At 35.2% G+C, this 67672-nt stretch overlaps 13 protein-coding genes and 1 pseudogene across 13 annotated transcripts in view; 5 read left to right on the forward strand and 9 right to left on the reverse strand.

The window, feature by feature from the left end:
• Positions 1 to 3465: 3465 nt before the first annotated feature.
• On the reverse strand, positions 3466 to 4307 carry LOC116131630 (E3 ubiquitin ligase BIG BROTHER-related-like). The gene has a single exon (XM_031417291.1). The coding sequence runs from the start codon at positions 4303 to 4305 to the stop codon at positions 3586 to 3588; it is 720 nt and encodes a 239-aa protein (XP_031273151.1). The 5' UTR covers positions 4306 to 4307; the 3' UTR covers positions 3466 to 3585.
• A 2235-nt stretch (positions 4308 to 6542) lies between these two features.
• On the reverse strand, positions 6543 to 8051 carry LOC116131592. Its single transcript, XM_031417243.1, has 4 exons — positions 7996 to 8051; positions 7432 to 7618; positions 7213 to 7313; positions 6543 to 7115 (listed from the first exon to the last, which is right to left on the reverse strand). Exons 2-4 carry the CDS (start codon positions 7527 to 7529, stop codon positions 6604 to 6606), a joined length of 711 nt encoding a protein of 236 aa, XP_031273103.1. The 5' UTR covers positions 7530 to 7618; positions 7996 to 8051; the 3' UTR covers positions 6543 to 6603.
• Positions 8052 to 8502: 451 nt separating this feature from the next.
• Positions 8503 to 12062, reverse strand: LOC116131614 (proteasome subunit beta type-3-A). Its single transcript, XM_031417275.1, has 7 exons — positions 11948 to 12062; positions 11646 to 11827; positions 11452 to 11559; positions 10413 to 10502; positions 9907 to 9991; positions 9045 to 9139; positions 8503 to 8721 (listed from the first exon to the last, which is right to left on the reverse strand). The coding sequence occupies exons 1-7, from the start codon at positions 11951 to 11953 to the stop codon at positions 8673 to 8675; spliced, it is 615 nt and encodes a 204-aa protein (XP_031273135.1). The 5' UTR covers positions 11954 to 12062; the 3' UTR covers positions 8503 to 8672.
• Positions 12063 to 13086: 1024 nt separating this feature from the next.
• Positions 13087 to 18019, forward strand: LOC116131603 (beta-galactosidase 16). Its single transcript, XM_031417258.1, has 19 exons — positions 13087 to 13413; positions 13873 to 13968; positions 14089 to 14201; positions 14319 to 14385; positions 14522 to 14614; positions 14692 to 14835; positions 14926 to 15020; positions 15179 to 15287; positions 15359 to 15443; positions 15527 to 15645; positions 15743 to 15904; positions 15975 to 16156; positions 16236 to 16327; positions 16427 to 16536; positions 16635 to 16739; positions 16906 to 17013; positions 17104 to 17249; positions 17318 to 17669; positions 17751 to 18019. The coding sequence occupies exons 1-19, from the start codon at positions 13246 to 13248 to the stop codon at positions 17859 to 17861; spliced, it is 2457 nt and encodes an 818-aa protein (XP_031273118.1). The 5' UTR covers positions 13087 to 13245; the 3' UTR covers positions 17862 to 18019.
• An 862-nt stretch (positions 18020 to 18881) lies between these two features.
• LOC116131604 (beta-galactosidase 16-like) lies at positions 18882 to 25696 on the forward strand. The gene is made up of 19 exons (XM_031417259.1): positions 18882 to 19134; positions 20717 to 20812; positions 20899 to 21011; positions 21149 to 21215; positions 21300 to 21392; positions 21478 to 21621; positions 21700 to 21794; positions 21922 to 22027; positions 22112 to 22196; positions 22288 to 22406; positions 22501 to 22662; positions 22771 to 22952; positions 23052 to 23143; positions 23402 to 23511; positions 23621 to 23713; positions 23990 to 24097; positions 24319 to 24464; positions 24683 to 25031; positions 25431 to 25696. The coding sequence occupies exons 1-19, from the start codon at positions 18937 to 18939 to the stop codon at positions 25539 to 25541; spliced, it is 2469 nt and encodes an 822-aa protein (XP_031273119.1). The 5' UTR covers positions 18882 to 18936; the 3' UTR covers positions 25542 to 25696.
• Positions 25697 to 25810: 114 nt separating this feature from the next.
• LOC116131605 (N-glycosylase/DNA lyase OGG1) lies at positions 25811 to 28057 on the reverse strand. The gene is made up of 3 exons (XM_031417260.1): positions 27327 to 28057; positions 26759 to 26969; positions 25811 to 26599 (listed from the first exon to the last, which is right to left on the reverse strand). The coding sequence occupies exons 1-3, from the start codon at positions 27962 to 27964 to the stop codon at positions 26375 to 26377; spliced, it is 1074 nt and encodes a 357-aa protein (XP_031273120.1). The 5' UTR covers positions 27965 to 28057; the 3' UTR covers positions 25811 to 26374.
• A 1025-nt stretch (positions 28058 to 29082) lies between these two features.
• Positions 29083 to 35120, forward strand: LOC116131610 (SWI/SNF complex subunit SWI3C). The gene is made up of 9 exons (XM_031417270.1): positions 29083 to 29249; positions 29417 to 29956; positions 30699 to 31234; positions 32096 to 32459; positions 32554 to 32627; positions 33132 to 33238; positions 33583 to 33656; positions 33747 to 33928; positions 34342 to 35120. The coding sequence occupies exons 1-9, from the start codon at positions 29222 to 29224 to the stop codon at positions 34813 to 34815; spliced, it is 2379 nt and encodes a 792-aa protein (XP_031273130.1). The 5' UTR covers positions 29083 to 29221; the 3' UTR covers positions 34816 to 35120.
• Positions 35121 to 36074: 954 nt separating this feature from the next.
• On the forward strand, positions 36075 to 40581 carry LOC116131628 (SWI/SNF complex subunit SWI3C-like). The gene is made up of 7 exons (XM_031417288.1): positions 36075 to 36695; positions 37557 to 37920; positions 38015 to 38088; positions 38593 to 38699; positions 39044 to 39117; positions 39208 to 39389; positions 39803 to 40581. Exons 1-7 carry the CDS (start codon positions 36084 to 36086, stop codon positions 40274 to 40276), a joined length of 1887 nt encoding a protein of 628 aa, XP_031273148.1. The 5' UTR covers positions 36075 to 36083; the 3' UTR covers positions 40277 to 40581.
• Positions 40582 to 41167: 586 nt separating this feature from the next.
• LOC116131612 (metal transporter Nramp5-like) lies at positions 41168 to 44807 on the reverse strand. The gene is made up of 12 exons (XM_031417273.1): positions 44633 to 44807; positions 44477 to 44517; positions 44285 to 44363; positions 44091 to 44195; positions 43729 to 43838; positions 43110 to 43291; positions 42953 to 43022; positions 42683 to 42856; positions 42487 to 42591; positions 42251 to 42382; positions 42051 to 42146; positions 41168 to 41921 (listed from the first exon to the last, which is right to left on the reverse strand). Exons 1-12 carry the CDS (start codon positions 44754 to 44756, stop codon positions 41583 to 41585), a joined length of 1557 nt encoding a protein of 518 aa, XP_031273133.1. The 5' UTR covers positions 44757 to 44807; the 3' UTR covers positions 41168 to 41582.
• Positions 44808 to 46965: 2158 nt separating this feature from the next.
• LOC116131638 lies at positions 46966 to 50210 on the reverse strand (annotated as a pseudogene).
• A 4459-nt stretch (positions 50211 to 54669) lies between these two features.
• LOC116131629 (pentatricopeptide repeat-containing protein At1g77405) lies at positions 54670 to 56007 on the reverse strand. The gene has a single exon (XM_031417289.1). The coding sequence runs from the start codon at positions 55989 to 55991 to the stop codon at positions 54678 to 54680; it is 1314 nt and encodes a 437-aa protein (XP_031273149.1). The 5' UTR covers positions 55992 to 56007; the 3' UTR covers positions 54670 to 54677.
• Positions 56008 to 56672: 665 nt separating this feature from the next.
• Positions 56673 to 57656, reverse strand: LOC116131631. Its single transcript, XM_031417292.1, has one exon. It carries the CDS (start codon positions 57574 to 57576, stop codon positions 57010 to 57012), a length of 567 nt encoding a protein of 188 aa, XP_031273152.1. The 5' UTR covers positions 57577 to 57656; the 3' UTR covers positions 56673 to 57009.
• An 855-nt stretch (positions 57657 to 58511) lies between these two features.
• LOC116131617 (replication factor C subunit 2) lies at positions 58512 to 62410 on the reverse strand. The gene is made up of 12 exons (XM_031417278.1): positions 62283 to 62410; positions 62097 to 62175; positions 61897 to 61976; positions 61583 to 61705; positions 61429 to 61498; positions 61281 to 61354; positions 60716 to 60836; positions 60571 to 60633; positions 59820 to 59879; positions 59311 to 59436; positions 59142 to 59225; positions 58512 to 58892 (listed from the first exon to the last, which is right to left on the reverse strand). The coding sequence occupies exons 1-12, from the start codon at positions 62324 to 62326 to the stop codon at positions 58788 to 58790; spliced, it is 1029 nt and encodes a 342-aa protein (XP_031273138.1). The 5' UTR covers positions 62327 to 62410; the 3' UTR covers positions 58512 to 58787.
• A 3206-nt stretch (positions 62411 to 65616) lies between these two features.
• LOC116131619 (receptor-like protein Cf-9 homolog) overlaps positions 65617 to 67672 on the forward strand; it is a 2515-nt gene continuing 459 nt past the window's right edge. Inside the window, exon 1 of the mRNA XM_031417281.1 lies at positions 65617 to 67672. This exon is cut by the window's right edge and continues 459 nt beyond it. Coding sequence (XP_031273141.1) covers positions 65747 to 67672 — 1926 coding nt within the window. The 5' untranslated portion in view covers positions 65617 to 65746.

Raw genomic sequence — 67672 nt, forward strand, 5'->3', positions numbered from 1 at the left:
GTGAAAAAGTGTCATTAAGAGCAACCCTGGGGTGGGAAAAGGTCATTTACTCTTTATATTTTGGTAATAATTTAAAGAAGTCGGTAAGTTATTATGAACATTAAAATCTATTTAAAACTAAAATTCATACTTTGACGTTTTACAGTTTGATTGAGAAATTCAAATATTTGGATTAACATAGTGATGAAATACGGTGAACATGGACAATCTTAGACTTAATTTTGAAAATAAAAATTAAAATCAAGACCATAACAATATTCGACAATGAAAAGACTTCAAACTACCGTCTGACCTTTAATGTCTTCATTACGCGTTTTCAACTTTATAATTAGCGGGGTGTCTTGTCTCTAATAAGTAATAACTAGAATTAATTGTTTGACATTAAATAAATAAAATTCAAATTTAATTTTCTTTTTTTCAATGCCAATCAATAATCTTACTTATAATAATAAAATTGAATTTGGTTGATTGACAATTACACAAAAGGGCGAACGACTTGTACATACCCAAAGTTACTATAATGACAAAAGTTTTAAAACGACAAATAGGTACCTTCCGTTATATTCTGTTAGTGATTTTTGTTTATAATAGTGAAAAGACTAAAATGCCCTTCAAAGTTTCAATTTTTGTTTTTATAAATTTAAAAATTTCTAAAAAACCTCTAGGTTTGCTATTTATAAACACATATATAAAATGTTTGTTAAATGACAAAAACACCCCACCACCCCAATGCCAGATTTCGGCCACCATCGCGGAATTGCGGGAAAACTGTATTATGACAACAGATCCGTCGGATCTATGTCGAACATGCCGATCTTTCCTTTTCCAGTCAGATCCGCCACGGATCTTGCCGGAAAAAGCAAGATCTGGCCGTCGAAGCAGCAGCCAGATCTGGCCTTTTCCGGCAGATCCGTGGCTGATCTGGCAGGAAAAGGCCAGATCTATACCAGATCTGGCCTTCGACGCCGCAGATGGAGTTTTCGGCGTAGACGGCCAGATCTAGCTGTAGATCTGGCCTTTTCCGGCCAGATCAGCCACGGATCTGGCCGGAAAAGGCCAGATCGACGCGTTACGACACAGATCCGACGGTTCTGTGTCGTAACGCAACTTTCCCGCCAGATTCCGGCGGTGGTGGCCGGAATCTGGCACTTGCCGGTGGGGGGTGTTTTTGTTATTTTATAAAACTTTTATATATTGGGGTATTTAGTGAAATTTGTAAACTTAGGGGGTTTTTTGAAATTTTTAAATTTATAAAAAACTAAAATTCAAAATTTTAAGGGCACTTTAGTCTTTTCACTATTAATAAACAGTAATAAACAGAAATCACTAACAGAACATGACAGAAAGTACCTATTTGTCATTTCAAAACCTTTTAGGTACCAACTGTCGTTACGATAAATCTTGGGTATGTATAAGTCGTTCTCCCATTACACAAAAGGGCAAGTTGGTGGGCGTGACTTTATTCAAAATCTACTACATGTAATTAAGCACTTGTTACTATGTTTTTGACTAATGCACTCGTGAGATCAAAGCTTCGCCGCCAGTTTTATTTTCCACATTATGAAAAGAAATTTTGTGGATTCATAATATAATGGAGTCAGCCAACCAAAGTTATTCCATCATGGCTACAAGTAGAACTTTCCTATTATTTAACTGTTTTATTTTTGTCTTTTCTGAATTAAACAGTAATTAATTAACCAACTCATAGATTATGACCAAAGTCAAGTAAACTAGATTTCAATGGACTTTCAAACAATGGGTTTCTGGATTCTCTTCTTTTTTTTCTTTAATTTTTTATAATCGAGGTATTCGAACTAGTTTACGTGTACCTCAATTAATTTTTGGAGTCTATTGAATATCTTACAAACTCAAAAGACTAGATAAGTCACAATGTTATTGTGGTTGATGATCCCAATATTTGAACCCAGAAACTCAAAAAAGAGAACAAACCTCCTTAACCGCCGGGCTAACTCTTTGGGGTTGGTTTTTGGATTCTCCCTCTCACTATTTTTTTTTGTTTTTTCGGAAAATATTTTTAAAACATTATTTTATTTAAATTTGATTAAATACACTTGAAGGGTACCCTAAACTAATCTAAATAATTAGTTTCTGAATTAAGCAAATTACTCCATCAATTACGGTTGACTAGTCCCACGAAGCAGCCATATGGCACTATCAAAATGTGAAAAGCCAGACAAAAACAATAAAAATGATCATGAATGTTCCACAACTTTCAAATTCAATGTATCTAGAAATCAAACCTAATCCATTCCGACTTGCCATGTCCTACATGTCGTTTCTGCCTCCACATATCAACCGTCAATTTAACCCCAAAAGAAAAAAAAAATTAAATAAAAACGTGCATGCTCGCTATCTTATTTTAATTTAAAATTTTTTTCTTGTCTCTTTTAATAATTTTGTCCTCGTCGTTTTCATGGAAAAGTCCAACCCTCGCGTGCTCTTGGTTTCAAATACTGTTTCCTATTTCCACTTGCAACTTGTTGATGTCATTTCATTTAATCGAACCATTTTTAATTGTTCTTCCTGTGTCGTTTTGTGGGAAGTCTTTTGTTTCGTTGAAACAATGTCTGAGGTTCTAAATATTAAACTGTACTTAATTAATGGCGGGCGAGACTTAGAATCAGTCTAAAGGTGGCGCAAAACATGGTTAAGTGGATAAGTTTCAGGCTTATCTTTTTTGTTTAGGTTCTTTAACTTGTTGGATTTCTTGATTTCTTGTAATGAAAGCAAACTCAGTATATTAAACAAAGAGTTGCCCTCTGTTGGTCATTTGTTTCGTGTTTTCTGTGAAATGTGAATGGTCTTGCAGCCCTCCATAAATGTGGGCTGTAATATTACTTATTACAACACATTTTCTTGGATATAATAAGGTTGAATTATCATAAGCACGTTTTAAATATTATAATTCCATAATCTTTACTCAAGTTTATGCATGGTTGCTTCTTCTGGGGAGTGGTTTTGCAGGATTTCTTCTTGGAGTTGTTAACCACTTTCACAATAATGGGTCATGCAAACGCGGACGAAGGTGTAAGGGGTAGGACCCTGAGCCCATAGGCGGTTTGAGCCTATTTAATGAATAACCATTGTAGGATTTTTCTAAATTCGTAATTCATTATTAGGTTTGGACTTAAGAATAAAAATTTTTGTAATTTTAAGTTTTACTTTTTAAATCTATTATATAAATATACTTTTCTCTTGTACGATTTTGATAACAAATCATAGGACAAATTATTTTCATTGTAATGAGAGAGGTGAAACAGTATTACAATAATATTGAATTTACTGGACATGGTCTGTTAATTGGATGAACCATGATAAATCGTGCGTATATTTCTTTCTCTTTACATAGTTGATATTTGTGTGTATTTTTTGTCTTGATTTTTTATTACTCTAAAGTGTTTCATTTATGTGATTACTCGTTTTAAGAATATTAATTCTTTCACTTTTTTATTAAATGCTTTCAACTATACAATTAACAATGAGATGTAAAGAATTTGATCACAATTATTTACAACCAAATAAATTTACATGATCTGAATAAGTAATGTTCTAATTAAACTATAGCTAGCTAGACGTATTCTTGGGCGGTGAAACTTCAGTGCTGCAAATGGGGCAAATCTTCTTGACTTGAAGCCAACCGGTTATGCATTCTGAATGATAAGGATGTTCACAAGGAAGAGCTACCACCACTTCACCTTCTTCGTATTCAACTTGACAGATTACACAACGATCGATACCCGATTTGCTGTCGAATGAACCTTTGCTTGGATGCAAACATTTCGATATTTCATTTAATGATAGACCTCTTTTTTCTTCTCCGATGAATTCTCCCAACGCGATCAACTCTTCGTATGTTAATTCGTCTACATCGATATCATCTTCTTCTTCTTCTTCATCTTCATCCATTGCATCATCAGCCTCGGAGTTGCTATCTTGTCCCTCCAGGAACTCTAGTTCTGCTTCGAACTCATTATGCCCTTCCAAGTATTCGTAATTATTTTCGAAAGTTTCTTCTTCATCGGTTTGATCATCGACGTCGCTACTCTCACTTTCGATGGTGGTGAGCATTGTGGCAGCCCTCTCTTGTTCTTGTAACGCCATTGCAATGGCGAAATCCGTGCTGACTTGATTGAGTTCGGCGAAGGGAATCCTGCTTCTCGCCGTTTGTTTTCGCTCTTCTTCATGATTATTTGCCATTGTTAGATTGATAATGGAGAATATTATTGATGATATGTTGAAATTATACAGAGTGCAATACTTACGTACAGATTCGTCATTGATCATATATGAGGACTATGTTTAAGGTTTCTTAAAAGAAAAGTAACGTTAAAAACACGAAATGGAAAACCATCTCTAACTAGTATACTACAATAAGCCTATATTCCTAATGTAAAATGGGCAACTTTCATGTAAATATTGCAGAGGAAAAACAATTCTCTACGTTACAATATACCTTATCCAAGAACTGGAACTACCCATTTTGTATCTACCTCATCATTGCCTCAACTCTGGGCAATTCCTTTTCTGCATAATTTCTGCTTCATTCGCAGTAGCTTTTCGATTCACTTAGGCCTGTTTGGCAGATTATTTGAAAAACAATTGGCTGCGATTGTTTCACTATTTTTTTCTATCCTATTCCTATCCTTACCCTTTATACATATTTGTTTTGTTATCCTCAAAATCCAATTCTATTTCATTCAACTATTTTGAAACCCTTAGGTTTGTTAATTTACCTAAACACCCCCTAAAATAAAACATTAAAAATTAACAAAAACACTCCCACCCATCCATTAAATGTTGGCAATCGGCCACCACCGCTGGAGGATGGTCAGAAGTTGCCGTAATGGCACACGACCTATTGGATTTGGCCGGTTGTGCATCGAGCTGGCCATGGATGACGACCAAACAGGCAATGGTTGACGACCAGATCCATGGCTAGATCGACGCATGACCGGTCAGATCCAACAGGTCGTGCGCCATTACGGCGACTTTCGATCACCCTTCGACGGTGGTGACCGGCTGTCGGCATTTAATGGGTGGGTGAAGGTGTTTTTGTTAATTTTTAATGTTTTATTGTAGGGGGTGTTTAGTTAAATTAACAAACTTAAGGGGTGTTTTGTTAGTTTTCAAATCATTTCCTCTTAATAACAACGCAACTCAATTTTTTCAAAAATACTATTCAAAATAATAAAACAAACACAATCAATATTTTGCTTACAATTGAGTCATTCAAACCGACAAAAATTACACAAAATTTATGGAAAATGACTACCTTGTCATTTGTTTTTTGTTTGTTTGTATGATTTAATTATTCTGAAAAACTATTTTAAGTTGAGTTGAGTTGGATTAAATCAAATTGGATCAAATTATGAAAATGTGTTTGGTAAAATATCTGAAAAGTATATTAAGTGTTTGATTTAATGTTGAATAGTTGTTTGATATATTTTCTGAAAATATATTAGATTCTATTTTTTTTAACCCCCTATATTTTTTAATTTAGCTAAACATCCTCCACAATAAAAGTTTAAAAATTAAGTAAAACACCTCAGCCATCCAAGAGGACAGTCAGTCGTCGGTCAAATCCACCATGGATCTGACTTGAAACAGCCAGACCTACAGCCAGAATCTGGCCGTCGTCAACGGTTGGATCTGGTTGTAGATTTGGCCGTCCGAAACGCCAAGATCAGCTCACAATCTATTAGATCTGACCGGTCGTACATTGTTTTGCCACAGCGACTGATGGTGGTTGCTGGTAAGCGATGGTGGTCTTGGGTGGATTAATTTTTAAATTGGAAGGAATTAAGGGTAATGTTTTTTAGTTGAATAAAGTTGAAAAAATGTTTTGAATTGAATAAAATATGATAATAGAAAATAAGTCCCACCACTTTTCATTTTGAGATAAAAAATCCTATTTGAGTTAGATTAATTTTTTGAATGAATTGACCCAATAAATAAACAAACACATTTTATTTTTTAATCCAAATAGGATAAGAGGATAATGATTCAAAACAGTGTAACAAACATAGGCTAAATTTTCTGGCTTTGTACTGCAAATTAAAAGACTAGTAATAATTTTTCTTTTAATCAGTAAGATTTATATAGATTTCCCAGGAGCTGCAGTTTAAGATCAAATAAGATGAACTTTTTCACTGAGTGGAGATGGTGGTTACTAAAAAAGTTGTTAAAATAAGGCAACTTCGTGGGAAACCATATATAATGTAAAACGACATTTCGGATGGAATTTGATATTCCAAGGGATCAGATACCACTCTTGCCACACTTTTGGCCAGATTCTCTTGGGAAAAGGAAGCTTCAATGCACTAAATTAAAGCAAACGTTTGTCATAAGGTAGAAATTAGAATTATACCTAACAACTTGCATATTATGAACGCATTCAAAGCAATATTTAATCTACCGTTCCATGTGTTTTGTTTATTGCTTTGAAGTTAAGGATTAATGCTACTATCTTCAAGTTGAATGAAGAATAATACTGAAGAACGAAATAAAACTAAAATCCTCAATTAATTATATCATTGATCAAGAAGTGTAGAGCATGGCGCCTATCCCCATAAATTCAACATTTCACCATCTTCGACTCCCATAAACACCTCCCCTAATACTTCTGCCTTTCTTAACAAACCTTGATGTGTGAGTTACCCTGATATGATCATCAACTTTGCTAACATGGTTGTGATGCTTAAAGGAGTTTCTTCTATGACTTTGTATTGCGTCTCTTCTACTAATCCCAATTTGTACACGATGACTTCTCGGCCGTAAAGACTTCCTCAGGTGAGCTTCTCTATAATCTATCCCTCGGCGAGACGAATAATTACTTCTAGGTATATCATCAGATGAAAAGCTTTCATCGTCGGAATATTCTTCCTCATCACTAGTATCCGTTTCGCTTATTTCAACATTCCTTCTGCGGTGTTGGTTACTTCTTTTGAATTTTATTAGCTTAACACACAAGAAAGTGCAACAATACTCCCAAAAAGAGAACCACGTGGCCAAACATGCCCATATCATTTTGCAGAGGCTATGACCAATGCACCAACAGATTCCAAGCTTGTATAAAACATAGAAGAATAAGAGAACTGCACATTGTCAAAAGAAAACAAACCATTATAATGGGTTGGGTAAGATAAATTTTCGTCTAAATGTTAACTTAATTTGCAGGTGAGTGTAACTCACCGAAGTAGGATAAAGCCAGTACTATGGCCAACTTCAGCAGATTGGCAAGACAAAAATTTTCGATGTAGCAGATGAAATCCCATGTTGAACCGCAAACTGAACTGAATCCATTCACAAAAAAATAAAGATGAAAATTCAAAAACTTCCTCTCCAACTAGTTACTTCAATTAGCCTACATGGGCATGACGATGCAATGTGTCAGTAATAAAATTGAATTACCTGCAAGACTTTCCGGCAAGAAAATCAAGTGGGTCGCCGAAAAGGTCGCCAATGACTTTACCAAATCCAGAAAGAACTGAACTGATTACACTACCCATCAAATCACTTGACAGATTTAATCAATGCCAAGAAAGTTGCAAGGAGCCGTTGAAAGATGCTGATTGTACTTTCTATTTCACCGTACGTCCTGCAGCATGAAAGAAAAAGTATAATACATCCATAGATCAAGGTAGAAGATAATATGTATTGAATTGTAAGGAATATATCATTATAGAGCCAAATTCGATTGTTGTTTGTATTGTAAAAAGCTGTCATCCTATCTATTTCTAAATAAAAAATGATAAGTGCATGTGGTTTATCATGATCATCTGGAGAGTCATGCTCATGAAGTAATTTTAGATGCTTAAAGATGTTAACTATTAATGAATGTGTACAATTCTCCTTTTACTCTACAAATGAAGATTCCCTCATCTTTAAACCACCCCACAGCAGTAGAAAACAGTTTTGACATCATTTTTACGAGTTAAAGACGAACAATTATGGAAGAAACTGATCTGTATGTACCCGTTTGTGGGTGCCTGAGAAAGAGAGATAGTTACTCTTTTGAAGTATGGTTGAACAGAAACGAGACATTTCACCACTTTGACGATGTAGTTAGGACCATGTTTCTTGTTGCTCTTAAAGGCATGGAGAAAAGGGGGGCCTGAAGGTTTGTGTTACAAAAATACACAGGTCCATCTGCTTTTAGTAACTGCCTTTCAAAAGTTTTATACCAGATGTACGGCTCAGATTGTCTCATCAAGTAAGAGAGAAAATGACAGTTTTCAGAAAATATGAATGGCCATTGCTTAACATTTCACACCACCATTGTTTAGTTTTGTAATTGCCTGTGGTACTGAATAGAAAATCATTGAATCACAATGCATAGTAAAATCATTACCGAAAAGAATTCAACAATTCACTCAAAGTAGTTTGGGCGTAAAAAGCCCACGAGCGTTTGGAAAATTCACATTCATCCAAAGAAATGCATCATTACGGACTGGAGATCTTAATCAGGCGAATCTTGAATACTTGATATGAAAATTTTTCAATTCATTCGGAAATTATGAGTACAACAATTCGAGTTCTATGAATAACAGCCTTAGCTAAGAGGTTCACATTCAACTGCAGTCTAAGTTTTTCCATAAAAGACAAACTGGGGACTGAACACGAACAGTTGACTTCAGCATTATCAAAGCAGATCAATCCATCCTTCCCTTCAAGATTGTTTCCTTTACTTCAGTTGGTGTTCTGCATTAAGAGCATGACAAGTTAAAACTGATGAAATAATCGTCTAATTACACTTAAGCACACTATTAGAATATATAGGATCAAGACTCTGCAGTGGGAAATGTTTTCGTAATTAAAAGTTCAACATTTTCAAAATCTCAAGAGTGGCCCCAACGGAGCCTTATAGCATGCTAATTTAAGCAAAGTTCAGTATGAACCAGGGAACTCCTTTTTTAGGACCTAGCTCAATACTTTTACTATTATTACAATCAACTAGGAAACATTGTCTTGAAGAAAAAAAATGTAATACGAAGGATAACTAAAAGGCATCTGAAAAAGCTTACATAACGTAGACATGGCCTCCCCAACCACTCAGACAGTCACGATCAACAGATGCTAATAAAGCTTGAGATATAATCTCAAACAACTCCTCTGGTTCCTGAGTAAGAGTTAACCAAAGAGTTAGTAGAACATTTGTTGTATGTGACAAAATGTTCAATAAAAAGGAGAGCATTCATGTGGAGAGTCACTGCAGCAATCACCAGCCACAGTCCATTCAAACAGATAAGGAGATTGCTTGAAACATGTATTCTTAATATCATCTCTTTTCCAACTTACTAAGTTTTAAGTTAATTCCAACATCACAAGTTTAGAATACATAGACTTTACAGTACCATGTAAACCAGTATGTATTATCCTCTTAGCCAATAAAACACTTTATCAAATTACTCAACCATTATGCATCAGCCTCATCTCCAACCCCCCATTTCTCATCCACTTCAACATCATCCACCACTCCAAATTTATCAATTCTAATGAAGGACTATAAATTTTTCCAACTTTCAAATCAAAACTCCGTCCTGTCTTCTCAGTTTTCTACTGTAGTATGATACCATCAATAGGCTTCTGACTCTTGAAACTTTTTCAAGATAGGAAGAAACAAACAAAAAACTTGAACTCAAGAATCTCACTATTCATAGCTTCTCATTCATTATCTTTATAGCTGATATAACAATTGTGTTTATGGCAGTTACCCATTCAAAATTGATAAATGTGGACACAAAGATATAGAAAGTGCATCCATTACTAATGAATGCACAGATTCCCTTCTCATGCATATCTATAAAGTTGCCATTGTATAAATAATGGATAATACAGAGGAAACACAATCCAAAAAGAGAAGAAAGGGTATGTCAAGTTACAAACCATGTCAGGCTTGAACATTGCCTCACATGCACCATAAAGGGACTCTGAAGCAGTGCCAGCAACAACAAAATCTTTAGCAAGCTCCCTGCAATGAGAGTGGACACATAAATATCAAATAGAGTGAGCGCAACATTAAAAGCTTTAAATCAATTCTTTGAAAATCTGTTTGTATTCTAAATTGAACTGCATATTGGTTCAGATAGACAACGCTCCAATTATTGCTTACATGAGGCTATATTTTTGAAGATTAAAATCCCAAAATATAAAATAGTAGTCATCTCAGAATCCAACTAACAACGTAAAAATGTAGTAAACCTAGCTCATGTTTGTCCCAAGCCCAGAATTCACATATAACTTTATGAGAGACATTTTCATTGAACAAATGACTCTATCTTTTTTCATTTTCCTTTTAAAAAATCCATTAAAAGAAATAAAAACACCTGAGCAGTCAAGAAAACTCAGCATTTCCTTGATAAAAGAAAACATGAAGAATTTAATTAACATACTTGGCTCCAATTGAGTCCATTGTGCATATAAAGGGCTTGTCTTCATCTCCCAATCCAGCAATCACAGGTTGGCAAAAGTATGGACCAAACCTGAAAAAAAATTAACAGCAACAATTCCTTTTTACACTTCTGTAAATAAAATTGCAAGTTTAGAAATTCTCCTCCAAAATCAAGGTACTCATGCCACCTATGTTATAATAATAAAAGCCATTTCACTGTCCATATTATAACAAAAACCATCTCATTTTGCAGCCAGGATAACAGTAATGGACCAAAACACATCATACAATTCCCTGGTATGCTTTTGAGAAGTAGAGCCAGCTTAAGTCATAAACATACTTATGCCAAGTCTCAGGCAATGCCGAGACAACATTTTACAAGGAAATGGATAAAGTATCTGGTTCCAAAGCTTTACAACTTTACGCAATGATCTAGCAAGGCATGGTAGAATTTTCTTAAGTTTCAAAATATTTTTGCATTCACTCAATAATTCTCATCTATACAACTTCAGTGAACTATGTTGCTTAAGATATTACACTAATAAGAAATAAATTTATGCTTGACACCTAAAAAAGATTAGCAGAAATTTTTTTATGAGAGGTTAAAACACATAAATGGAACTATAATAGGTACATAAACAGATAAAGAGTCTGTTATGTTAGGTTCAAACCCAATGCATTGGAAGTTTGTTATCTTTAATTTCTGAGGATAACTATAATTTAATGATAACAATACCCATACACCAATTTCCCTGAATTACAAAGTGCAACCCACAAAGCTGTACTTTTTCTCTTTTGATAATCAGAAATCCCCTCAACTCATAACAAACTTAAGTTCGAAACCTAGGCTCCCGTAGAATCCTACAACTTTTAGTAAAGATACTACTCTAGGCTTTTCCTCAAACCCAAAGCTACACTTCTATACCTAAATTATGCATACACCGAAATCAACTCATTCTCAAAAACAACCATTTCACATTAATCCAAATACTAACAAAACATAAAAAAATAAAAACCTAGAAAGTTTATATAACACAAACCTTTTCTCATAAAGCAGAGCAGAAACAAGGCTAGCAAATGTTTCGGGCTTCATGTCTCTTTCTTCTCGCAGCTGATACAACTTATGACGGAACACCAGTCGTTGATATCTTCAAATCAAATCAAAACCAAAACACTCAATCATGTTTTCCAAAATATATAAATAAACAATAAAAAGAATGTTATATTATCATACAGAGTTTGAGCGTCGGTGGCGAGTCCAGAGAGACCTATAAAGAGGCGATCGTGAATTTTAAAAATTCGCTGAAAATCTGTAGCGATTGTTTGGAGCTGAACTCCAAGTCGCCGATCGCTGGCGATTGCGAAACAGTTTTTTCCCACCATAGCCACGACGGCGCTACCATTGTACTCAAAGATCTGCACCTCAATACATCATTAGAAATCTTTAACAATAATAAGAATAATAAAAAAAAAATTACATGAAGTCAGTTTGCTCTTCTTGAAAACACAGTGAAATTAGGGTTTTCGAAAACATACCGACATTTGAGATTGATTTGGGGCAGTTGAAGTGAAGAAGAAAAGAAACTGAGAGGCAGGTATGTGACTGAACGATAACTTTTAATCGATTCAAAGCTTGGAGCAGGGGTTAACTTTCTTCTTTGCAAGCAAGAAGCTTTTTCGGTTGGGCCTACTGTGGGCTTAGGAAGATTGCGCCTTTGATTAGGTCTTGGCTAATTGTGGGCTTTGGAAGATTGGGCCTTTGATCAGAGGCTGGGCTGATATATTTTGTAAATGAGTTTTTTCTTATTGTTTTTTATTTTTAAGAAACTAAAAAAAGTTTTGACGTCAATGAATCAATTGGTTCATAATAAAGAACTTTATAACCGTCCTCATCACAGTTAAAGTAATTACACTATTTCAATTATTGAATTTCACTAAATGATGTTTAAATTTTAATTAACGAAATGAAATTATCAACTATGCATCCTACTTGAGTTCTACTATATCTCAACTCCTTTTTACTTTTATCAAAAGATTATATCACTTTAAAACTGAAAAGTAAACCAGAGAAAACATTGCTTCTTCTATCTGAGTGTACATACTTTTTCTTCCTTTATTATGATCATTTTAAAAAAATATATATATATTTTTCAGTATTTCATGGCAATGACAATAAGCACAGTGGTCTTGTTAAACTTTCATGCTTATATAAATTTGATCTGCAGAGGCAATGAAACTTGATACTGTATTCATAAGTGTTTAATTGGAAGCATATAAACTTGTCAATTCAGACCATAAATGATTCAATCTGTCAAACTTGGTTACATAATGAATATGAAAATGACCTGGTTCATTTTAGGAAATAAACTTATGACAAGAAAATTACCTTTGACAATTGAGCAATGCATGTAATTGGTTGATTTTCCATCTGACTTTTTTTTTTTTTTTTTTTTTTTGGCCTTTTGTTGACCAAAAATTAATCTACCCAATTTCATGCAATTCAAAGTTGGTCTGCCAGAAACCTCAATCCATTCACCATGAAATATGTTAATTAATAGATTCTCTTCCTTTTTCTTACCTGTACTTTTTTGACAAACGCAATAGATTTGTGATATATTTTTCATCCACTGTCATTTTTCATGTTATATATCTATATATGTTCTTGCTTTTCAATCACTTTGCATACACAGAACGCAGTTGAGTTGAAATTTTCATTAGAGAAAGATTATAAGAGAGAGTGATTGATATCTTCATTTTCCATACTTTGAAGCAGAGAAGCTACAGGTGGTATATTATTATATAGATATAGTTCTGTATATTGAAAGCTTCGGTCAATGAGAGGAATGGTGAAGTTGTGGTTTTTGTTTGCACTGTTGTTTTTGGTAGCAACCGGTTGCTGTTGTGGCAGCGACGTAACGTATGATGGAAGATCTTTGATCATTGATGGACATCATAAGATTCTCTTCTCGGGTTCTATTCACTATCCTCGTAGCACTCCAGAGGTATCTGTACTCTGTTAACTTTAGTTCTGTCCTTTATTAATATCCTTCTTTCATGGTAATATGTGAAATATAATCAATGAAAATGAGAAGAAATGGCGGTGTTAGTGATGATATCATTTGAAAGATTAGTCCTTACCAAACTATTTGACAGAATTTTTCAATAAGCATTTACGCGTACCAATAGTCTTTTACATTTATTCTGTCATTTTCTTACCAAACATTGCCATCTTTTTTCACTTGTTCCTGATTAACACCTCAGATCATGTGTCATATTTGCTTTGTTCTCAAGTACTTGTATTTTGGGTTCTTATTGGTTCATATCAATAAGCTTATGCTAAAAATTGGTCATATTAAGAACCTAGAATAGACAGTTTTGTTTCATTGGTTATTAACTGACTTGCTTTGAAGATTTTACATAGAGAGTAGTACAAATTTAAATAATGTAATGCCTATTTCCAGATGTGGCCATCTTTAATAGCTAAGGCAAAAGAAGGAGGGCTAGATGTGATACAGACTCTTGTTTTTTGGAACCTCCATGAGGCCCAACCAGGCCAGGTAAACACCCTAATATATCGTTCTCTCTATTCATATATGTAAATATACATGAATATTATGTTAAAAAGATCGTATGGAAGAATGCAAAATGTATTTATGCTGGTTCATTTTGAATCGCAGTTTGATTTCAGCGGAAGACGTGATTTAGTGAGGTTCATCAAGGAAGTTCAAGCACAAGGCTTATATGTGTGCCTTAGGATTGGACCTTTTATTGAGGGTGAATGGGGCTATGGGTAAATAGATCCCTTGCTAAAACTCTTTCACAGAAGCATAGTTTAAACCTTTTTATGTAGAAAGCGAAAAAGTTTCTGTGTTTTCAAAGAGCTTGATGGACTATAATGATGGTGCAGGGGTCTTCCATTTTGGTTGCATGATGTTCCAGGCATTGTCTTTAGATCGGATAACGAGCCATTCAAGGTATTGACATTCAATCATCTTCTCAGAAGCATTTGATGGCTCACTGTTATTGTGGTACTACTGATTATCATTTGAACGATTTAGACATCTTTTCGCCGGGATCATTAAGAATATGCTAATTAATTGTTTATGGCAGTTTCATATGCAAAGATATGCAACAATCATAGCAATCATGATGAAAGCAGAGAGGCTATATGCTTCACAAGGAGGGCCAATTATACTATCGCAGGTTTTAGTTCGTCACATAAGCTTGCATTCTGTTATCTGCTACAGAAATTTCATGTTCTAAAAGTTGTGTATGTGCAGATCGAAAATGAATATGGAATGGTAGAACCAGCTTTTCATGAGAAAGGGCCCCCATATGTCCGTTGGGCTGCAAAAATGGCTGTGGATCTTCAAACGGGCGTTCCATGGGTGATGTGTAAGCAAGATGATGCTCCTGACCCTGTGGTTAGTCTCCTTTCGCAAGAATATTACTTTGATAGCTTCAACAAATTGAGTAGTCTCTTTAAATTGCTTACGGACATATTACTTTTGCAGATCAATACATGTAACGGGAGACGGTGTGGAGAAACATTTGTAGGACCTAACTCACCAAATAAGCCAGCAATATGGACAGAGAACTGGACTAGTTTGTATGCTTTCAACACAGGCTTCGTATTTCCATTACTGTTATTATCCTTTTTCCGATTAGCTCTGATGTAATCGTGTAAAAGAGAAGATGGCTCTCTTTCAGATAGCCTCTTGATGTGTAGTGAGAGGAGACTAATGAGATTTTTATGGGTTTGTGAAGCTATCAAGTATATGGTGAAGATGCAAAAATAAGGTCAGCTGAAGACATAGCATTTCATGTTGCGCTTTTCGTTGCCAAAATGAAAGGAAGCTATGTAAATTATTACATGGTATGAAGTGTGATATTCTTTTTTAATGTATCCAAGATTATACATAATTTTCTAGCTTTGTTTTATTGTAGTATCATGGAGGAACAAATTTTGGAAGAACAGCCTCTGCATATGTACTGACAGGTTATTATGATCAAGCTCCTCTAGATGAGTATGGTAAGTGTCATTCATTTTTTTCTCTATTCACATTATAGAATATCTCCAAAACAATCTCAATTTGTCAAACTTGAAGAATGCAGGTCTGATTAGGCAACCAAAGTGGGGTCACCTTAAGGAATTACATGCTGCAATAAAGCTATGCGTAAAGCCTCTAATTTCTGGAGCAAATATCACCATGAATTTGGGAGAAGAACAGCAAGTAAGAACACTGCAAAGGAATCCACAAGTACTTTTTATTTCTTTGTTTTTTAACTTTGAGTAATATACCTGGTGAAATTGATATGTTTTGGTCACAGGCCTATGTCTTCCAAGAAAGTTCAGATTGTGCTGCCTTTCTTGTGAACAAAGACAAAAGACAGAATGTCACTGTCCATTTCCGAAATTCGTCTTATGAATTACCTCCATTGTCAATCAGCATCCTACCAGATTGCAAGACTGTAGCCTTCAACACTGCGAAGGTAATCTATGGTACAAAATTCAAGTGTTTTGATGACGGATTCCATGTTTGAGTCTTCTCATCTTCAACAGGTGAGCACTCAATATGGTACAAGATCAATGGAGCCAAGCCAAAAGTTATACTCAATTGAAAAATGGGAAGAATATAAAGAAGTTATTCCTACTTATGATGACACTTCATTCAGAGCAAATATATTGCTAGAGCATATGAATGCAACCAAGGACGTGTCTGATTATCTTTGGTACAATTTCAGGTAAATCAAAGTGAAGAATTTATGTTGAGAAAACTTGAAACTTGTTTATCTTACTGTATCTGTGTACATTTATCTGCAGATTTAAGCATGAATCCTCCAACGCTCAAACATTACTGAAAGTGACCTCACTTGGACATGTCTTGCTTGCGTTTATAAATGAAGCATTTGTTGGTATAAGCTCTTGCGTTGCCACTCGGCTACTTTTTCAGGTAACAATGATACATGTAATTATGTTTTGATCTTGTCTTTAATATCTGAAATTTTCTTTAGCCTCTGCACATGGAAGTCACTCGAATAGAAGTTTCACTCTGGAGAAAACGGTTCCTCTGTCTAATGGAACAAACGATGTCTCCTTACTTAGTGTAATGGTTGGATTGCCGGTACTTCTCAATACTGATTCCAAGTCCATTTATTCTATTAATGAATTTAAATCTGTGATTTCAATTTGATTGAATCATTTTATTATTGGCAAACAAAGGACTCAGGAGCATATCTTGAGAGCAGGGTTGCTGGATTACGTAGTGTGACCATTCAAGGTGAACAGGAATTCAAAGATTTCAGTAATTATTCATGGGGTTATCAGGTTATATATATTGTCTTCTATTAATTACAGATACTAAATTGTACGACACTAGGTCAATCTAATATGTATTACACTTCATATACAACTTTTCTGCTATCTCAAAGAACAATTGAAAACTGTTGACAGTTTAATTATAAACTAATATTACTGAATTTTTTTTCTAAAGGTTGGCCTGTTAGGTGAGAAACTACAAATTTACACAGATTTTGGATCAAGACAAGTTGAATGGAGGAGGTATGGAAGCTCTATTCATCAACCACTCACATGGTACAAGGTATGGAAACTACTGATTTTGCGAAATTCGGTTTGACATTCAGAGCTATTGATCCATTTTAACCCACATTGGTTTAATGAAAATTTGCAGACACTATTCGATGCACCTCCAGGAAATGAACCTGTTGCATTAAATCTTGTATCCATGGGGAAGGGTGAAGCTTGGGTTAATGGCCAAAGTATTGGACGATATTGGGTTTCTTTCCTTACCCCAAAAGGCGGTCCTTCACAAACATGGTAGTAGAAAATGTGTTTGTTAGTAATTTGCCTTTCAATCTTGTTTGAACTTGTAATTTTTGTCACAGGTATAATGTACCTCGATCCTTCCTCAAACCTACTGGTAATCTATTAGTTTTGCTAGAAGAACAAAATGGTTATCCTCTTGGGATATCGGTAGACACTATATCAGTCTCAAAAGTATGCGGTCAAGTGTCCGATTCGCATCCGCCACCGGTGGTTTCCTGGAGGGGCCAAAACCAAAGTCTAAAGCACCACAAGAAGCACCAGGGTTGGAGGCCTAAAGTTCGGCTTCGTTGCTCTCCAGGAAGGAACATTTCCAAGATTCTATTTGCAAGCTTTGGAAACCCTTATGGTGATTGCGATAGTTACGCCATTGGAAGCTGTCACTCATCTAATTCTAAAGCCATTGTAGATAAGGTGACCTTTCTCCTCCATTTTTGTTTGCCAGAAAATGGAAAAGAAAATGAAATCCTTAATCTGTTCCTTTAATTTTTTCAGGCTTGCCTCGGGAAGAGGAAATGTTCTGTCCCCGTTGAGAGCTGGAAGTTTCATGGGGACCCCTGTCCAGGAATCTATAAAGCTTTGTTGGTTGATGCAGAATGCACGTGAGAAAGAAATAAAAATACTTGCTTTCAGCTTCAGGATTCAACCAGCAATTTGTGTTGGTGGGTATGTACAAGAAAATATTTATTGTCCATTATTTGGTATAAACTTTTCACTTATTAGTTTATACGAATGCTTCAGGATTTGCTTTCTTTGTTCGTTGACTATAATTGACATTAACATAAAAACCAATTCTTTTTTTTGTTTTGTTATTGTTATTCAACATCTGCGTGCCGTACCAAACAGTGATTTTTTATTTTTATACTAAATCATTGTTGTATCTTATCTATTAACTTATTCGAAAATCAATCAAAATCATGTAATTTCTCAACAAAAACGCCACTAAATTTCTAATAAATACTGTGAAAATAAATTAATGCGACCTGTTTTGAACGAACAGAGATATATGAAAACCAAAATAACAATAAACACACAAACCACATATAGTAAACAAAAAGAATAAATGCGTACGATTTTACTTTGATTCACCTAATTAATAAGTTACGTTCAGTTGAGTCAATATTATTACAATGAAAGTAATTTGTCCTATTGTTTATTATCACTAATTACGAGAGAAAAATACTAAAATTTAGTATTATAAAGATTTCTATTCTTAAACCTAAACCCAATAAGAATGAATACTGAAGTAGTCGACAATTCTAACATGTTAAACATTTAGATAATACTAAGTTAAATTAGAATGATTTATCCATTTAGATAATACTGAGGAATTTACAAAAATGATTAATCCAGTGTTACAAAAATGATTGGTTTTGAGCCAAAAGATATACAAATTAATTAAAATGTTGATAATAATGATATATAAATTATGTTAAAATAAATATGATTCCGGATATGGCGTCAGTTGTACATTTATGTGTCCAGCAATTAATGAAAAACACACAACAGTTTTATTTCTCCGTCTCTCTCACTCTGCAATAATAATTACGACTTCCATTAAAGGTACGTAAAACAAAAACCAACTCTTTCTACATTTTCATTTGTTTGCATTATCAGGCTCTGAAAGTTAAAAACATTTTCATCTCTGGCAAGAAAACAGACACAGTGGAGTTGAAGTGGAATGGCGATGGTGCAATTGTTATTGTTGTTGAGTTGGTGCTTTGTATTAATGGTGGCAGTAGCAAATGGCCGCAGCAGCGATGAAGAAGGAAAAGGGAAAGGAGGGAGCGTAACATATGATGGAAGATCGTTAATCATAAATGGCCAACATCAAATTCTTTTCTCCGCCTCCATTCACTATCCTCGCAGTACTCCTCAGGTATATCAATGTTACGCTTCTGCTCTTCTTCTTCTAGCTAGATAGATTCTTTGTTTCCATTTTTCTGTATATTCAGAATATTAATTAAGCTGGCCCGATGAAAATTACTAAGAAATATAGAATCATTCAAATTTCGTTTTCTGGGTAGGTGTAAAATATGTTGTGTTGGGAAGAAATTCTCATGAGTTTGATGCTATCTCTGCTAGCAATTTGTGATCAATTATTAAAAAGAAAAACAAAAGAAAACAATGTTGAACACTGCTATTTTCTCCAAATATTATTTTATATATATATTGGACAATTGAATAATGTTTTGGGTGAGTAGAGACTTAACGTAACGTTATTATATATGAATAAGGTTGTTAGAGTACTACTTGTAGAATATGTTTTTGTTTATCCATGCTTAGAAGGAATTAAATTAATTAGAAGATGAATTCATGAATGTTATATTTTCAACAATCTTTAAAGTTTGAGAGGAAACTAAATGAGTTGAATTAAAATGATTGAAATCACGAGATGAAAAAGAAAAACCACCGCAGAAATATGCCTTGGAAGCTAGGAAGACTTTGTAATTAACACATAGCTGAAAATAATAAATTTCTAGCTTCATTTTTGTTTTTACGTGCTAAACAAATAAGCATATGGAACAAAATATCAAAACAAATTTACGTTAAAGTTGCTTTGCTTCAAAGTTTATCTAAATATGCACTGCCGTTTTTCCTTTTTAAAATCCTAACAAACCCAATCCCTTTGTTAAGAGTTCTCTCTCATTGAAGCTATTTTATTTTGCTTTATGAATTGTACGTTTTGGCTATGATATATATATTACAAAATATAGAACAATCGAACCAATTGATTTCTATGGTGATTATTAGGGGTATGCAAAAGAACCGACGAAACTAGAACTGGCGGGTACTTGAGGTTTCAGTTTCGGTTCCTAATCGGAGCTAGCCCTCAGAGGGTAGGGTTCTGGTTCTAGAAATCAGGAACCGGCTGGTTTCGATTCTGATTCCACCTCTGCAGGAATCGAAAATCGAAAACCAAAACAGGAACCAGAACCGAAACCGAGATCCAGGAATCCAAGTAGGAACCAGGACTGAATTATAATTTTTGTAAATTATTAGGTGTGTACTTGTAATTTTTAAAGGGTTTATATGTTATTTTTTAAAAAGTAGGGATAATTGAAATCAACCCGAGTACCTAGAAACGGAACCTATGTTTTAGGTTCCAATTCCTGGCTTCTAGGAATCTAAACTGGCCGATTCCGATTTCGATTCCAAATCCAAGGAACCGACTAGTTCCGATTTCTTTGAATTTGGGCAGGTACCCAGGCCACTCATCCTAGACTAATTATCAGTTATTTTAGTAACTAGAGATACAAAAGTTGGTTGATTTAATTGAACGTTGCACTATTAATAGATTGATAAAATGAAGATAATCTCTCTCCGTTCTTTTTATTTTGTTATTTCATTTTTATTTTTTCCATTACTCTCATAAATTATGTTATAATTGCATTACATCTACTTCCAAAAGGAATGCCATCACTAAAAACTGTTTATTCTAAATGGCATTCTAACGACAGATGTGGCCATCTCTGATAGCCAAAGCCAAAGAAGGAGGAGTAGACGTTATACAAACCTATGTATTTTGGAACCTCCATGAACCCCAACAAGGCCAGGTAACACGTGTATATATATATATACACTTCTCAAACACACATTTATTCTGCTTACTAATTTTCTTTGTATTATTAATTAATGGCAGTATAAATTCAGTGAAAGACGGGATATTGTAAGGTTCATCAAAGAAATCCAATCCCAGGGTCTATATGTTTGCTTAAGAATTGGTCCCTTCATTGAGGGCGAGTGGACTTACGGGTAAAGCACCTCTGACTACCAGCTCGTCGCAATTTATGCGTTGACTGTAACCATTTACACGAAAAATTGAACGGATTGTGTAGAGTCAATTTCAAAGTAAAGTACAAATGTTGATATATTAGAGCTTTAATTTGTAGGGGATTACCATTTTGGTTGCATGATGTTCCCGGCATTGTCTTCAGATCAGACAATGAGCCATTCAAGGTAAGAAAAAACGCTACTTTAAATAATTATTCTCAATATTCTATCTCCATTGACCTCAAATTACTTTCGCTTTGTTAATGGCAGAATCACATGCAAAGATTTGTGACAAAGATCGTAAGCTTGATGAAATCAGAGAATTTGTTTGCTTCACAGGGAGGACCAATTATACTCTCACAGGTTTAGTTAATCTACAGCAATAACTTGCAATATTTTTTAAATGCCAGTTTCATGAGCTAGCTTAAAGGTGTATTTATGCATGTAGATTGAGAATGAATACGGCACAGTTGAACCAGCTTACCATGCGAAAGGACCACGGTATGTTCGTTGGGCTGCAAAGATGGCGGTAGAGCTTCAAACCGGCACGCCCTGGGTGATGTGTAAGCAAGATGATGCTCCTGACCCAGTGGTTAGTCTCTTGTTATTGCTGCTATTCTTTACGGTGATGTATTTTTTGTTTGATGCATTACAATCTTGGAATTCACAGATCAATGCATGTAATGGAATGAGGTGTGGAGAAACATGGAAAGGACCCAATTCACCCGATAAACCAGCAATTTGGACGGAGAACTGGACAAGTTTGTATGTCAATTTTTACAGTGCCATTTTGGCCTTATTTTAAGCATTGTGCAGTAGAATTAATGTTTCTATTAACCTATTTCCTTTGCGTATAAAAGATAAAGATAAAACGACTTCATTTTATTTGAAGCTACCAAGTATATGGCACAGAACCATACCTGAGATCAGCCAAAGATATTGCATTTCATGTTGCACTTTTCGTTGCCAAGAACGGAAGCTATGTGAACTATTACATGGTATACTAATCTAATCTCTACATTGATTCATACATTTCTCTTTTCTTACAAAATTTTTATATAGCGATTCAATTTCATTTACAGTATCATGGAGGAACTAATTTTGGAAGAACAGCATCTTCATTTATGCTGACAAGTTACTATGATCAAGCTCCTCTTGATGAGTATGGTGTGTTTCTTTAAAATTTAATCTTATCTCTTAATTAAATGTACACAAACATTTTAATATGAAATTAAATATTTTTGGTTGATGACTTCAGGATTGATCAGGGAACCAAAATGGGGTCATCTTAAGGAATTACACGCTGCAATAAAGCTATGCTCCAAACCTTTACTTACAGGAGGATATGAAACCTTTCCTTTGGGTCAACTACAAGAAGTAAGAACATTGAATAAGAACTCCCTGGACTATATATCATCACTTAATTTCTAAGACTAATCCATGACTTTATGAGCTGGGTCTTTATTTCTAGGCCTATGTCTTCAAAGGAAATGCAGGAGAATGTGCTGCATTTCTAGTAAATAATGACGACAGAAAAAGTAGCACAGTGTTTCAGAACTCCTCGTATGAACTGCCTCCGAAATCAATAAGCATCCTACCAGATTGCAAGACTGTAGCCTTCAATACAGCTAAGGTAAGGATCAAGTCTCCATTGCTCATATTCTGGCACTATTATCATTTTCATATGCCTAACTTTACTGCATTCAAATTCAACAATAATGGATACAACCTATCTCAACAGGTAAGCACACAAATCAATACAAGATCAATGACAATTAGACATAAGTTACATTCAAAGGAAACATGGGAAGAGTACACAGAAACCATCCCCAACTTTGACAATACCTCGTTAAGAGCAAAAACATTGTTAGAACATATGAACACAACAAAGGATACATCTGATTATCTTTGGTACACTTTCAGGTAATCACAGTTGAAGTAGTTCATATTAACAAAGTGAAGGAATTCGACTGAAATGATATCATCTACTCATAATGTTTGCAATATCTTGTGTAATTGCAGGTTTCAGCATAATTCATCTGATGCTCAATCTATATTAAGTGTGCAATCCCATGGCCATGTTTTGCATGCTTTTGTCAATGGAGAATTCACCAGTAAACTCCTTACCCTTGTAGCCATAAACATTTTTCTTCTGGAATTATTTAAGTGAATTTTAAATCTGGTTGCTTGATTTAAAACTGCATATCATATTTTTTATTCATCTTCCAACAGATTTCTTCAGAAAGTTGACATGGAAAATGTACAGATATAACATAAGCTCTTCTTAAAATTCTGGAAAAGAAATTCTCTTTAGAAGCAAAATTCTCAAATCTTACATATCAAAATGCTGGGTTCACTTTGTTGCTTATTAGGATCTGCACATGGAAGTCGTGACAATCCGAGTTTCACCCTGGAGAATACAGTTAATTTGAATGATGGAATGAATGATATTGCTTTACTGAGTGTAACAGTGGGATTGCCGGTACTTTCTCTATCAATTCTCTTTTCTTCTCCAACGATTTTATTGTATTATAATGAGGCTAACAACTCTGCCCAAGAATCATCAAAGTGATTTAAAATGTTATCTAAAGGATTCAGGAGCATATCTTCAGCGTAAGGTGGCTGGGTTGCGGAGTGTGAGAGTTCAGGACAAATATTTCACCAACTACGACTGGGGATATCAGGTACAGCCCTATAGCCACCAAATGCTAATTTCTTAAGCTGAAGGTTATGTACTCATTTCTTAATAGTTTCACCCTAGCTTTTTTTAGCCCCATCAAATTCATTCAGTAATCATCACAGAATCATAATTCTGTGCACGGCTTCAATAATAAGACTATTCATGTTTGGCCAGAACTTAACAAATATGCAGCAATCTTTTAAGGTCTTCCATGACTTTGAAGACAATGAAATTTTATGGTATCTTCTACTTATATTGCATTTTTGCTTTTTTGATGAAGGTCGGGCTAATAGGAGAGAAGTTACAAATTTATAAGAAACATGGATCGAGTAATGTTCAATGGCGTAGGTTCAGAAACTCTATTCCTCGTCAACTCACATGGTATAAGGTATCAAAACTGGTTTTGCTGATACTCAGTTCAGTTGATGCCTTGTGTCAATTGTACTAAAAGCGAAGATCCAATTTGCAATTGAAGACCATATCAAAGCACATGGATGGTCCATTTTTTTTTTTTTAATCCTCTTTGCATCTTCCAATATTTGTATAAGAAATTTGAAGTGAATACAAATGCAGTTTACACTAACCTTTTGTTTTGATGCTGATTGGCAGACTGTATTCGATACACCAGCAGGAGACGATCCGATTGCATTAAATCTTAATTCCATGGGAAAGGGTGAAGCTTGGGTTAATGGCGAAAGCATAGGTAGATATTGGGTCTCACTCAAAACCCCTAAAGGGAATCCTTCACAGACATGGTATGCATTACATAAAATGATTTAAGCGCAGTCTAAATGCATACAATGATTTAAGCGCAGTCTATGCTATAACTTGTGCAATCTGAATACTTCATGCAATAATACATAACATTTCTAGTTACAGTAAGGCAGCTAGTACCTTGTCTTACACAATAAATTTTCCAATAATACGAAATTCAGGACTCTTAACTATGTGTTATCGCCAACACTATTTGCAGGTACCATGTACCCAGATCTTTCCTCGAAAACACCAAAAACCAACTTGTTCTGTTAGAGGAAGAAACCGGTAATCCTCTTGAAATTACCATAGCCACTATTGCAATCACAAAAGTGTATGGGCATGTGAACAACTCACATCTGCCCCGGGTGAGTTCCTGGGTAAGACAAAGCCAGAGAGGAGACACAAATATAAAGAAGCAACAAAGGCCTGAAGTTCAGCTTAATTGTCCACAGGGAAGGAACATTTCCAAGATCTTATTCGCAAGCTTTGGAACCCCAAAGGGTGATTATAAAAGTTATGCCATGGGGAGCTGTCACTCATCTAGCTCAAGAGCCATTGTAGAAAAGGTAACTTTCTTTTTTGTTTAACAATGACTATGATAATACTTTTCATTTAGAAGCATTGCTTCTTCCATTTGGATGCAAGAATACTAGCGAAAATGAGAGGAAGGAAAGTTAAAAGTGAACCTTTAATAAACGGGAATCAAATCCTAGTCGTTAAATTCCTTCTTATCTCATTCAAGGCGAAATTGTCAGTTATAGTTATATTTTCCCAGCTCAAAACTTACTTGACGCATGAACACTTTTCTACTTATACATGTCCCATGCCTGCATAACTCAAGAATATGTTTTTCATGCATTTAAACTGAAGTTATTGTGAAAACTTAACTACATAATGTGTTTTTTTTTTTCTCATGATGACTGGCATTTTTATTTTATTTTATTTTATTTTATGTGACCTGTCAGGCTTGTATAGGGAAGGGGAGATGTTCTGTTCCCTATTCAAATCAATATTTTGGAGGAGACCCATGTCCAGGCATCCCTAAAGCTCTCTTGGTTGATGCACAATGCACATAGTAATAAGTCTACACTAGTTATATGCAAGATGAATGAGCATTTAAATTTACCTGTAACTTCTGATTCATAAATGTAAATGCGTTATGAATTAATATTGAGATGCATCAACATTGATTATAATGATAATGTAGATTAAGAATTTGTTGGATTGCATAAATAAGCACTTAATTTCAATTATTTTAATTACTAGTTGAGTGTTGAGCCAGAACCTTTCATGATGAAAAAAAGCAAACAGTTGTTATATACCTAAATATCAATAAACCAGGATTTCTCACACAATGAAATGGCCAAATTTTGAAATATGGATCTAATAAATATAAATAATTTAATAAAATGAGTAAAAGCAAATGATCCTCGACTGTGATACAAAAGGTTCAATAGTCCATCACTAGATGTGCATTCCTACTCAGGCAAGAATATGATTTCTATTATCAGAAGGAGAAAAAAGCCAGTTACAATTACATGGAAAAACATTACATTTAAATTTTTAATGAAAAAATTGAGTGTATTCTTAAAACAATCTCTGTTCTAGATTAAAAGAATCGAGCCTATATAGTTGTAAAAGCAGAAGGTAATAAGAAAAGTGATACTTCGCAGAAATACTAGAGCGCACATGAACCAAACCAAAGATACCTGGAAGGCTTGTACACATCTTCAAAGCAACGCAGAAGAACCATGCACTTTGGTACACCCCCCGCGATCATCAGTGTAAATCCCACCAATCTTGAAGAACCATAACAACTATGGATCTTGGACGGGAATGAAACTCGAATATTGGGTTTCCAGAAATAAGGTTTCAATAATGTTAATTATAGCTTTAGCTTTAGCTACCATCATGCTTCTCTACTCTTTCTCTTAGCAGAGTTTTTCTCTTTGATTGTACAAGAATTTGATGGTAGGATGGCTTTCTGTGAAGGTAGTTCAGCAATGAAAAGTAGAGTTTGAGCCCACCCTGCATATTCCCCATATTTGCTCACAAATGCCTCTGCCACACGGCTACATAGCTTAGGTGTCAGGCGGGCACCTGCAAGTTCAGGGAGGAGGTATCTTGTAGCAATCTAGCTCAACCCCACCATTGAAAATATAAATTAGATACAAGCAGGACAGATTATTCTTGCACGACATCACCTTAGGTTTAATAAGAATCACCATCTCAACAATAACATAAAATATATATATGACCAAGATGTTGAACTTGTAGAGGTTGTAGAGCATACCTTCCAAACATGAGTATCAACAGGAATAGCGTGATGTTGATCAAGAGAGAAGAGAGCTATGCATGCTGCCACCTTGGGACCAACTCCAGGCAAAGTACAGAGAGCATCAATTGCCTCTTGAAGTTCCAATTTACGAAGAGACATAAGCCACTCTGCACCTCCCCCTGGTTTGGATTGCAATGCATCAACTGTACCAGTTATGTATTTGGCCCTGCCCACACACCATCATCAACAAAACATTTTCGTCACTATTGTGCTTATGCCAGTCAAAAACTCCAAGTCAACAACAGGTTTTACGAAAACATGTTTGATTGAAATGCATTCAAAAACAGATTTCGAATACTGTCCTAAAATAACATAAAATTCGTTTTCTGCGTTCTTATTTTCTTTTAACTCATGAAAACAATTTTTATCTAATACTTTTCCGGAAAAAAAAAATTATCGAGATAAAACTTAGAATTTTATTTTATTTTTATTTTTGAAATATTTTAGAATTGCCATAGTATAATCTAAAGGAGAACTAGCAACAAGGCAAATAAAGAAGCTTATAAGAAAATGGAGAGTTAACCTGTAACCAAAACCAGCCTTTCTAAGCTCAACCTCGGTAACCATGGCTAATCTTTCCAAAGATGGAAATTCATGGAACTCAAAACCCTCAACTTCACCCAAATAAGTCCCTAAACCCGACACAAAATCCACCATTTTCGTAATCCTCCCAATATTATTATTAGATGAACACAGAAACTGAACCAAACACTCAACCGGATCCTGCCTCAAAACTCGGGCACCCGCGAAGTACTTCGCCAGCTCAGCAAAACGAGAATCGGATGACGAAAAAGTTCCCCAAAGCTCGGCGAGTGAAATACGCACGTTGAGAAAATCGAGGAGAACTGATTTGGCGGCTGAATCGGATGGGGAGTGGTGGATGTGGTAATAAACGCCGCCGTCTTGGTGGTGCTTGAGGGAGATGAGGTGGGGCCCGAGAGTTCCCGTGTATTGAAGAGGAGCTGTTTGTTTCCAACGGAAGGTTTGGCCTGTGGGGAACGTGAGGGGTAAGGAGAGCTCCGACTGACTAAGATTGAGTGGTGCCCATTTGGTAGGTTTTAAACGGTGGAGGGTTTGTGGATTCGGTGGAGTTGACGGTGGAAGTGGTGTGAGTTTCGGCCTCTTACTCATTTTAGAGAGAGGATTGTTCAATGAGTACATGAATCGGTACTTCTGGTAACGGGTCAGTCGGGTCTCCCTCTGACAGAGAGAGGGATAAGACTTGAGCTAATTCAGCTTACTTTATTTATTTTCAGAGTGTATTTCAGGTAAATTAAAAATGGTCAGTTGACACTTTTAACTTATAACAATAATTTTTGTTTGTATTAAGTAAATAATTTATATATAGTTGAAAACTTTTAAATTTAAATATCAACAAAAATTTGATCATGTGAATAGAAGTTTTATTATGTTCAATATATTGAAATAAATGAAGTATATGTAGTTCACAAAGAATATTTGAAGAATCAAATTGGGTTAATCTAAAGTTTGTAGTGTAATGTAAAACTAGATTTAAAACAAAATCTAAAAGCTATGCAAACATATTAGTATTCAAATATAATGTATTAATTTCTTGCACATTAACATGAGTTTTTTTTTTTTTACATTTAAATTGTTTCATCAAATTTTCAGATAATGAGAATAAAAAGAGGTGACCACTAGAAGGTTTATTTGGTCGATAATTCCAGGGTTTTAAGAGATTAGTTTAGTTATGATAAATTTGTTCAGACATCTTCAATAAAAAATAATAATAATATTAATAATAAAATAAAATAAACAACATATGTACTTTTGCTACATAAGTAAACCCACCAAATTAAGTGCACATTTGAAATTACCATATTTTAAAAACCATTGAAAAAAATACATTTATTAAATTTATATATATTGATTGATTAGAAATCTTATAACGAATTTAACATTAAAATCGAGATTCAATTAATTAAATAATCTACAAACATTCATGAAAAGATTATACCTTACTAAATATTTTATCATTAATACGACAAAATTAAAATTAAAATATTTACTTTTGATTTTCAACTTTCAAGGAATATTATTTTCCCAAATAATAAAAACCTATACTAAAAACAAGCTATTCAATGCACGTATAATAATACACACCCCACAAAATAAACACAAAAATCCTCCACAACACGACCCCTCTCACGCGTGGACCTCACTCTGCCTCTCCAATATCCCTTTCCTCACCCATAAATAAAAAAAAAAAAAAAAAAAAAAAAACCAAAATAATATTTTCTCACACACAAGCAAAACAGACAAACATCACAACACAACAGAAAGCTAAAGCAGAAGAGAGCGAGGAAGCCAAGCAAGCGAGCCCTATTCTCTCTCTCTCTCTCTCGATTTGATCTTTTTCCCACCAATCACAGACCCCACATTACACAATTTCTCTCAATGCCAGCTTCACCTTCCTTTCATTCAGGTAATATTTATAACAATATTAATCCTAATTTATATCCCTAATTATTCCTAAATCTTTCCCTCTTCACTCCCACTCTTTCTCAATTTTACATTTTAACTTATTATTATTATTTTTTAATTTTTAATTTTTAATTCAAATTCGATTTTTCATTTTTAAATTCGTTCCAGATAGTCGAAAATGGAAGAGGCGAAAGCGGGAGCCACGAAAACCCAAGCACGAAGACGACGACGTAGAGGACGAAGACGAAGAACAAGACAACAACAACGAAACGGACCATCACAATAATAATCATAACGGTAATATGGACAACGGAGATGACTTACAACACGCCGCGACGGCGCCAGATCCGGCGGGGAACGAGAACGAGGTCTTGATCGACGGTGGTACGCGCATCTGCGAGTTTCCTCCTGTGGTTCGGCAAGCGGTGAACCGGCCGCACGCGTCTGTGATGAACGTTGTGGCGATTGAGAGGGCGAATTTGGTCGGGGACAGTAGTGGTAGGAGTTCGGTGATGGTGTTGGAGAATATTTCGTACGGGCAGCTGCAGGCTTTGTCGACTGTGCCTGCCGATTGCGCGGCGTTGGATCCGGAGAGGGGTGATGGCGGGAATACGGCGTCGTGTGTGATTACTCCTCCGCAAATTATGGAAGGAAAGGGGGTTGTAAAGAGGTTTGGAAGTAGAGTTCACGTTGTTCCTATGCATTCAGGTTCTATTCTATCTCTATACCTTTAAACGCCTCTAAAGGTTACCATTGTTTTTGTAGGAAAGTAACTATTTTGACGTGAAAAGTTCTTTTGTTTAATGTTGACGCATAAACAGAGATAAATTTTCTGACCCCAAAAGCTTTTCATAGTGGAAAGTTGAAGGTAAAAAATTGGAGTGTTTAAGAAGTACGAGCGTAATTAGGGCATTCAATTAATTGTTTTTAGGATGGAACTAGTTGTGTCTGTTTCTCCATTAATGCTAACTGAATTATCAAAGTTTAGTTCGCTGTAATGAGTAATGGCAAATCGCTGAATTTTAACTGCAAAATTTAGCTAGTTGTATGTATTCCTATCATGGCCAAGATGGAGATATTTTTCAGCTGAAGAAAGTGGTTGGAAGTTGTATTTTGGATCATGTTAACCTTTATATTTCTTAAAGAGAGTTTATTGGAGAGCCTTTGTCTTTTTCACATCCAGCTATGACTTCAATTTGAAGTCCAATTTTTCAATTTTCAGGTCAAAGAATCCAATTGCGGAACAAAGTTAAGCATTTAAAAATTTTATTTGCTGTTTAGATCACTTGATGTAAGGTCAGACTTTAGCCTTGCGCAAATTGTTGTCATTTGACTGGCACCAAAATGTACCGCTAGCACATTCTTTTTTTGGATATGCACATGTATTTGTTTTTAAGTGGATTTGTGATTAGTATTATATTTGACTGTTTGTGGGTCCTCCCATGGGCAGATTGGTTCTCACCAGCCACAGTACATCGACTGGAGAGACAAGTGGTGCCACATTTTTTCTCTGGAAAATCACCAGAACATACACCAGAGAAATACATGGAATGTAGGAACTATATTGTTGCCAAGTACATGGATAATCCAGAGAAGAGGCTTGCAGTTTCTGATTGCCAGGATTTGGTAGTAGGTGTTAACAATGAAGATCTAAATCGAATTTTTCGGTTCCTTAATCACTGGGGGATCATTAATTACTGTGCTGCTGCACCAAGTCCAGAGCCTTGGAATAGTGGGTCCTATTTGAGGGAGGATTCTAATGGTGAGGTACATGTGCCGTCAGCCGCTTTAAAGTCCATTGATAGTTTGATCAAATTTGACAAGCCCATGTGTAGACTCAAGGCAGCTGAAGTATATTCATCATCATCATGTCATGATGATGATTTCTTGGACTTGGACAACAGAATTCGAGAGCGTTTGTCTGAAAATAATTGCAATTATTGTTCTCAGCCAATTCCAGTTGTGTATTATCAGTCACAGAAGGAGGTAGACTACATGCTCTGTCTGCCCTATGGTGTTGTCTATTTCTGTTTGCTTGTCATTAGTATTTTGTTATCCACATGTGGATGATACTTTGTTCTAAACGAGTGAAACTATTGAAAACTATCTTAATTGCAGACATATTTTACTCCAAAATTTTGCAATCATTCATGGAGGTAGTTAAAACTAAGCTTTCTTACAAAGCATGGCTTAACATTTATTATATATTTTTGTTAAATGGTGTGGGTCTCACTCTACCCTTTTTGCAGAGTGATTTAGAAAACAGTGGTTTGGGCTTAAGAGTTGTCATCTTACTTCTATGACTCTACAGTTTTAATCTCATATGATAGGTGTTCTGGAATTTCTTGAATGTTACTAGCATATTGTTAAGGGAGCTTGTTTGTGGGAACAGTATACTGGGGACTGTTTTGCCTTTAGTACTTAAGTAACTTTTCCTGAAATGTTATCACCAGAATGTCTTGGTACTGTCATGAACAGCGAGATATCTTTATATCATGTACTTTAGAGGTCTTTGTAACAATGCAGATCTATTGCTGGTGAAATTAGTCGTGGTTAGTAAAATGATTGAGTTACATTATGTGTGATTAAATTGGCGGACGAAAATGTTATAAAGTAGTAGTATTTTCATTCCTAAATACTTTCCTTCACTCGCTGTGGCTTGTCTATGGCTGGTGTAACTTAATTATGGTTAAAGTAGTTTAAGAACATATACAATTACTTAAGAAGGCTGAGTTAAATAGCTTTTTTTTGTTAAAGAATCCTTTGAAAAAATTGTTTTAACGTAAATTCTGATGTTAATTACTACTTTTGGTTCCACTTTTTGCTGATCAGCATTGCGTTTAACAGGTTGATGTACTTCTATGCTCTGATTGTTTCCACGAAGGGAGATTTGTTATTGGTCATTCAAGCCTAGATTTTATTAGGGTGGATCCTACAAAAGATTATGGTGATCTAGATGGAGAAACTTGGAGCGATCAAGAAACATTTTTGCTGCTTGAGGGTATAGAAATCTACAATGATAATTGGAATGAAATTGCAGAGCACGTTGGTACCAAGTCAAAAGCACAATGCATCCTCCATTTTGTCCGTCTACCCATGGAGGATGGCCTACTAGAAAGTATTGAGGTTCCCAACTTGTCCAAGCCATCTGATTCATCAAGTAGAGATGATACTGGAAGATTACATTCAACTTTAAATGGTGATCTACCAGGTATTCTCAGATTATTACGATCTCTATCCTTTCAAATGATCGTGATAATGATGTTTATGTAACACAATTTCTGCGTTTCTCTCTATTTTCTTAGGATCATGCCTTCAAGAAGTTGATTTGGAAAGTCGGCTTCCGTTTGCAAATTCCGGGAATCCAGTTATGGCCTTGGTAGGTGACCATAGACATTTTGACCTTTGATGTTTAGATTTTTAGATGATTTTGGGCATCTTCCAAGTTAATGTAACATTGAGTGTAAGATCATTTATTGCATTTTAATCTTGATCTGTGGTTCCAAAATGGTTATAGGAAATGCTAAAGAGTGGTAAATTGTAATCTTACCACACCAAAAACTTAAAGGTTTGTTACTTTTGAATAGAGGTTTAAAGTTATGATCTTATGCGATTGTGAGATTTTGCACATTGAAAGAAATTGATTATTATAGGAGATTTAACAGATATCGTATTTTCTGCTTATACAGAAGCTTTATATGCATTAAATAGATGATAAAACTTAACCAAACAAATTATACTGTCTATTCTGTTTTGGTTTTTCTCTTCAACTATATGAACCTTGAGAATTTCTTTTTCATGATGGATTTTCAAGATAAACGGGGGCCTGTTTTCGTATGTTTGCTTGCTTGAGTTTTGTGGATCTAATTCAGTAAATTTCTAGGTTGCTTTTTTGGCCTCTGCTGTTGGACCCAGAGTTGCTGCAGCTTGTGCTCATGCAGCCTTGGCAACACTGTCCGAACAGATGGAAGGATCGGGACATGGTAACAGGTTAGTGAATCTTCTTTCATTTTTGCCATTACAATTTTAAAAGTCTCCTTCATTTTTGCTATTCAAAAGGATTTGCAGGAAATTTTTGCATAGGATTCTTAGGGTTTAAAGCCAACCTAATTTATTAAAAGTCTTTAGTGACTGGCAATGTCATAATTTCTCTATATAATGAGCAAACCATTACTTCTGCTCCACTGGTAAGAGTAATGTGAAGATCAGAGAAAACTTTCCTTGTTTTGACTGGTTGGAAATTTTACACCTTTTTCATTGAAATTTTGGTATGTATACTGCATCAGTTTGTTAATTCTGGACACAGATATAAGTATTCCTTTTCACCCGTGTAGAATGAACGCAGAAAGTGTACGTACTAGGGAAGTTGGTTTTCATGGAGATATTGCAAATTCAATTCAGCAAAAAGGTATGGGAACATTTAGTTTCCCCTGGGTCTCATATTTCTTCCTTTCTCTGTCTTTCAATTATTTTTGATTATTTATGGGTTAAATTTCAGAAGAGAACTCGGCCCATGGTTCGTGGGGTCAAAATGGGGTGGAGGTTTCTCCATTACCTGCAGATAAAGTTAAAGTGGCTGCCAAAGCTGGTCTTTCTGCGGCAGCAACAAAGGCGAAACTATTTGCAGATCATGAAGAGCGAGAAATTCAGAGGCTTTCTGCTAATATAATAAATCATCAGGTATAATTTTTTTTCTGATTCTTGTGGTCTTGGTACTTTTCTGGAAATTTTGTTCACCTCCATCCTATTTTAGAAGTAACAGAGACATCCCTTAAAAGATAGGTTTTGATAAATTTAATGAAATTTCATTAGAGGTCTTTCACAATTTTGGGTGATGATCTTAATGACTCCTAATTTTTAAAGAGTTTTATGATGAATCTTGAAACCAATAGTGTTTGCTTGTACCTTAACCTAACTTGAGGTAGGTGCATAAAATTTTTCATATTTTTTCAAATTAATTGTCTTATCTAATTTCTATGATATCTCTCATGTAGTGCATATGCGTGTCTATATTGTTGTATTTCTGTGCATTTATGTCCTTTGGAATCTGAGCTTTCTGTGACCATTTTACTAAAATATATTTATGTTCACAGCTGAAGAGACTGGAGCTGAAGTTGAAACAGTTTGCAGAAGTGGAAACCTTGCTAATGAGAGAGTGTGAACAAGTTGAGAAGACAAGGCAGAGGTTTGCTGCAGATCGGGCCCGTGTTGTATCAGCTCGGTTTGGTACTGCTGGAGTCCCTTCACAAGTGAATTTGCCAAGCGCTGCTCCTTCCATGGTTAACAACAACATGGGTAACAATCGACAACAAGTAATGTCAGCCTCATCTTCGCAGCCAAGTATTCCAGGTTATGGCAGCAGCCCCAGCCAACCAGTCCATCCCCACATGCAGTTTAGGCCGCAGCAGTCTATGTTTCCAATGGGACAGAGGATGCCTATAACATCTTTACAAGCATCATCTTCATCACCTTCAAATGTGATGTTCAACACCCCAGGTAACGCCCAGCCTGCTATGAATCATCCGATGCTGAGGTCTGTATCAGGTACTAGTTCAGGCCTTGGTTGATATATAGACTACTTAATGTATACTTGGAGTCATGTCCTATCCTTCAATTGTATTTGGTGGTTGGTTTCTTACTCCTGCGCTGCCATGGGAAGAAGAGATAAGACCTGAGAGATTCACCTTTGAAAATGTTTACTTCGATCAGTACAGAAATTTCTATGGGCAGTTTGTAGGGTCTTGTAACACCACACGATTAATTGGTGTTTGGATCTGATCTTGAATTATTGCAATTGAAAAATGAAAAGTTAATTTTGTAAAATGGATGGATTATATTAGTGTAGAATGTGAAATAAATTATGGCCTTCGATGTGGTTTAACTTCTACTTTAGTCTTTGATAAAATCTCATAATGAGACGGTTAGAGTGATTTCTTTCCCTTCCCAAATGAGCACGTCAACGGTGATTCTCGACCAATTTATCCATTATTATATTATTATTTATTTTGGCTGCTACTTGGTCTTCCCTTGTCCTCAGATATTTCAACGTATTTGTTAAACCAGCAGTTCTCACGGAGTGCAGGAGCAGTAGCATTTCCAGAAAGCTTGGAGATTGCTGCACCCAGAAGACATTTTACCTTTGATGTTTAGATTTTAGATGATTCTGGGTATCTTCCAAGTTGTAACATTGAGTGTAAGATCATTTATTGCATTTTGATCTGATCTGTGGTTCCAAAATGGTTATAGGAAATGCTAAAGAGTGGTAAATTGTAATCTTACCACACCAAAAACTTAAAGGTTTGTTACTTTTGAATTGAGGTTTAAAGTTATGATCTATGCGATTGTGAGATTTTGCACGAGCGTAATTAGGGCATTCAATTAATTGTTTTTAGGATGGAACTAGTTGTGTCTGTTTCTCCATTAATGCTAACTGAATTATCAAAGTTTAGTTCGCTGTAATGAGTAATGGCAAATCGCTGAATTTTAACTGCAAAATTTAGCTAGTTGTATGTATTCCTATCATGGCCAAGATGGAGATATTTTTCAGCTGAAGAAAGTGGTTGGAAGTTGTATTTTGGATCATGTTAACCTTTATATTTCTTAAAGAGAGTCTATTGGAGAGCCTTTGTCTTTTTCACATCCAGCTATGACTTCAATTTGAAGTCCAATTTTTCAATTTTCAGGTCAAAGAATCCAATTGCGGAACAAAGTTAAGCATTTAAAAATTTTATTTGCTGTTTAGATCACTTGATGTAAGGTCAGACTTTAGCCTTGCGCAAATTGTTGTCATTTGACTGGCACCAAAATGTACCGCTAGCACATTCTTTTTTTGGATATGCACATGTATTTGTTTTTAAGTGGATTTGTGATTAGTATTATATTTGACTGTTTGTGGGTCCTCCCATGGGCAGATTGGTTCTCACCAGCCACAGTACATCGACTGGAGAGACAAGTGGTGCCACATTTTTTCTCTGGAAAATCACCAGAACATACACCAGAGAAATACATGGAATGTAGGAACTATATTGTTGCCAAGTACATGGATAATCCAGAGAAGAGGCTTGCAGTTTCTGATTGCCAGGATTTGGTAGTAGGTGTTAACAATGAAGATCTAAATCGAATTTTTCGGTTCCTTAATCACTGGGGGATCATTAATTACTGTGCTGCTGCACCAAGTCCAGAGCCTTGGAATAGTGGGTCCTATTTGAGGGAGGATTCTAATGGTGAGGTACATGTGCCGTCAGCCGCTTTAAAGTCCATTGATAGTTTGATCAAATTTGACAAGCCCATGTGTAGACTCAAGGCAGCTGAAGTATATTCATCATCATCATGTCATGATGATGATTTCTTGGACTTGGACAACAGAATTCGAGAGCGTTTGTCTGAAAATAATTGCAATTATTGTTCTCAGCCAATTCCAGTTGTGTATTATCAGTCACAGAAGGAGGTAGACTACATGCTCTGTCTGCCCTATGGTGTTGTCTATTTCTGTTTGCTTGTCATTAGTATTTTGTTATCCACATGTGGATGATACTTTGTTCTAAACGAGTGAAACTATTGAAAACTATCTTAATTGCAGACATATTTTACTCCAAAATTTTGCAATCATTCATGGAGGTAGTTAAAACTAAGCTTTCTTACAAAGCATGGCTTAACATTTATTATATATTTTTGTTAAATGGTGTGGGTCTCACTCTACCCTTTTTGCAGAGTGATTTAGAAAACAGTGGTTTGGGCTTAAGAGTTGTCATCTTACTTCTATGACTCTACAGTTTTAATCTCATATGATAGGTGTTCTGGAATTTCTTGAATGTTACTAGCATATTGTTAAGGGAGCTTGTTTGTGGGAACAGTATACTGGGGACTGTTTTGCGTTTAGTGCTTAAGTAACTTTTCCTGAAATGTTATCACCAGAATGTCTTGGTGCTGTCATGAACAGCGAGATATCTTTATATCATGTACTTTAGAGGTCTTTGTAACAGTGCAGATCTATTGCTGGTGAAATTAGTCGTGGTTAGTAAAATGATTGAGTTACATTATGTGTGATTAAATTGGCGGAAGAAAATGTTATAAAGTAGTAGTATTTTCATTCCTAAATACTTTCCTTCACTCGCTATGGCTTGTCTATGGCTGGTGTAACTTTATTGTGGTTAAAGTAGTTTAAGAACATACACAATTACTTAAGAAGGCTGAGTTAAATAGCTTTTTTTTGTTAAAGAATCCTTTGAAAAACTTGGTTTAACGTAAATTCTGATGTTAATTACTACCTTTGGTTCCACTTTTTACTGATCAGCATTGCGTTTAACAGGTTGATGTACTTCTATGCTCTGATTGTTTCCACGAAGGGAGATTTGTTATTGGTCATTCAAGCCTAGATTTTATTAGGCTGGATCCTACAAAAGATTATGGTGATCTAGATGGAGAAACTTGGAGCGATCAAGAAACATTTTTGCTACTTGAGGGTATAGAAATCTACAATGATAATTGGAATGAAATTGCGGAGCACGTTGGTACCAAGTCAAAAGCACAATGCATCCTCCATTTTGTCCGTCTACCCATGGAGGATGGCCTACTAGAAAGTATTGAGGTTCCCAACTTGTCCAAGCCATCTGATTCATCAAGTAGAGATGATACTGGAAGATTACATTCAACTTTAAATGGTGATCTACCAGGTATTCTCAGATTATTACGATCTCTATCCTTTCAAATGATCGTGATAATGATGTTTATGTAACACAATTTCTGCGTTTCTCTCTATTTTCTTAGGATCATGCCTTCAAGAAGTTGATTTGGAAAGTCGGCTTCCGTTTGCAAATTCCGGGAATCCAGTTATGGCCTTGGTAGGTGACCATAGACATTTTGACCTTTGATGTTTAGATTTTTAGATGATTTTGGGCATCTTCCAAGTTAATGTAACATTGAGTGTAAGATCATTTATTGCATTTTAATCTTGATCTGTGGTTCCAAAATGGTTATAGGAAATGCTAAAGAGTGGTAAATTGTAATCTTACCACACCAAAAACTTAAAGGTTTGTTACTTTTGAATAGAGGTTTAAAGTTATGATCTTATGCGATTGTGAGATTTTGCACATTGAAAGAAATTGATTATTATAGGAGATTTAACAGATATCGTATTTTCTGCTTATACAGAAGCTTTATATGCATTAAATAGATGATAAAACTTAACCAAACAAATTATACTGTCTATTCTGTTTTGGTTTTTCTCTTCAACTATATGAACCTTGAGAATTTCTTTTTCATGATGGATTTTCAAGATAAACGGGGGCCTGTTTTCGTATGTTTGCTTGCTTGAGTTTTGTGGATCTAATTCAGTAAATTTCTAGGTTGCTTTTTTGGCCTCTGCTGTTGGACCCAGAGTTGCTGCAGCTTGTGCTCATGCAGCCTTGGCAACACTGTCCGAACAGATGGAAGGATCGGGACATGGTAACAGGTTAGTGAATCTTCTTTCATTTTTGCCATTACAATTTTAAAAGTCTCCTTCATTTTTGCTATTCAAAAGGATTTGCAGGAAATTTTTGCATAGGATTCTTAGGGTTTAAAGCCAACCTAATTTATTAAAAGTCTTTAGTGACTGGCAATGTCATAATTTCTCTATATAATGAGCAAACCATTACTTCTGCTCCACTGGTAAGAGTAATGTGAAGATCAGAGAAAACTTTCCTTGTTTTGACTGGTTGGAAATTTTACACCTTTTTCATTGAAATTTTGGTATGTATACTGCATCAGTTTGTTAATTCTGGACACAGATATAAGTATTCCTTTTCACCCGTGTAGAATGAACGCAGAAAGTGTACGTACTAGGGAAGTTGGTTTTCATGGAGATATTGCAAATTCAATTCAGCAAAAAGGTATGGGAACATTTAGTTTCCCCTGGGTCTCATATTTCTTCCTTTCTCTGTCTTTCAATTATTTTTGATTATTTATGGGTTAAATTTCAGAAGAGAACTCGGCCCATGGTTCGTGGGGTCAAAATGGGGTGGAGGTTTCTCCATTACCTGCAGATAAAGTTAAAGTGGCTGCCAAAGCTGGTCTTTCTGCGGCAGCAACAAAGGCGAAACTATTTGCAGATCATGAAGAGCGAGAAATTCAGAGGCTTTCTGCTAATATAATAAATCATCAGGTATAATTTTTTTTCTGATTCTTGTGGTCTTGGTACTTTTCTGGAAATTTTGTTCACCTCCATCCTATTTTAGAAGTAACAGAGACATCCCTTAAAAGATAGGTTTTGATAAATTTAATGAAATTTCATTAGAGGTCTTTCACAATTTTGGGTGATGATCTTAATGACTCCTAATTTTTAAAGAGTTTTATGATGAATCTTGAAACCAATAGTGTTTGCTTGTACCTTAACCTAACTTGAGGTAGGTGCATAAAATTTTTCATATTTTTTCAAATTAATTGTCTTATCTAATTTCTATGATATCTCTCATGTAGTGCATATGCGTGTCTATATTGTTGTATTTCTGTGCATTTATGTCCTTTGGAATCTGAGCTTTCTGTGACCATTTTACTAAAATATATTTATGTTCACAGCTGAAGAGACTGGAGCTGAAGTTGAAACAGTTTGCAGAAGTGGAAACCTTGCTAATGAGAGAGTGTGAACAAGTTGAGAAGACAAGGCAGAGGTTTGCTGCAGATCGGGCCCGTGTTGTATCAGCTCGGTTTGGTACTGCTGGAGTCCCTTCACAAGTGAATTTGCCAAGCGCTGCTCCTTCCATGGTTAACAACAACATGGGTAACAATCGACAACAAGTAATGTCAGCCTCATCTTCGCAGCCAAGTATTCCAGGTTATGGCAGCAGCCCCAGCCAACCAGTCCATCCCCACATGCAGTTTAGGCCGCAGCAGTCTATGTTTCCAATGGGACAGAGGATGCCTATAACATCTTTACAAGCATCATCTTCATCACCTTCAAATGTGATGTTCAACACCCCAGGTAACGCCCAGCCTGCTATGAATCATCCGATGCTGAGGTCTGTATCAGGTACTAGTTCAGGCCTTGGTTGATATATAGACTACTTAATGTATACTTGGAGTCATGTCCTATCCTTCAATTGTATTTGGTGGTTGGTTTCTTACTCCTGCGCTGCCATGGGAAGAAGAGATAAGACCTGAGAGATTCACCTTTGAAAATGTTTACTTCGATCAGTACAGAAATTTCTATGGGCAGTTTGTAGGGTCTTGTAACACCACACGATTAATTGGTGTTTGGATCTGATCTTGAATTATTGCAATTGAAAAATGAAAAGTTAATTTTGTAAAATGGATGGATTATATTAGTGTAGAATGTGAAATAAATTATGGCCTTCGATGTGGTTTAACTTCTACTTTAGTCTTTGATAAAATCTCATAATGAGACGGTTAGAGTGATTTCTTTCCCTTCCCAAATGAGCACGTCAACGGTGATTCTCGACCAATTTATCCATTATTATATTATTATTTATTTTGGCTGCTACTTGGTCTTCCCTTGTCCTCAGATATTTCAACGTATTTGTTAAACCAGCAGTTCTCACGGAGTGCAGGAGCAGTAGCATTTCCAGAAAGCTTGGAGATTGCTGCACCCAGAAGGGTTTTTTTTTTCAATTTTTTTATTGTAGGTATTTGAGGTATTCAGGTCTATATTAGAGTTTGTCTAATCCTTAGGGTTACGGAACACTCTACAAGCTCAATAAACCAAGATAATTACATAAATGTGATAGATATCTCTTTTACGATTTGAACACAAGACTTTTGGTTATAGGTATCCAAATGGCTAAAAGGTTCTCATAAAAAGATTTTTGATATGCTATAATAATAATAATAATATATATATATTCAAGATATAAATCTGTTGCATTCTTTTTTTTTTTTCAAACTAATTGTATAATCTTAGCTTTGTAAGAAGTTCCAAGAATATAGTCTCAAAATCACATATATATTTTACCCATAAATTTTGTGAAACACTTTGACCCAAATATTACACAAAAGGAGAAGGATTTATTCTAACTATATGGATAACGTAGTAGCTATCCAGGTTGAACAGTGAAGGGTCAGAGAAGAATACAAGACGAGTATAAAAGAGCATTAGACACATATAGTTTCAACTTTCACACTTAAACTTACAGCTCAACACTAAACGTAGGTTACAACTTACGTAGGAATAAACTTTTAGGAAAATAATCCTGCTTATGTCACCAGCCTCTGAGAAGCTTCAAAACACCTTTCAACATTATATTATACCTTAATTACTAGTTCTACCAAGAACTCATTTTTGTTTCCTTCTGATATCTAATTACTTAAAAGTGAAAACACCTTCATTCGATGATGCAGTCTTCTACTGTGGTAGAGGGATATCAACCAAATCCTCTCTGTAAGGTACACGGCCCAATTCCATCGGCCCATTAGGGTATCCAAGCCCATTCTCCATGTGGGCTTGGGCCACTGGGTCTTCCTTTGTGGGCTCAATAAATGTCACAGCAATGTCTTTTCTGAAAGTTAGGTAGATGATTGCTAATACATAGACGGCCATCAGGGGAAACACTAAAATGCCAATGAACACGTTTCCCAGTTTGGGGAAATCGTTGTGGATTAGCCAACCTACAAAGCCTGTGCTCAGGTAATAGATATTGATGCCTATAATTCCTAGCCCCAAGATCCATGAAATAACAATGATCTGCATGCAAATTGATTCAGAAAAATTAGAAGAATATCCAAATATGATTCTCTCAATAGGGTTGACTTCAATTTGAAAGCTGTTAGCTAGAAAACAAGAAAACAATGAAAACAAAAACACAGAACTTACATAAATAGAGTTCTTGTGGGGTCCCATCTTGGTGCTACTGCTGCTAAATTTGAGAAGAGGGATAAGAGCAAATGGCAGTTCAAATGACAGTATCATCTGCAAACAAAACTCATTAAATATTACACTTAGTTTTTAGCTTGATCACAGAGATAATATAATTAATAAAAATATTTTTATATGATTTTTGTTTTTGGTCTGACCGAAGCTATGATGATTAATCTGCCTGCTCCTTGAGGTCCACCAATAATTGAAACAATAAGACTTGGTGTAATTGCAATGCACCTTGTCACCAAATTCCTCAGCCATTTTCTCATTTTCATGTCCAAGAAACCCTGAAAATCACACAACCCAAATCTAACTAAATACTGTAACAAAAAAAAAAAAAGTGATTAATGAAGTTCAGGTTTCTTTTTTTTTTTTTTTTATCTCAAATGACCTGCATAATAAATTGTCCAGCATAAGTTCCTGTGATGGTGGAGCTTTGCCCTGAGGCAAGAAGCGCAATGGCATAAACAATCGAGCTCGATTTTCCCAGCACATTCTGCACAGATAATCAAGTTCTCGTTAGTATTTCAATATAAAGATCAAGTTTAACCATTTTTTGTTTCTTTTTTCGCTAGAATAATATAGACCTGGAGGAGGAAAGAAGCCGAGTTTAGAGTAATATCACTGCATTGATCCTTGGTATAATCTGAGAGATTTGGGCCTGAGCAAACAGCGCCTGATACGGACACCACCGCTACATTGATTAAAAATGCTACAAACAGGGCCATTCCACTCTCTATAAGGAAATATCTACAGGCATCCTGTTTATATCAAGACAAATAATTGAAACATTAGGACCAAAACAATTATATCTTGAAGATGTATTTATATTTATTCAATGTTGATCTATGGCTTACGTTTATGCCACGGACAGAATTGGGCACTTTTCTGGAGAGCACAAGAGCTGAGTGCAGAAACAGATTGTGCCTGCATTATTTTTCAGATGGGTTTTGTCAGTTTTTAACGTTTTGAAAATTAGATTCTGAGAATTATAAAAATTTTGATGAATCATACGGCATGACAAGGGCGCCCAATAAGGCGATGGCATCTCCTGTAGCACCTTGGCCACTGAGTTTGGGAATAAACATGCCCTTAAGCACATCAGCTGCAGGAGGCTTTACATAACTCATTTCTCCAAAGAAACAACCAGCCATAACGAATACAAGTATTGCTATCAACATTTCCAGCTTCCTCACCTACCATATTAACCATCCAAAAACAGTGAGATTAAAAATGAGGAACTACTTTTTTTTTTTTATGAAGATTAACTATATATCAAATCTTAATATTAACTATATATCAAATCTTAATATTAACCATCAGCTAAATTGAATTCAAAGATAATTTAATTGAAAGCCCAAAAGTAAAAAAAAAAAAAAAAAAAAAAAAAAAAAAAAAAAAAAAAAAAAAAAATCAGTTCAAAGATGGATAAGGCCAGAAAATGATAAGAAAAATACCCTTGAACAGAAACATAACAACTGTATTGATCGTTACAGATTACATACATACAATAAGTAAAACGATAAACTAATGAAAATTTTATAATATTATCTTATAATTTAATGTTGATTTAGATATGTGACCAGTGAAAATAAAGGAAGGATTGATATAGTAAATATGAACAGTCAATTACCCCATATCTCTGCAGGCCAAGAAACAAGAGAGTGCTGAAGCCAGTGAGGAGAACTCCAACCCATACCGGGATGTGAAACAGTATATTTAATGCGAAGGCTGTCCCAATCACTGAACGGAGAAGCAAAACAAATGTTAAATGAAATTCTTAAATGGCTGAATTTGAAGTGTTTTCTTGGAATTATTGGTTTTGCTTTCAGATAAACTAATATTAGCATGCAGGTTTAGTGATTCTGTAGGAAATGCTTCCAAACAGCTATGACAGCTAATTCGGTTTGGAAGAACTTCCTACAGAATCACTACCAAACCCAGCCTTTCTGTTTTGTAAGTGAATTCATACAAGATTTTAAGAATTATGCATGCCTTCTGGGATATCAGCAGCTATGACAGCTAATTCGGCGAGCAACCACAGGCAGTACTTGACGTATCTTGGGTACTCAGCCTTGCATAATTCTGATAAATGTTTGCCTGAGAGTCCAATGAACAAAGTTATAGTTAATTACTAAAGGAAAAGTAATTAAGCTACTTAATTTTTGTTAGTTAATTTTGTGACTTACCAGTGCTTACACCAAGATTTGCAGCAAGGGACTGGATTATAAGAGCAAAGATCAATCCGATAAGAACCACCCATAATAGCTGAAGATGACAAACATGTTAGTTTTCTTCTCGCACTTCAATTTGAAGATAAAAGATTCTCTTCTTTATCTTCCATATATAGTATAATATATGATGAATTATGTTTCTTATACCTCATATCGGTGACTAGCTCCTGCTTGCAAATCAGTTTCCACTGTAACATGATACCACGGAAATGTTTGTTAGTCCCAGAGACACAGACCCAGAAACAAACACATACACGAGAGAGAGAGAGAGAGAGAGAGAGAGAGAGAGAGAGAGAAGCTTACAGTTTCCAGGGTCAAGATAAGCCAATGAGACAAGGAAACCAGGGCCTACAAACGCCAAAAACTTTTTCCATCCAGGTTTCTGATCATCCGAAGTATCAAAATTTAGTTCAGGAAAGAACCTCATCAGATATTGTTGCTATAAAACTGTGTTAATTAACGTTGGCTACCTTATTTCACTTCATGAATTACTGAAAAGTGAAAACACCTTCATTCGATGATGCGGTCCTCTACTGTGGTAGAGGGATATCACCAAATCCTCTCTGTAAGGTACACGGCCCAATTCCATCGGCCCATAGGGTATCCAAGCCATTCTATGTGGGCTTGGGCCACTGGGTCTCCTTGTGGGCTCAATAAATGTCACAGCAATGTCTTTCTGAAAGTTAGGTAGATGATGCTAATACATAGACGGCCATCAGGGGAAACACTAAAATGCCAATGAACACCTTTCCCAGTTTGGGGAAATCGTTGTGGATTAGCCAACCTACAAAGCCTGTGCTCAGGTATAGATATTGATGCCTATAATTCCTAGCCCAAGATCCATGAAATAACAATGATCTGCATGCAAAATTAGAAGAATATCCAAATTGATTCTCTCAATAGGGTTGACTTCAATTTGAAAGCTGTTAGCTAGAAAACAAGAAAAACATGAAAACAAAAACACACAACTTACATAAATAGAGTCTTGTGGGGTCCCATCTTGGTGCTACTGCTGCTAAATTTGAGAAGAGGGATAAGAGCAAATGGCAGTTCAAAGACAGTATCATCTGCAAACAAAACTCATTAAATATTACACTGAGTTTTTAGCTTGATCACAGAGAAAAATAATTAATAAAAATATTTTTATATGATTTTTGTTTTTGGTCTGACCGAGCTATGATGATTAATCTGCTGCTCCTGAGGTCCACCAATAATTGAAACAATAAGATTTGAGGTATTCAGGTCTATATTAGAGTTTGTCTAATCCTCAGAGTTATGGAACATTCTACAAGCTCAATAAACCAAGATAATTACATAAATATGATAGATATCTCTTTTACGATTTGGACACAAGACTTTTGGGTATAAATGTCCTAATGGCTAAAAGGTTCTCATAAAAGGATTTTTGATATGCTATAATAATAATAATAATAATAATATATATATTCAAGATATAAATCTGTTGCATTCTTTTTTTTTTTTCAAACTAATTGTATAATCTTAGCTTTGTAAGAAGTTCCAAGACGATAGTCTCAAAATCACAGGGTGCGTTTGGTTTATTATTTTGGGGATAGTATTGGATAGTTGGATAGGGGAGTATTACGAGATAAAATTTAAAAATTTATGAAAAAGCCCCTAAGGTTTGCTAATTTACTAAACACCCCAATATATTAAAATAATGTAAAATAACAAAAAAATCCCTACCACCTGCAGTGCCAGATTCCGACCACCACCGTTGGAATCTGGCCGGAAAATTGGATAACCACACATACCGGTCGGATCTGGCGGGTATTCGATCAATATGGCCTTTTTCGGTCATATCCACCACGGATTTGGTCAGAAAAGGTCGGATGTGGCCTTCGACGGCCGGAAGAGGCCATCTTTGGCCGTCAGTGACGACCAAAGATATGACCATCGTTGATTGCCAGATCTGGCCTTTTCTAGCCAGATCTGGTCATTACCGGTGGTGGCGTGACTGTTGTGACAGATTCCGGCTACCACCGACGGTGGTTGCTGGAATTTGGTAAGTATTCGTGAGTGGGGGTATTTTTGTTAGTTTTTAAACTTTTTTTCTGGGGGGTATTTAATGAAATTAATAAACTCGTGGGGTTTAAAAGTAATTAAAAAAATAGATTAATATTTTGGGAATAATGTGCCAAACAATATTTGAAGAATAGGATTGAGAATATGGATAAAAACAATAAACCAAACGCACCCACAAATATTTTACCCATAAATTTTGTGAAACACTTTGACCCAAATATTACACAAAAGACGGATTTATGCTAACTATATGGATAACGTAGTAGCTATCCAGGTTGAACAGTGAAGGGTCAGAGAAGAATACAAGACGAGTATAAAAGAGCATTAGACATATATAGTTTCAACTTTCAACAGTATTACAACATACACTTAAACTTACAGCTCAACACTAAACGTAGGTTACAACTTACGAAGGAATAAACTTTTAGGAAAATAATCCTGCTTATGTCACCAGCCTCTGAGAAGCTTCAAAACACCTTTCAACATTATATTATACCTTAATTACTAGTTCTACCAAGAACTCATTCAGGCCGTTTCCTTCTGATATCTAATTACTGAAAAGTGAAAACACCTTCATTCGATGATGCGGTCCTCTACTGTGGTAGAGGGATATCACCAAATCCTCTCTGTAAGGTACACGGCCCAATTCCATCGGCCCATTAGGGTATCCAAGCCCATTCTCCATGTGGGCTTGGGCCACTGGGTTTCTTTGTGGGCTCAATAAGTCACAGCAATGTCTTTTCTGAAAGTTAGGTAGATGATGCTAATACATAGACGGCCCCAGGGGAAACACTAAAATGCCAATGAACACCTTTCCCAGTTTGGGGAAATCGTTGTGGATTAGCCAACCTACAAAGCCTGTGCTCAGGTAATAGATATTGATGCCTATAATTCCTAGCCCCAAGATCCATGAAATAACAATGCTCTGCATGCAAAAATTAGAAGAATATCCAAATATGATTCTCAATGGGTTGACTTCAATTTGAAAGCTGTTAGCTAGAAAACAAGAAAAACAATGAAAACAAAAACACACAACTTACATAAATAGAGTTCTTGTGGGGTCCCATCTTGGTGCTACTGCTGCTAAATTGAGAAGAGGGATAAGAGCAAAGGCAGTTCAAATGCAGTATCATCTGCAAACAAAACTCATTAAATATTACACTGAGTTTTAGCTTGATCACAGAGAAAAATAATTAATAAAAATATTTTATATGATTTTTGTTTTTGGTCTGAACGAAGCTATGATGATTAATCTGCCTGCTCCTTGAGGTCCACAAATATTGAAACAATAAGACTTGGTGTAATTGCAATGCACCTTGTCACCAAATTCCTCAGCCATTTTCTCATTTTCATGTCCAAGAAACCCTGAAAATCACACAACCCAAATCTAACTAAATACTGTAACAAAAAAAAAAAGTGATTAATGAAGTTCAGGTTTCTTTTTTTTTTTTTTTATCTCAAATGACCTGCATAATAAATTGTCCAGCATAAGTTCCTGTGATGGTGGAGCTTGCCCTGGAGCAAGAAGCGCAATGGCATAAACAATCGAGCTCGATTTTCCACACATTCTGCACAGATAATCAAGTTCCGGTTAGTATTTCAATATAAAGATCAAGTTTAACCATTTTTGTTTCTTTTTTCGCTAGAATAATATAGACCTGGAGGAGGGAAGAAGCCGAGTTTAGAGTAATATCACTGCATTGATCCTTGGTATAATCTGAGAGATTGGGCCTGAGCAAACAGCGCCTGATACGGACACCACCGCCACATTGATTAAAAATGCTACAACAGGGCCATTCACTCTCTATAAGGAAATATCTACAGGCATTGTTTATATCAAGACAAATAATTGAAACATAGGACCAAAACAATTATATCTTAAAGATGATTTATATTTATTCAATGTGATCCATGGCTTACGTTTATGCCACGGACAGAATTGGGCACTTTTCTGGAGAGAACAGAGCTGGTGCAGAAACAGATTGTGCCTGCATTATTTTTCAGATGGGTTTTGTCAGTTTTTAACGTTTGAAAATTAGATTCTGAGATTATAAAAATTTGATGAATCATACGGCAGACAAGGGCGCCCAATAAGGCGATGGCATCTCCTGTAGCACCTTGGCCACGAGTTTTGGAATAAACATGCCCTTAGCACATCAGCTGCAGGAGGCTTTACATAACTCATTTCTCCGAAGAAACAACCAGCCATAACGAATACAAGTATGCTATCAACATTTCCAGCTTCCTCACCTACCATATTAACCATCCAAAAAAGTGAGATTAAAATAGAACTACTTTTTTTTTTTATGAGAGTATATATCAAACTAAACAATATCAATCTATATTAACCTCGTAATTAATTCAAAGAATTTAATTGAAGCCCAAAAGTAGAAAAAAAAATCACAAATGAAAAAAAAAAAAAAAAAAAAAAAAAATCAGTTCAAAGTGGATAAGGCCAGAAAATGATAAGAAAAATACCCTTGAACAGAAACATAACAACTGTATTGAGGTACAGATTACATACATACAATAAGTAAAACGATAAGCTAATGAAAATTTTATAATATACTTATAATTAATGTTGATTTAGATATGTGACCAGTGAAAATAAAGGAAGGATTGAATAGTAATATGAACAGTCAATTACCCCATATCTCTGCAGGCCAAGAAACAAGAGAGTGCTGAAGCCAGTGAGGGAACTCCAACCCATACCGGGTGTGAAACAGTATATTTAATGCGAAGGCTGTCCCAATCACTGAACGAAGAAGCAAACAAATGTTAAATGAAATTCTTAAATGGCTGAATTTGAAGTGTTTTCTTGGAATTATTGGTTTTGCTTTCGATAATAATAATAGCATGCAGGTTTAGTGCTTCTGTTCGGAAGCACTTCCTATAGAATCACTCCAAACCAGCCCCTCTCTGTTTTGTAAGTGAATTCATAAAGATTTTAGAATTATGCATGCCTTCTGGGATATCAGCAGCTATGACAGCTAATTCGGCGAGCAACCACAGGCAGTACTTGACATATCTTGGGTACTCAGCCTTGCATAATTCTGATAAATGTTTGCCTGAGAGTCCAATGAACAAAGTTATAGTTAATTACAAAGGAAAAGTAATTAAGCTACTTAATTTTGGTTAGTTAATTTTGTGATCTACCAGTGCTTACACCAAGATTCAGCAAGGGACTGGATTATAAGAGCAAAGATCAATCCGATAAGAACCACCCATAATAGCTGAAGATGACAAACATGTTAGTTTTCTTCTCGCACTTCAATTTGAAGATAAAAGATTTCTTCTTTACTCATTATATATAAATATGATGAATTATGTTTTATACTCATATCGGTGACTAGCTCCTGTTGCAAATCAGTTTCCACTGTAACATGATACCACGGAATGTTTGTTAGTCCCAGAGACACAGACCCAGAAACAAAACATACACAAGAGAGAGAGAGAGAGAGAGAGAGAGAAGCTTACAGTTTCCAGGGTCAAGATAAGCAATGAGACAAGGAACCAGGGCCTACCAACGCCAAAAACTTTTATCCAGGTTTCTGATCATCCGAAGTATCAAAATTTAGGTCAGGAAAGAACCTCATGTTATGTTGCTATAAACTGTGTTAATTAACGTTGGCTACCTTATTTACTTCAGATACCAATTAAAACAAAGTTTGTATTTTAAGTTCAAATATTATATTTATATCTACGTCGTGAGGAAATAATTAAGTAACGTAAAGACCTGTTCATCAACACTTATTTTGCATCGTGTTGTTAGTGACATTGGGTGATGGGGTCCTCCATGTACATTGATAGCTGCTATGCGGTTGCTCCCGCTCCCCATGATTGAGGATCACTGGCTGTTGCTGCTGCCGGCTGGCATCCTCGCTTTCTGGTTTGTAAATATCTTCACAACCAAATGACTGATTAAAGACAAACAAGTAGTGCAACTTTGAATGAAACTCTACTCTGTATTTATAATAAATAGTGGATGGTTTCCTTAAGCCGCTGTTGTTAGTGTTTAGCTTCAAGACAGTCTATAGTCACTCTCTTCACTCGTTTACCGCTAATCGATACAGTTGCGACACGTCACTTTCTTCTCTTGCCTTAGATTGACCAACACCAATTAATATTCATATTATCACTATATCTTTTTTTGGCCTTCAATTCTGCATTTTGTTTTCAAGAAATCAGAGAATCTGGTTTTTTATATTAGTGTTCAGTTCCATATATAAATTTGAAATTATATATATAATATTTTTTTGAATAATACTACACTAAGAACCTTTTCACAAATTTTTCTTATAATCTTGACGTGACAGTTCGCACAAATATCAGTTCACAATGGTTTCATATAAGTTCGCAGAGTTCTACTAATTAATTACAAGCTGACTAATCAAATTGTCCGTAGGGTTGTGAAAAAAAATTTGTGAGAGAGAATGTTATGTAATAATAGTTTTCTTTTTATTCTTAAAAGTGGGACGACCACTTCTAATTAAGAAATTAAAGAGAAATAAATTGAATAATTGACCCATAAATTATAAAAAAAAAATATATATTTAATTTGACGGTGACGATGAGGATGACAAATTCCGAGATTCGAAGATATGTAAAATTTGTACACTTTTTTGTTCAATGAATACAAAAGATGAAGTCACGTCATTTGTCATAGGTAGTTTTAATTAGAAAATGATAGGTTTAATTTGTCAGTGGGTGAGGTTAATGCCGTCATATAAAAACACAACTACAGTACACATGATCAAGCCTCTTTTCTCTATTTTTAGTTGAATGATCATGCCTCATCATAGAAATAATTAAATTGTTATTAATTGCATCAATGAAATTGAATTCCCAGGCAGATTCACGTTACTACTCCCCCACTTCAATACCATTACAAGCTACACATCTCCAGGTTTGATGTATTGATTGTAAAATCATAGTAACGGATGTGTCAGAACATTTTCTTAATTCATTAAATGCGTACACCTTAGTTAGCATTTAATTCATATTACCAAAATGTATATATCAAGCTCAGCTTACATATCATTAATATAACCTGTAATTTTATGTATTTGTGATTTCACAAATTCTATGTCTAATCACAATGACTACATGAATCAGCTTGTATTTTTTGACACCCAAAGGGAAAGGTAGTTAAACATTCATCTCAATAATTGCATTTCCAACTAATGACCAAACCCAACTTGGTTCCCAACTAACCAGTGGATATCAAATTAATAAAGACTCAACACAAACCCAATATATGTTTTCGTAAGATGGCCGATAAACCAACTAGATATCTTAGTTATTAAAAAAAAAAATAATGGGATTCCATCAATTGTCTCCGTTGGAGGGGTTGGATTTCTTTTAAATTTTAAATGTAAAACCACAATTTGGTATTTCAAGTAATATCTGCGATGTTTATTAAGTATGGCAATTACTTTCGCATTATTTTGTGTTATTAACTACAATTTTAGGTATATTTTAAATTAATATAATTTCGGATTTTACAAGAAGAATAAGAAGCATCTAAATGTGCACGCGTAAAGAAGAGCGTACCCCACGCCCCAGAAATTCAGTCTTCAAATAAATTAATGCGTCACCTGATTCGATTTACCAAGTTTTGGCACGTACGCCGCGACACCAATCTCTCACCGACTTAAACTTTAACCGATCAATTTCTACACCTGCTCCTCAATCTGCGTCTACAATTCCCAGTGCAGAGTTCACCATGGGTGGGAACATGTCGTTCTCCCTTGGATTGTATTGATTTGTAAAATCATAATAAACGATGTGTCAGAACATTTTTCTGCAACTCTTAATTCATTGTATAAGGTTAGCTTTAGGTAGCGGGGTGATGTTTTATTATCAAAATGATTGATTCTTTAGTCAACACACATGGAAGAATGAAGAATGAATTCATCAACCAATTAATGGTCCTCAAAAAATGAGTTATAATTTTCAAATTTTTACATCATACATCTTTAATTAGCTTTTAAATAAACCATGGCGGCATGCTTCATTTTCTTATAGAATCCAACTATCCATACATCACCCGAAGCTTTTTTATAATATTTGGTTTTTTGTGGTTTAGCTTTTGGATTTATTACTTCCGAGAATTTAGGCTGCAAATATTAAACTAAACAAGTTTCTTAAATAATGGTGGCCGGCTCTCTTCTCCATAGTTCATACTTGAGGGAGGTTCTGCCTTAACTGAAAAAACTACTGCTTTAGATTACTATCAAATCAAGCATCATGGTTGGACACAAACTCAGAGTCAGAAACAAGCTCGATCTTAAGCATTAATATAATATAATAGACGATTTTAATTAATTATAGAAATATAATTATATATTCAAGTGATGATTCATGTTTCTTCTTCAACTTTACTGCCATTATTTATTTCTTAGATGTTTCGGGCTAAAGGACATCAAAAATCATGTTTTCGTTGTTGTGATTGTGTGAAGGTGACAAAGATTCGGCTCCATCTCAGAGTTCACACTACATAAATGCCAGATCCATGCTGCTCCATCATAGGTTTATATTTAATTAAATATGAGATTAATTCCAAATCAGTTTCAATATAGTATTATTCTGCATTATGATGAAAGATCAAATAACTTAATGTGGTTAATTTTATTTAAAGTTCAATTTCAGCAATATTATGGAATATAGACTTTAGTTTCAAACCATAACCATGGTTAGGTGTTTCTTTCCTCCATTACATAAATTATATATGATGTTGACTTGATGGGTTACATTAATAGAGTCTTTAAGTCTAAACCACGGGACCAATAATTTTATCTAATCGAATCCCATATATATGGATTTTGGAAAACAACTTTTATTAAGAAATGTCGATTATTGAGTATTACTGTATCTTAAAAGATTTGACTTATAAGTTGTTGATTGAATAGTCTATAAATTTGACTTACTGGTAGCCTGGAGCTATTAGTAAGCCTCGTCATGGTTTTGTTAGATTTTATATATATATATACTACTGTAAATATTTAAATCAGATACAGGATATGTTAAAGTCATCTTCATTAACCATGTTTGATATAGTAATTGTGAGCGTATAATGTTATTCGCCGGCAACAGAGAGTGACAGAGATTGAAATTGAGGTAAGACTGAGGAATCTTTCAGAAGGTTCATGGAAAATGGATCCAGACCATAAATGAGAATGTGCAGGAAACAAATGGATGAATCACAGATTCTCCTTCTCCTTGATAAGTGCACACCAATTGGAGGAAAAGGGTTGACCAATTTCAAGCATTCATCAACAATAATATAAACTTCACTTGTCTTAAGCCAGCTTACATGATCTTACCAAATGATCATCACAAAACTCCGAATGCCATCTTGGTTCCTGCCCTGGCTAGAACAAGGAGATCAATCTACAAAATGATCATCTATTGACCCAAGCCAGAAGCATATTCAAACATTTTTGCTGAAGTTGAACACTGGATTCCTGAAAATTTCAAAGGAAGTTGAACACTGGATTCCTCCCAATTTAGGGGAACTAAAATCTTGAAAACATTTTTATTGAAGACTAATATCACAAAGTCTGATGAATAATCAAACAGCAGAAGGTAAACACAAATACTACTGTGTAGTTAGTCTGACCCAACCCATCTGAACTAATTTGTGAATTTATTAGATCAAGGGGTGGTTAGGTAAGAGATGACGAAAAACAAGAAAGATATTATATTACAATCAGAACTTTGTGCCACGGAAAAACTACTGCCGCTTTTACAGCGCAGAATTAACTCATGCCTTTATGCTTGCAGACAAAAATGATACCTCAAAAGTGGCATGAAGCACCAAGCATGCATGTCCTCTGCTGCTTTACGAGTCAGCTTTTTAAAATGTCAACTAGCTAGTATCAAGCAGTAACATCGAAATGGCAAGTTTCATCTGGAAATTTGATTTGGTTCAACGGGAGAGGTTCAGAGGATGAAACATTCTAAAGGAGCTAATACTCGGAAGAACCTGTCACAAGGAATATGGCACAAAGTTAGTCTCATTGAAGTTTTTTCCAAAATCCTAAGTCATGAATTCACTCAGCCCTGGCAAATTGATATGATAGAAGCCTTTTACTTTGGCTGATTGTTTGTATTATAATAACACAATTAAGTGAGAAATAATTGAACTCCAAGAATGCGACAGAATATGAAATCAATACAGTAACACTCACCACTCTTCAGCAGAGTGCCAAAATAGCCAGTGGAATTCTTCTACTTGTCTTCCGTTCTTCATATGGATGGAAGAGCAAACCATTTTTCTCTGGACTATCAAACTTCACCCATACTATAATGACATTTTGCAGCTCATGATTGGTTTTACCTTCATCAGTTGCCTACACCTGTTCTTGATACCATCCCTTATTCTTTCATGCAGTTCATCATCAAGTGAATTGGCTTCCCCTGCCGCATTTAGAGCATCACAAACTAACTTGTATGTGTACTCTCTAGGTACTGAACCCCCATCAACCAATTCAGCCAGAAAATCCCTGGCATCCAATACCCTTCCAGCTTCACACAAAGCATGTATAATTGGAGTATAAGAACTTGAAGAGGGTACCCCATGATTCATCTTTTGCATCCTTCTCATCATCTCGACAGCCCTATCAATCTCATTAACAGCACTATAGTATCTGATAAAAGAATCATAGGTAACACGGTTCGGGACACAACCCCTTTTATTCATATCATCAAAAAGTTCCAAAGCCCTCTCAATTCGATAAGTCTTGCAACAACCATCAATCAAACAATTATATGTTACAACATCTGGAACAAAACCCTTAAATAACATTATCCGAAACAAGTGATTAGCCTCCCAAATCCTCCTCCTAGTAGCCTTTCTACACCCAGTTTGCATACCATACTTACAATAAGAACTAATCAATATAGTATAAGTATATACATCCGGGGCACACCTAAACCCCGGTAACTCCATTTGTTCCAACAAAAATCTTGCCTTGTTAAAATTCCCAACTCGACAGAGAGCATTAATAACCACATTATACGCATAAACATCAGGCTTACAATGAAACTGCTTCATCCGATAAAAAGTAGTCAATGCTTCATTAACCAAACCTTCTTCACCTAGGACTTTTATCAAACAGGTAACAGTAGAAGTACTCACAAGTTCACCAACTCCTCTTCTAGACATTTCTTTGAGAAAATCCCAAAGACCCTTTGTGTCATTTCCTCTAGCTAAAACAATAGCCATCTCTCTGCATGTCATTTCATTATGGCATAGCCCCATAAACTTTTCAACCCAGTAATAAAACTCCAGGGCTTTGTTGAGTCCTAGAGCGACTTTTTGAGGGTCTCTATAGGCTGCAGGGCCAAGAACAAGTACATTGTTGCGGATATTGTAGGCTTCTTTTGTAAGGTTCCGTTGTTTCAAAGGAGCGCGGTGCCGAAAACCCTTCTGGCGGCCAATGGAGCGAGGGGACAGAAAGAAGAGAGTTGGAATGGATTTTAAAACATCAGAAACTGATTGTATGGTAAATGGGCTGTGAACTAAATTTGTTGAAGCTGCGAGTTTGGCATCAAATGAAACATTTTTAAGCATGAGCGGGAGTACTTGGTGGGCTAGGGAATGCTTCACGATCATGTTTGGTTCGGTAATGTTTCCCCTATCGTAAACGTAAATTAATTTATTTAAATTTTCTCACTTTTTCACTTTCTCATATTCCCACTGAAATTGCTTGACAGTTTTCATCATCGTAATCTGGCATGTGAATTATGTATAATTTTATTTGGGTTATTACCAACACCATGCATGAGAGAATTTGCATTGCAGTGGTTTTACTTTTAGTGATCAAGTCTAGTATTATTTTGGTTCCAGATTTCATCATTCATTTTATTTTCTTTTCATCTAAAAAATTATAGGATTCGACGGAATTCAGTTTTCCTTTTTTTCTTTTTAATGATTGAAACTTGAAAATGTTCGGGTCTGTTTACACACACTTTAACTAATCCTTAAGAATCTTAGAACTAGTAGTCAGGTAAGAACTATAATGGTTACTGTTATTAACAATTGAGGAGAGATTCGAACTTAAGACCTTTTGAGTAATACATATAAAAGTCTCTATCGAATCACTCAACTATTTAGAGATAATTAAAGTTTCAGATTTAGTAAGACATTATGATTAAAAAAAAAATTAACTCATTAAAGAATTCTAATTTTGAAACATAGATGTTAAAATTAAATGATTTAGAAATTACATGGACTTAATATTTACTACTCATCATATGTTACAAATATTATGTGATATAGTACATATAACTGAGTTCTTTCAAAAGCAAGATTCAAATTCACCCTTAAATGTTTAATACCAAATGACTATGTAGATTAAGAGTACATTATCAAAATGACTTTCACTTGGAAACTTTGAATTCACAATAAAAGACTTGGGAAAAAGTCCTTTCACTGCCACCAATTTATATAACACATCATATTATGAGCTTTGAAAACTCTAAACACGACAAGAGCTAATCACGGGCCATACATAATGGGCTTCTGATCCCACAAAACGCTGTCGTTTATGGAAATCTTCATCAAATATAACATCCAAACGTCAAAGGCCACAACTACAATTCCCGCCAAATAGCTATACGCTAAACTCCGTTTAAAAAAGTCCGAACCCGGCCCAGTCTGCATCAACCACGGGTCGGGGCGATGACTTATACGACGAGAAAGACGACGAGGCCGGTGAGGCAGTGAACGGTGAAAGTGACCTCCGGCTTGAAACCGACCACCGTGGCAACATTTCAATGTCTGAAAAGTAACCGTGTTCGGATGTGGGTCTAGGTACATGAACCTTCCTCTTGCTTTCCTTGCGTCTAATAAGCGAGGGAGCCGGGAAACACCCAGGTGAAATGCATTCGGGTCGGACGCGTGTAGGTTGATCGAACCGCCAACGCTCGGAACGGGCACGCGGGGTTGACCGAAACGACTGGCTTCGGGGCTCGGAGGGAGGATGGGACTGGAAGCCGGCTGGTGGGGGTTTAAGCTTTTGCAGTGGAGCCGGCGACGATGCTGATGAATGGCGGGGTAGGTGATCAAGTTCAGGAGGTGGTGACGGTGACGGATGTGGCGTTTGTTTGCGTTGTTGTTGGATCTTGGGGACACCGGGTCGGATCTCCCACTTAAAGGGAACGGCACCAGGTTTTCTACAAGAATCATCAATGGCCATTGTAACTGAAAATAACTGAAAAATCTAACAGAGTTTGAAAGGAAGAGAGAGATGTAAGCGTATAAGATAAGTTCAGTCTGTGAGTTTGAGTTATATAGGTGGAGGAGGCGGGCGGAGATGGTGTTCATAGCGAGATTAAAGGCATGAAGGTGGGGTTGGTGGGCCAAGCAGAGTGAGACCGGCCCATCATTCATGGGTACGTATTTGACTTTGGTTTAATACTGGGACCCAAAAATCATGCAAATTGAAACAGAAAGGTTCTAGTACTAAATTCAAACGTTTAATCAGAAATCGAAATGAGGTGAAACCGAAAGGAGTGTGACTATTCATTTGGAGAATAAAATAAAAATTAAATCCTTTAAAATCTTGAAATTGTCCTAATATGGTTATTAAGTAAGGAACTTTTTTCTATTGCCAATTTTGAATTGCCTATATCAGAGGAATTATTACATTACATTGGTCAAAAACTAACAACATTATACTCACAGAATAGTCTTCATTGACTTGAATTGAATCTAATGAGTATTTTAATAGTCATCAAGGCTGAAACCAAAAGTGCTTCGTATAATTTATTAAAAATTAATATTTTGATGCCTATATTATTAGCTTACAATGATGAAATTGTTAGGTAATTTATTTACGGCAGTACATTTGGATTTGGTTGCATCTAATTTTAGTTGCTTCCAGTACTTAATCTGAATTTAAAAATTTTGGGCTCCACATATTTTAGTGTTTAGATAGGTTAAAATGAATGATGTGTTATCACTGACCATGATTGTGTATCCTATGTTATGATGCTGGGACAGGCCTGTTGCAACGGTACGATGACCAATTTTAATGGGTAACATTCATAATACGAACGTGAAAGACATTTTTAAATTTTGAAGTTAAATCGAAATCATCATGTATCACTATCATGCTAACAACTGAGTAGCTGAAACAGTAAATTGTCTAATTCTATTACTAAAAAAACAAAAAAGGGTTCTGTCGAAGTAAGGATAACTGGGTTAAGGGAGATTCTGAAAACATTTGTGGAGCTCATGGATCACAATTAGCAAATTGAATTTATGTACTGACGAGAGCTAGAGAATCAAATTTGAATATCCTTCTCGTTAACATGAGATAGATCCCTATTACAGGAAACATTCACCGAGAATAAAGCAACTTACTTCTGCAATATCTCACAATCGCTGCACCAGGACTTCGGCTACCTAAGCATCATAATGAAACTCTTCTGGCATGTTACACAGAGCTCGCATTACATGACTTGTCACATTTAATAGCTGTAAGTACTCATCCGCGCCATCAACTAAACACTGCAAATTCCACAGGATCAAAGGAGAGGGTTTAGCACAATGTCTTTCTAATCCTATTGTTTAATATTTGACCAAAAAGAAAATTATTTTTTTTAAAAAGGTGATAAACATATTGCTAGACTGGAAAAAAGTATACTACTTTCACAAGCAGCAATTCAGGTTCTAATACTTAAACTAGCATCAAACTCAACATCAGAAATTTCAAGCACGCTCAAGGCAGCAATAATAAGCTTATAACAAGGAAGAAACCTTGTCTGCTTCACCGAAATGTTTGCATATTCGAGCCTTCTGCTCATCAGATATATCTTCAGCTTCCACAACTAAATCAAATAACTGAAACAAACATGGTATCAATAATACATATATCTTAATATTGAGCAGACAGATGAATCTTTGATTCAAATAGCAAAGCTGGAACCTGGGAAAGAAACAGAGAGACTGGATATCCCTCTGCAATAATGTTATTAACTTCCTTGTTTGCAACATCAAAGTCACCACTTCTGCATGCCGAAAAATGTGCCTCAACTACCTCCACTGGGATGACCTGGTAATAAAAATTCATGTCAGTAAAGGCATGAATTTATGACAAGGTGTGCTTTTTTTTTCAGTTGCTAGTGATAAATGACTTCATTTTGCACGTATGTTAATCATATAAATGGCAGGCAATTCCAACTACACAACGCAAAAGGTATAAATTTAAGATGCAAAAGGTCGTATGCTTAAAATGCAGGCTCTTTTAGCCTTGAGAACAGTTTCTCAGACTTTAAAAGACCAAGGCCACAGAAGTGATTGGCAAAAACTTATCCTATTGATGCCTAAATGTATCAGGTAATCCACAATCAAATATTAGGGAAACTTTTCCACTTCCAGATATATTGTCAAGATGAAAAGAGTGTAACAAGAGTTAAAGACAAACAAACAACTTACCCCGGCCACACTAATTAGATCCTTAGAAGAAATTGATGATCCATATAAGCGAGCAGCTCCCTGCAAGATTTCGTGAGATGACTAAACATAAGCATCACTGAATATTGTCTAGTATAAAAAGACACATAAAATTGTAAAGGAAATTTTTATATATATTTAAAAAAAAAAAGAGATTAAATTGGCTTGACCAAGCTATCTTCACAAAATACTATACAAGATCCAGGAACACAATACTGAAGCACCATAGAAACCATCTAAGATTGATATATAACAGGCTTTGGTCATCACAATAATATCAAAACAACTACCATCAACTTTTTATCATGCAATTACATTGCAGATGGCTTGTTCTGAAGCAGAAAACAAAGGTTTGAATCTCTAACCAGGATGATCATTCAAATTTCACATACCAAATGGTTACACTATCCTAGTGTTGGTTTCTATTGGTGAAGATCATAGTCAATACAAGCCAGATGGTTATCTTATAATCAGAAAAAAAGTTGTAAACAAAATTTTAGAAACAGTTTTTAATTCAATTTTTGCCACTTTATCATTTTCCCTAACAAATGTCCATTCAGTTTCAATATTCAGAGGAACATTATAAAACCCATTGATTGCTTCCATGCCCTTATGATAACCACCAAAATCAATGCATAAGCATTTTTAAACAAAATGTAAGTGTATTTCTTCATGATCGACCTGAAAGAACCATGGGATCACAAAATAAATGGAACAAAAAATAATGTCTTACTTGCAAGTATGTAATAGCCCGTCGAAGATCACCTTGTGAGATAGAACTTAAAGTTGATAGAGCCTAAAATATATAAGGATCAATCTCAGAAAACTTAACCTGGTATAGGAAAACAGTGACAAGTTATAAGCCTTTAGATCCAAACCTCTGCATCCAAATTGAGTCCTTCTTCCTTACAGATATAAGATATTCGGCTAGTCATAATTTCCTCAGAAAGTGGCTTGAACCTAAACTTTGCACATCTTGAAGCAAGGGGCTCTATGATCCTATCAAATAAAATATTGTGAGATTAGGTTAAAAAAAAAAAAATCACACAAGATATTAACCAAAATATTATGAAAAATACATGTCTATTGTTTACATCGGATTAGAGAGTCGTACAAATACATGCATGGCTGTTGTTTCCAAAGAAAAATGATTGTTGTAATTAAAATGCATCTGAGAGCTTGTTTGTCTTAAAACACCTTTTAAATTATCTACTGTGACATTGTTGGAGTTGGACAATGATTTATGGTTAGCAAGTAATTAATAAATTGGCATAACACTATTCATACCATGTCCATCCAACGCATTTCCCCCAAAAATACAAATAAACAAAGGGGAAAAGAATCAATCGTGTAGGGTCTAACAATGCTTACGAATTTAACAGCGAGAAAGAAAATGTAAATAATAAATATATCAATATGCTAAACAAACTGGAAAAGGCTCACCTGCTGATGTAATTACAAATAAAAAAGAATCTTGTAACTTTGGAGTAAGTTTCCATTGTACGTCTTAGAGCATTCTGTGAAGCAGAGTAAAATGTTTGACATTCATACAATTTCCAAAAATAATACCAATAAACTGAAACCAACATGCCTGGGCATCTTCAGTCATCGAATCAGCCTCATCAAGGATAATAATCTTGTATGGAGGACAAGGATAAACCCTGAAATATTGAAGCAAAATAATTAAGAAAAGATAACAGAAATGAATAGGAATGGAAATGTTTTCAAGATAGGAATATGCATACCCTTGACGCTGACCAGAACCTACAGCCACAGCAGCAAAATCTTTGATTTTAGTACGGACAACATTGATCCCACGGTCATCACTAGCATTCAGCTCTAGTACTCTAGATTTGTAGAGTTCAGGTCTGCAAGCATTTTGATCAATCACACAGAACAATAAAAATAGTGCCCTACGCAGGCTTCCAATGACAAACATTTGTGATCCAAAGAAAAGTGAAACTCCACTATTAGAACTATGTCTGTAACTACCTACTTTGGTACCAATTCAAAAAGGACAAACAAGCACCAAAACCACTATAATAATTGCAAGTAGTACCCGAAAAGCTGATGGGCGATGGCGAGTGCAGTGGTGGTTTTGCCAGTTCCAGGTGGGCCATAAAAGAGCATATGCGGACACTGGAGCAGAATAATAAAAAATTAGAGAAAGATTAACAATTAGGGTTTCAAACCTACTTAAAATCGTAGCAACAACAATAATAATAGAGTGAGAAAAATTGAAAGAGGTGAAAATGATACATTAGTTGTCTCGAGAGTGTTGGTGAGGACTCGCACCACCTCGTCCTGGTGAGCCACATCCTTCACTTGCTTAGGTCGACTGCAAGATCAATACAACCAAAAACAGAAAGAAGAGAGTGTTTTGAAATTGGAAATAAAATAGAAGTAGAGATGAAGATGATAAAAAGAAAGAGAACGAAATTGTACTATTTCTCAACCCAAGGTTGCGAGCTCTGCAACACTGGCGCCATTTTTTCTCGTGTTTCTGTCCTCGAGAATTTCTTTCTAAAGTTAGGGGTTTGGTTTTGTTTTGTTTTTCCCGCTATCACTATGGACCTTGGTTATTGTAATTATTATATGCTGAAGTGAAACGCAGCGTTTCTTACGAGCTTTCGAGTTCTCACAATCTCACCTGCTCCGTGAAATCGGAAGTATTTAAACGGTTATTGAATAGACAAAAACTTGGGCTGAAGCCCATGATTAGCAGGTCCATCTGTCAAATAAAAACGTTATATAGATCGAAAAACAAATAAATAAATAAACAAATCAATGTACTGAATCTAACATTTAAGAGATGGAAGATTACAAAACTAGTAAATCCAGAGAGAACATGTATTTAAATTAGATTTTTTATTTATTTTATCACTTTTTATTAATCATAGATTACAATCGTAATTTGGAAAATAAAGTTTCAAATGAAAAAGTTTTTGTATTGATAATTTTTTTTTTTTTTTTTTTTTTTAATATGATCGAGGGTGTCCAAATTAACTTACTTGTATTTCAATTAATCTCTCGAGATTCTGAAATTATCGATCTGATAAGAACTCCATCGGCTATCCCTATTAGTACTCGAAAAGAGACTTGAACTTAGGACTTTTTGAATAATACACTAAAAAGTTTTTATCGAATTACTTAGTTATTCAGAGATAGTTAAAAAGCTTTTATTTTCAATATCCTTTTTTATTAGACTTTTCTAGCGTTTAAACCTTAAAGGGTTATTAAATAAGATATATATTTTTTTTAACTTTGAACCCTAGATTAAGGTCCTGGCTTCGTCCAATCTTGACGTAATAGCATGACATTAGATATGATTCAAAATTTAGATTGACAAATAGAGGTCGAGTCTACAATTAGGGAGAACGACTTTTTCCCACCCAAGGTTTGGCGAGACGACACTTTCCCACCTGTCAAGTTTCAAAATGACACTTTCCCACCATTTGTCAGGTTCTGTTAGTATTCTTTGTTAATATTTGACTAAAACGACAAAAATATATTTAAATAGTTTATTTCTTAATTAGTTTATTATAAATTAAAATTTAGTTAAGTCAAAGTCTTTACTTAATTATTTATTAATTCAAGTGTAAAGATATTTTTTTTCATTTTTTTTATTTAATTAAGTATGAATATTGATTTTCTATGTTAGTTAACAAAAATGAAAAATATTATAAATCTAGTAGATTATTGAATAATAGTGATGAGATATTCATGACATTATAAATAAATAAATATTTAAGTAATTTAAATTTAAACAATTCTATTATTTCACAGCATTACTCCTAACTTTTTAAATGGGTAACTTTTTGGCTAATTAAAAAATAATAAAAAGTTTATAAAATCAAATATTTAAGAACATTTTCGTCTTTTCAATAAAATATTAACAGAAAACATAATAGATCTTAATAAATGGTGGGAAAGTGTCATTTTGAAACTTGAAAGGTGGACAAGTGTCATTTTGCAGACCTTGGGTGAGAAAATATCGTTCTCCCCTACAATTAAAATTTAAAACTAATAATATTGAAAATAGTATGAAGTCCTACAAGTTACTACATATATAATAGGACTATGTAGCTACTTCAAGATCCCTGATAAAATGCTTAGTTTACTATTCTACCCAACACCAGACTGTGATTGATGTAATATTATGACTTATGACTTATGATTACGTTGAGAATCTTTTTTTCGAAGAATATCCTTCAGAAAATGATATTGATTGCATGACCAAGACTTTCGAATTCATACAACAGTTACAGGAATATTAAAACCCCGTAATGTCATGTGTATTATGCATAAAATATCGCTTTAGTAGTGGAACCTTCTCTTGAACATAAGGGCGCTGGCTTAGTAAAGCCGATTCAAGTGATTACAAACTTAGTCAAAATGTCTTTAATTTGTGTCTGTAACGGTGCAATCAATCAACAACCATTGGGGCCGGGTGAAAGATAAGTGACTTTTTGGTGTATTATCAAGAGGGTGGTCACCAGAGAGTTTAGTTGATCATTAATTTTCGGATCTCGAAAGATTAATTAAGATATATACAAATTTATTTGCACACTTTTAGACAAATAAATAAAAATAAAATAACAGTGCAAGCAATCAATTGACATCCATTTTTATTTTTTTAAATAATATCAGTATTGATTAATATATATTCGCACTGCTTCTCGATTGGCTTCATAACCATTTTGGTTAATTAACCATTCACTTTCCTTAATTCTAATTGAAACAAATATAGTTATCAAAATATTTTTAATTTATGGTTCCATATGTGCAGTAACCCATTTCAAATATTATCAAATCGTAATATATATAGCTCTGAAGTCAAAATAAATAAAAGAATAACAATTAGTTTTATTTTTTTATTAGGTTGTCTTAATGTGTGCCTAAAGATAAATGGATACTAAAAGACAAAAAACTTAATTTCAATACATATTATATATAATAAACTTGTTATCTTCTAATATCTTTAATGTGACACACGTTAAGACAATTCTTCTTCTAGAGTAAAGAAAGTCAGTTAGAAGATATGAACAAGCAATAAAGCTCCTAAAGCACTTGGAAGAACAAATTCGTATCCATTCTATCCATATATACTTTTAATTTATTACTTAAATATACCCACTTAAATTTAAAAATGGGTTTGTTCACACTGTGAATGGGGCGTGGGGGAAGATAGCATCAACAGTCAAAGAAAATTATAATTTAAAATTAAAGCAGTTGGACCTTCAGCGGATAAGCCTCAAAATGCTAAAGCAAGCTCATGTTATGAGATGGTAACAACCAACGGGAAATGTTGACGGGTTATCCACTCATTATAATCCAACACAAAAAGTTACTCATAATATTACAACACCAATATCCATGATAGGATTTACCTATCTTTCCACGTTCATTAAATATTCTAACGTTCATCTTTTCAATAGAGTAATTCACACCATTTCTACATAATTTATCTTTTATTTGGTTGTTGAGACATTGGCTCTTGTGTTATGGAATACGCCATTCAAAAAAGTGGCCTAAATTATTGGAGTATACATCATTTGCATGACCAAATTAAAACTACTTTTGATTTTTGATTTTTGATTTTTGATTTCATACTTGTTTTTTTTTTTTTGGTTATGAATAGTTACAGTACTGATCCCAATTTTGTTTTGTATATTTATAGCCACCTTAGCTCTTATGTTTTCGTACAGAAATCCAAAATGGTTTGGTTAACATTTTCTTGTCAGTTTTTCTGCCTTCAGTTGTTGCTCTTAACGTATTCTCAAACTTCCGCAAAACTTTGCTCTCAGGAACAAAGTTCTGCATTGCTCCAGTTCAAGCAACTCTTTTCCTTGGAAAATAGTTCTTCTTCCATCTGTGATGAGTACAAGATACATTACTCTTATCCAAAAATGCACTCCTGGGAGGAGGATAGTGATTGCTGCTCGTGGGATGGGGTTACATGTGATACAGAGACAGGTCACGTTATTGGCCTGGACCTTAGTTGTGGTTGGCTTCATGGCAACATTCCTTCCAACACCACTCTCTTTCTCCTTCCTCAACTACAAACCCTAAACCTTGCTTTCAATAACTTCAACCACTCTCATATTTCCCCTGGTTTCAGTTTTTTTCCTCGTTTGACTTACCTCAACCTCTCTTTCTCAAACTTTTCTGGCCAACTTCCCTTTGAAATCTCTCATTTGTCTAAATTAGTTTCACTTGACCTCTCTCAGAACTTCCAAGTGAGTATTGATACCCCTGTTTTGGAAGGGCTGGTTCAAAATTTGACCAAGTTAGAAGAACTGTCTCTTGATTACATTGACATGTCTTTGACTATAGTTGGCCGCTTGACGAATCTGTCTTCTTCTTTGACATATTTGAGTCTCAATGATTGTGGAATGCAAGGAAATTTCCCAGATATTGTCTTTCGCCTGCCAAATCTACAGTTCATCAGTTTACGGTGGAACTCCAACTTAACAGGAATTTTTCCAAGGGTTAATTGGAGTAACCCTCTCGAGTTTTTGGATGTCTCTAGAACGAGATTTTCTGGAGAATTATCTAATTCAATTGGCAATTTAATGTCCTTGAGATATTTGAATCTCTATAACTGCAATTTTGTTGGGTCAATTCCTGCATCAGTTGGTAACCTTACACAACTTGCCTTTTTAGATTTTTCAGCCAACCATTTCATCGGTGAAATTCCAGCTGATATTCTTGTCAACCTAACTCAAGCTTTTCATTTATCTATCCAAAATAATCTACTGGTTGGTCCAATCCCTTCTCGTGCAAATAGGCTTCCAAATTTATCCTGGTTTTCTTTTTTTGGTAATTTTCTCAATGGGTCTATACCATCTTGGATATTCAATCTTCCAAACGTGGAGTATATAGACCTTGGTTACAACCAACTAACCGGTCATCTTGTTGAATTTCAGAGTAACCTCTTGTCATCCCTTTATTTAGATCATAATAGGTTTTGTGGCTCAATTCCAATTCTACCATATCCGTTGAGATTCTTTCTTATCTCAAATAATAAATTGACGGGAAAGATTCCTCGTTCGATCTGCAATATGAGCTTATTTAGAGTTTTTGATCTTTATAACAACAGCTTGAGTGGAGCCATTCCAGAATGCATGGGAAACTTTAGCAATGAACTCCAAGTTTTGGATTTGCAGAAGAATAGAATTGATGGTAGAATTCCTGATACATTTGCAAGAGGCGGTCAATTGAGAACGCTTAGTGTTAATGACAATCAGTTGGAAGGGTCGATCCCACGATCTTTGATGAATTGTAAGATGCTTGAAGTTCTTGATCTTGGAAACAACCACCTAAACGATTCCTTTCCAAATTGGTTAGAAAGCCTTCCAAATCTACGGATTCTTATTCTTCGTTCCAATAAGTTTCACGGTTTTGTACGAGAACTCTCTACGGTTTTTCAGTCGTTTGCTAAGTTGAGAATCCTTGATCTTTCAAATAACAATTTTAGTGGTTCTTTACCAAAGAAATATTTTGAAAATTTAGAAGCTATGATGGATGTTAATGAAACAGAAAGGAAGTTGCGATATATGAGTGAAGGGTATTATCTAGATTCTGCAATAGTGACATTGAAAGGCTCTGATGTGGAAATAATGAAAATTATTACTACTTTTACTTGTATAGATTTTTCAAACAATAACTTCCATGGAGAGATTCCAGAACTAATTGCAAATCTTCATGCATTGCGACTCCTCAACCTTTCCCACAACCGTTTAAGTGGTTGCATCCCGTCATCTTTAGGGAATTTGACAGGTCTTGAATCATTAGATCTTTCTTCAAACAAGCTTGTGGGAGAGATTCCATAT

Source organism: Pistacia vera, unplaced genomic scaffold (assembly GCF_008641045.1).
Source record: "Pistacia vera cultivar Batoury unplaced genomic scaffold, PisVer_v2 Contig235, whole genome shotgun sequence".
In the NCBI taxonomy this organism is placed as follows: Eukaryota; Viridiplantae; Streptophyta; class Magnoliopsida; order Sapindales; family Anacardiaceae; genus Pistacia; species Pistacia vera.

What these genes read in the sequence shown, in the direction of transcription:
- LOC116131630 (XM_031417291.1), bottom strand. Translation starts at nt 4,305, where the DNA reads ATGATCAATGACGAATCTGTACGTAAGTATTGCACTCTGTATAATTTC.
- LOC116131592 (XM_031417243.1), bottom strand. Translation starts at nt 7,529, where the DNA reads ATGGGTAGTGTAATCAGTTCAGTTCTTTCTGGATTTGGTAAAGTCATT. An exon ending in CTTGCCGGAAAGTCTTGCAG is followed by an intron (nt 7,314 to 7,431) that starts GTAATTCAATTT and finishes GAATGGATTCAG; the next exon opens with TTCAGTTTGCGGTTCAACAT. An exon ending in ACTGGCTTTATCCTACTTCG is followed by an intron (nt 7,116 to 7,212) that starts GTGAGTTACACT and finishes GACAATGTGCAG; the next exon opens with TTCTCTTATTCTTCTATGTT.
- LOC116131614 (XM_031417275.1), bottom strand. An exon ending in CAATGTTCAAGCCTGACATG is followed by an intron (nt 9,140 to 9,906) that starts GTTTGTAACTTG and finishes ACTCTTACTCAG; the next exon opens with GAACCAGAGGAGTTGTTTGA. An exon ending in GGAGGCCATGTCTACGTTAT is followed by an intron (nt 8,722 to 9,044) that starts GTAAGCTTTTTC and finishes CTCTTAATGCAG; the next exon opens with AACACCAACTGAAGTAAAGG.
- LOC116131603 (XM_031417258.1), top strand. Translation starts at nt 13,246, where the DNA reads ATGAGAGGAATGGTGAAGTTGTGGTTTTTGTTTGCACTGTTGTTTTTG. An exon ending in GAGGGTGAATGGGGCTATGG is followed by an intron (nt 14,202 to 14,318) that starts GTAAATAGATCC and finishes ATGATGGTGCAG; the next exon opens with GGGTCTTCCATTTTGGTTGC. An exon ending in GTGTAATGGTTGGATTGCCG is followed by an intron (nt 16,537 to 16,634) that starts GTACTTCTCAAT and finishes TGGCAAACAAAG; the next exon opens with GACTCAGGAGCATATCTTGA.
- LOC116131604 (XM_031417259.1), top strand. Translation starts at nt 18,937, where the DNA reads ATGGCGATGGTGCAATTGTTATTGTTGTTGAGTTGGTGCTTTGTATTA. An exon ending in CAGACAATGAGCCATTCAAG is followed by an intron (nt 21,216 to 21,299) that starts GTAAGAAAAAAC and finishes TGTTAATGGCAG; the next exon opens with AATCACATGCAAAGATTTGT. An exon ending in GTCAACTCACATGGTATAAG is followed by an intron (nt 24,098 to 24,318) that starts GTATCAAAACTG and finishes GCTGATTGGCAG; the next exon opens with ACTGTATTCGATACACCAGC.
- LOC116131605 (XM_031417260.1), bottom strand. Translation starts at nt 27,964, where the DNA reads ATGTACTCATTGAACAATCCTCTCTCTAAAATGAGTAAGAGGCCGAAA. An exon ending in AAGGCTGGTTTTGGTTACAG is followed by an intron (nt 26,970 to 27,326) that starts GTTAACTCTCCA and finishes GTGTGTGGGCAG; the next exon opens with GGCCAAATACATAACTGGTA. An exon ending in TTGATACTCATGTTTGGAAG is followed by an intron (nt 26,600 to 26,758) that starts GTATGCTCTACA and finishes GGGTTGAGCTAG; the next exon opens with ATTGCTACAAGATACCTCCT.
- LOC116131610 (XM_031417270.1), top strand. Translation starts at nt 29,222, where the DNA reads ATGCCAGCTTCACCTTCCTTTCATTCAG. An exon ending in GGAATCCAGTTATGGCCTTG is followed by an intron (nt 32,628 to 33,131) that starts GTAGGTGACCAT and finishes GTAAATTTCTAG; the next exon opens with GTTGCTTTTTTGGCCTCTGC. An exon ending in CTAATATAATAAATCATCAG is followed by an intron (nt 33,929 to 34,341) that starts GTATAATTTTTT and finishes TTATGTTCACAG; the next exon opens with CTGAAGAGACTGGAGCTGAA.
- LOC116131628 (XM_031417288.1), top strand. Translation starts at nt 36,084, where the DNA reads ATGCACATGTATTTGTTTTTAAGTGGATTTGTGATTAGTATTATATTT. An exon ending in ATTATCAGTCACAGAAGGAG is followed by an intron (nt 36,696 to 37,556) that starts GTAGACTACATG and finishes TGCGTTTAACAG; the next exon opens with GTTGATGTACTTCTATGCTC. An exon ending in GGAATCCAGTTATGGCCTTG is followed by an intron (nt 38,089 to 38,592) that starts GTAGGTGACCAT and finishes GTAAATTTCTAG; the next exon opens with GTTGCTTTTTTGGCCTCTGC.
- LOC116131612 (XM_031417273.1), bottom strand. Translation starts at nt 44,756, where the DNA reads ATGAGGTTCTTTCCTGAACTAAATTTTGATACTTCGGATGATCAGAAA. An exon ending in GATTAATCATCATAGCTTCG is followed by an intron (nt 42,147 to 42,250) that starts GTCAGACCAAAA and finishes TTTTGTTTGCAG; the next exon opens with ATGATACTGTCATTTGAACT. An exon ending in CCCACAAGAACTCTATTTAT is followed by an intron (nt 41,922 to 42,050) that starts GTAAGTTCTGTG and finishes ATTTGCATGCAG; the next exon opens with ATCATTGTTATTTCATGGAT.
- LOC116131629 (XM_031417289.1), bottom strand. Translation starts at nt 55,991, where the DNA reads ATGATCGTGAAGCATTCCCTAGCCCACCAAGTACTCCCGCTCATGCTT.
- LOC116131631 (XM_031417292.1), bottom strand. Translation starts at nt 57,576, where the DNA reads ATGGCCATTGATGATTCTTGTAGAAAACCTGGTGCCGTTCCCTTTAAG.
- LOC116131617 (XM_031417278.1), bottom strand. Translation starts at nt 62,326, where the DNA reads ATGGCGCCAGTGTTGCAGAGCTCGCAACCTTGGGTTGAGAAATA. An exon ending in GGGCTATTACATACTTGCAA is followed by an intron (nt 59,880 to 60,570) that starts GTAAGACATTAT and finishes GAAATCTTGCAG; the next exon opens with GGAGCTGCTCGCTTATATGG. An exon ending in ATTTCGGTGAAGCAGACAAG is followed by an intron (nt 58,893 to 59,141) that starts GTTTCTTCCTTG and finishes TGGAATTTGCAG; the next exon opens with TGTTTAGTTGATGGCGCGGA.